Source organism: Phyllobates terribilis, unplaced genomic scaffold (assembly GCF_046119375.1).
Source record: "Phyllobates terribilis strain yellow unplaced genomic scaffold, ASM4611937v1 Scaffold_5__5_contigs__length_657084704, whole genome shotgun sequence".
NCBI lineage: Eukaryota > Metazoa > Chordata > Amphibia > Anura > Dendrobatidae > Phyllobates > Phyllobates terribilis.
Genome location: NW_027362765.1, coordinates 299,761,743 through 299,833,831, shown reverse-complemented (window position 1 = coordinate 299,833,831; position 72,089 = coordinate 299,761,743). Strand labels below are relative to the sequence as shown.

Genomic DNA, 72,089 nt, shown 5'->3' with positions numbered 1-72,089 from the left:
AAAACCACAGTTATAGTTATGTGGCGTACACCAGACTCTTTTAAACAGATATATTGGTGTCTGACCAGTCAGGGAGACACTATGACAGTTTTTTTTACGGCAAAAAATGCCAAAAACAGGATAATACAGAGATTTGACCCGTGGAACTGCAAAACCACAGTTATAGTTATGTGGCGTACACCAGACTCTTTTAAACAGATATATTGGTGTCTGCCCAGTCAGGGAGACACTATTACAGTTTTTTTTACGACAAAAAATGCCAAAAGCAGGATAATACAGAGATTTGACCCCTTAAACTGTAAAACCACAGTTCTATTTTTCTGGCCGACACCAGACTCTTTTAAACAGATATATTGGTGTCTGACCAGTCAGGGAGACACTATTACTGTTGTTTTTTTACGGCAAAAAATGCCAAAAACAGGATAATACAGAGATTTGACCAGTGGAACTGCAAAACCACAGTTATAGTTATGTGGCGTACACCAGACTCTTTTAAACAGATATATTGGTGTCTGACCAGTCAGGGAGACACTATTACAGTTTTTTTACGGCAAAAAATGCCAAAAACAGGAAAATACAGAGATTTGACCCGTTGAACTGCAAAACCACAGTTCTATTTTTCTGGCCTACACCAGACTCTTTTAAACAGATATATTGGTGTCTGAACAGTCAGGGAGACACTATTACTGCTTTTTTTTGCGGCAAAAAATGCAAAAAGCAGGATAATACACAGATTTGACCCGTGGAACTGCAAAACCACAGTTATAGTTATGTGGCATACACCAGACTCTTTTAAACAGATATAATGGTGTCTGACCAGTCAGGGAGACACTATTACAGGTTTTTTTTACGGCAAAAAATGCCAAAAGCAGGATAATACAGAGATTTGACCCGTGGAACTGCAAAACCACAGTTATAGCTATGTGGCATATACAAGAATCTTTTAAACAGATATATTGGTGTCTGACCAGTCAGGGAGACACTATTACAGTTTTTTTTTTTACGGAAAAAAATGCCAAAAACAGGATAATACAGAGATTTGACCCGTGGAACTGCAAAACCACAGTTCTATTTTTCTGGCCTACACCAGACTCTTTCAAACAGATATATTGGTGTCTGAACCGTCAGGGAGACACTATTACTGTTTTTTTTTATGGCAAAAAATGCCAAAAGCAGGAAAATACAGAGATTTGACCCGTGGAACTGCAAAACCACAGTTATAGTTATGTGGCATATACAAGAATCTTTTAAACAGATATATTGGTGTCTGACCAGTCAGGGAGACACTATTACAGTTTTTTTTACGGCAAAAAATGCCAAAAACAGAATAATACAGAGATTTGACCCGTGGAACTGCAAAACCACAGTTCTATTTTTCTGGCCTACACCAGACTCTTTTAAACAGATATATTGGTGTCTGAACAGTCACAGACACACTCAATTTATTTGGGGTGGGGAAAAAATACCAAAAGGCTAATAAGATGCGTATTTGGACAGTCTGACTGAGGAAAAAAAAATACAGGATTTAGATGAAAAAAGAATAATTTTTCCTGGCCCCTGAGACCAGGGGATAAGTCTAGCAATTTGACCAACAGGAGCACACAGGACTGTAATGCGGCGTTTGCTGGTATAACCACTGCGTCTCCTATACAGCCAGCCTGCCTGCCTGATATCTGGGATAGATATTAGGCCTGAGAAGGACTGTTTGTTTGATTTGGCAGGCTTTAGAGACCCTACACTACCTATTTCGCACAATATATCTCTCCCTAACTCAGCAGCACAGACCCTACACTGGCTGATCCGGAGCGACTGTGTCCAAGATGGCGGCGCCCGGTTTTAAATACTCGAGGTGACGCTGTGAGGCCAGCCAATCACTGTAATGTCCACAAACAACATGGTTGAGGCATTACAGTGACTGGCTTGGAATCCCTTCATGTTCATTGGCTCTGTAAAGAGCGCCAAACGTGCAGGGCGGAGACCCGAGCTCCCGCCTGAGTAACCCGGAAATGCTCGGTGCTCGCCAAACATCCCGAGTAGCGTGATGCTCGGGCGAGTAACGAGCAGTGTCGAGCATGTTTGCTCAACACTACTGGGTATGCATAAAGGTAGCACAAGCGCTGCTGTATTTATGGCCCCATCTATACCAGGATGGGATGATTTAATGGGGCCGCTGTGCTGGGTTCCTGATGGCGCTCACTGTGTATGCGCTGCCTCGATCGCTGCGAGACTGTGCTCCTTAGTTGTTGGTGTCGACGTGGTTACGGCGGACGTCAGCTGACCTGCGCACGTGACTAGATGACGTGGACACGGAGCGCCGGCCCCGCTGTGACGAGGCAACATGGCGGGCGCGTGCCAAGATTCAGGAGCAGATATAACATCTGTTTTGGGCGGGCATGATGATCGATAAGCAGCTGATGGGTACTGGGGACATATATAAACGGCGGTAGTAATATCGATACTTACCTCCTGATGAAACCGCAGGTCGCGGTGAAACGCGTTGGGGTGTACTGGGACACTTTTTAGTTAGTGGACACACTTTACCATATCATGGCACATCAATAATATCTACCCAATACTGGTGAAATTGTCTATGTCATATACCATTTCTGGGTGATTGATAGATGTTAACTTGTCATGAGTATAATATTATATATAAGTAAGCACTCCCAGAGATTGTTGCACTATTTGAAGTATTATGTGATATTGGTATTCTCTATTGAATTTTTCTCACACTCCTTATGTTATGCATGGCATGGAGGTGTTGGATTTGCACTAGTTTTATATATACGGAGTGCCTTAAGGGATGACTGTTATGGTCCCATCGTGCTATTTATAAGGGCGGTAAATTTGTGGTGACAATATTGATTAGTATGTATGTGGCATGTACGGGGCTGAGTTTCCATGATTTGTCTTTTTTGTCTGTACTCTGTCTAGTTATATATTTGCATATATCTGTCTATTTTAACTTTTTGTGTAATAAAGTTTTATATATTTATAGAATCTATGGGTCATATACTCCTTCCTAGCTCTCTATAGGTTGCATGTTCTACTTTTGAAAGAATCCGTTGAATATATTGTGAGGACTATTATGATGATCTTATAGAGTCCCTGTAGTCTTCATATTTTTCTGCATGGGCCCTGGCAACTTGGAAGCAGGATTTTTTGTGCCTCAGCTTTAGGAGTGGCTTCCTTTGTGGATGACACCCATGCATGCCATATCTCTGCAGTGTACGCTGTATTGTGTCATGGGAAACACTCACCCTGGTTTGGCTTTCTTCTTTTTTATCTAACTGCATTGACCTCTGTATCATTCATTCTCTATGGGACTGTGATGTACTCATATTGTGCATTTATGCATTTAGTAGGGCTTAAGGGAATTATTGTGCTTGTTACCCTTCAAATCTATAGATGTGCTCACTAATTAGACTTTGATTAGGAAAACTTTAAAATGTAATATGATTATTTTACAGGCTTCCAGAGCAAGGCACAATGCCAGTAATTCAAGGGTTAATTCTTTGGAACACTGAGAGGGACTTTCTAGCCAATGAAGCAACAGTTATAAACACCTGTTGTAACTACGGCAACTGTGCTGATGTCATAAACACATACATCTATGATACAGAAGATTCCGGAACCACAGGTCATTCAGCCGTATGAGGCGCCGTACTTGATGTGTCTGGAGACCTGGAGCTTCATCACTCCACAATCTGTAAGGGAGGAAGGGGATAACACCAAGAAAGACAGATCAGCCATCCCGCCTAGCCAGCCAGATCAGCCATCCCGCCTAGCCAGCCAGATCAGCCATCCCGCCTAGCCAGCCAGATCAAACTAACCCTAGTGATCAATGGGGTGACAGATGTTGCAGTCAGATCTCCCTCACGTCCCGCACTAGCCGCCTTCACCTTTATGTGTACGGCCTGGAGAGGTCGCATTAGGCTTCTCCATACAGAGCTTACACAGGGCACTTACTTTGATCTTCTCCATTACTATCTGTTTTCTGCTGATGTAATGTGTAACTTATGTGACTATGTGATGTCACTGCTATTATATCTATAGTGGATGTATATTATGTCTCACTGTAAATATGATACAATGTACAAATTCTGGTACAATATGCTGTTACGTATTGGCATTAACCTTCTAAGCCCAAGGGAAGGGCAGTCCTCCAGCCATGGTTCCTTAGAGGTTTCCTCCACAGGGGGTTTTCCTCTCCTGAGTGCTGAAGAATGATTCTTCGTGAGTCGGAGGTTTGCCATTTTCAGTGTCTTTTTCATAGCAATTGGCTGTTTCTAAATTTCAGACACTGAATGAAATAATAACAATGTGATTTGCAATAAAATTCGGTCAATTTAACATTCAATAAAAGTGTTTTGTGCATTTCTTTCACAATCTTGGGTTGGTGGGATTTTCTTGGGGATCAAGATCCAGCATATGTGATCAAGCCATGAAGCCAGATATGGAGTCGGTGCATTTTTAACCCTATGCTGGAAGAGAGGACGGAACAGAGATGACAAAGTGTGACTGCACAATTAGCACAAGTTCACAGTCTTCCTTGCTTTCAGATAATGGGGGTGATTAAGGGCTGGACTGGGACTATAAAGCAACCCTGACACGCAAAATTCACCAACCCACATACAATAAGTGTCCTCAAGCCAAATTGTAGAACACTGACAGGTCGTGTCAAATTTTGCATTACCTGTTAGACCACTTGCTTAAACGTGTTGGATAACTGCTTTAAAGGGGTTGTCCACTACTCGGACAACCTCTTCTCAATCTGAATGTTTTCCCCTTTCAAAATAATAAAATTTATACTCTCCTCTGGTTCCAGAGCAGTTCCAGCGGTGTCGACACTCAGATCACGTGCGTGCCAGTGTTACGTCACGCCATCCCTGTAGCCAATCAGCACTGGCTTTACCTGCCTTTGGACATATCACATACATCCGGAGGAAGATTGAGCAGCAGCACCTCTATGTGTACAGATAGTTATTCACCAACTGGCGGAAGGTCTACTGACCAGAACTTTACAGTCTCATACAGTATATGCTTATGAAGTTGTCAATCTTAGGTCAAAAGAATGATGGTCGTGAATGATGGTCTGTAATCGGACTGCGACACATAGATGTGTGAATGCGGCCTTATTCTAATAAATTATCACTATTCTTCTATCAATAGTCTGGTAGTGTACCATTATCCCTCCCAATATCAGACTATATAAAAAAAACATCCCCTTGAGAAGGGGAATAGCGATGCCCAGCTGTCAGTTAGGTCTAGGCTACACTCTTTAAAGTGCTACATGCTGATTTTAATTATTGAGCGGCAGTTAAAGTTTTTCACACTATTAACCTGCAGATATGGGGTTAATCTGCAGGTTAATAGCGTTCTAAAGCTGCGCAGCTGACAGTCCGGCTACCAGGTGGAAATTAACTTTATTCCTTCTGGCAGCCTCAGGCTTTCAACCATAGAAGAGCGGCTCCAGTCACCGCTCAGTACATAGTGAGCGGCTGCTGTAACCATGCCCCGGCACTGACGGACAGCCGGCTCAGCAGTGCATCAGTACAGAGCCAGCTGTCAGCGCCGGAGCATGGATACAGAATCAAATATATTAACAAAATTAGGTAAAAAGTAGAGTAATGCTTCCCAGTGCTTGCAATATACAGGTGCTTCTCACAAAATTACATCCTGATGATGACTCGTTTGAGTATCCCAGTATGCAATGAGGATTCTCAATCAGAACATCATCAACAAGGAAATAGGTAAAAATAAAAACTAAAGCAGTTAGATTAGAGAGGGAATGATAAGAACTTTTTAATTAATGCGGATTAGAAAACCTATTAGATTATTACAATAAATAGTCATTTAGGATGAAAATTATTATTAGCTTTGGACCACCCCTTTAAGGTGCTTTGACTGCACATAAATGTACCATTAAAGGGGGCCTGTCAGCTGGCCTAACTCCCTAATCTGTCACCATGACTGAATTGCACCCTTTTTCTACATTTTCATTAGCTCCTTTTTGTTGCTTAGTATTGACGATAAATGTAAAATTAAAGGGGTTGTCCACTACTTGGACAACCCCTTCTCAATTGTAAGAGTGGTGGACTGTTCTGCTACGCTTCTGCCCCTGAAGACAAAAATCGCATCATGTGTGCAGTGCCATGCGGTTTTACATGTAATGTGAATAGTGATGTATGTCTCTTATATTCTGTTATGGTAATGTGCAGCATATAAGTAATGGAAACAACTCGATCTATAAAACTGTCAGATTAACTCCTTCTGTGCACACCGTAATAAAAATAAATAAAAAACGGAGCAAAAAACTATGCTTTTTCATCATATCGCCAAACAAAAAGTGGAAAAAATGCGATCAAAAAGCAAAATGGAAATAAAAATGGTACCGCTGAAAACGTCATCTTGTTCCGCAAAAAAAAAGCCGCCATACAGCTCCATCAGCCGAAAAATAAAAAAGTTATTGCTCTCAGAATAAAGCAATGCAAAAAAAATATTTTTTCTATAAAATAGTTTTATTGTGTAAAAACGCCAAAACATAAAAAAATATACAGTAAGTGTAGTATCGCTGTAAACGTACTGACCCGAAGAATAATGCTGCCTTATCACTTTTACTACACGCAGAACGGCATAAAAAAAAACCTAAAAAAAACAATTCCTGAATTGTTGATTTTGGTTAATTTTATCTCCCAAAAAACGGAATAGAAAGCGATCAAAAAATGTCACGTAGCCAAAAATGGTACCAATAAAAATGTCAACTCGTCCCGCAAAAAACAAGCCGTCACATGACTCTGTCAGCCGAAATATGGAAAAATTATAGCTCTCAAAATATGGCGATGCAAAAACTAGATTTTGCAAAAAAGCGTCTTTTACTGTGTGACAGCTGTCAGTCATAAAAACCCAATATAAATCTGTTATCTCTGTAATCGCACCAACTCGAGGAATAAAGTAATCTCATCACTTATACCACATGAGGAATGGCGTAAAAAATAAATAAAACCAATTCTTCACCTGCTACTGATTTGTTTATTATGTCCCCCCAAAGATCGCAGTAAGGCTCTGCTCACATTTATCCTTCGCTCTGCGCTGAGCACTTACACCAGAGTTTCCATGTAAATCTGTGAAATACGTGATTCAGACGGAACCCATGACGAAAGATTCACTGTAATGAGGCAGATATAGGCCACTGTGGATGCCGTCTGGCCTGTGATCCCACGGTGTCAGTTTTTTAGGCGTGCATAAAAGTGCGGTTGGCCACAGTTTTGTGCACTTCTGAAAAAAAGGACACGGCTAAACAGAGGCCAGACGGAGTCCAGAGTAACTCTGCTGCCTCATTACAGTGAATGGATCCCGCACGTAAGTGCTCAGCCTAGAGCGCCGGATAAATGTTACGTAAAATGTTCCCAATAAAAGCTTCAACTCAGTCCTCAAAAAAAGCTAGTCCCCACTCAGGTCCGTCATCTGTTAAAAGTATAAGGGACTTCAAAGTTACTGGTAGCAGAAAGGCTCTGGAAAAGCGAAATGGCCCTTGCCCCCCAAAAGAAATTCAGAAAATGTTGTGCTCCCAAATCCAAATGCCTATTCTACAATAATTTGTTCTCCAATTGTCAAATAGCGCTCCGTCCATCCCAGATCTCGCCGTATGGCTAAGTGGTACGATACAGCCACATATGGGGTATTGGCACTTTTAGAAGAAATTGTGTGACACATTTCGGCACGAGGAGGTGTGATGGTGTGGGGGTGCTTAGCTGGTGACACTGTTGGGGATTTATTCAAAATTGAAGGCATACTGAACCAGCATGGCTACCACAGCATCTTGCAGCGGCATGCTATTCCATCCGGTTTGCGTTTAGTTGGACCATCATTTATTTTTCAACAGGACAATGACCCCAAGCACACCTCCAGGCTGTGTAAGGGCTATTTGACCAAGAAGGAGAGTGATGGGGTGCTACGCCAGATGACCTGGCCTCCACAGTCACCAGACCTGAACCCAATTGAGATGGTTTGGGGTGAGCTGGACCGCAGACTGTAATTTAGTCATGTCACAGGTCACGCGACCGCCGACGTCAGCGGTCGCGTGACCTGTTACATGACTAAATTACGTCATAGAAGGTCCTTTTACACCACCACGAGCCAGGACGCATCATACAGGAGACCGGGGGACATCGGAAGGTGAGTATAATGTTTATTTTTAATTTTACATTCTTTTTTTTTACAGGTACTATGGTACCTGGGTCTGGATGAGAGTCTCCTCTTCTCCAGACCCGGGTACCATCCGCACATTGAATCGCTTAATATTCGCATGTGCACATGTAGTCATGCGGATATAAAACGTTTCAATGCAAGTCAATAGCAGCATTTACGCTGAATGTCCACAAAATTAATGGACATGCTGCGGATTTTTCCGCAATAATAATCCGCAGCAGAAATTTCATTGGGGACCATGGGGCACGTATTACCAAGCGTTTTCGCTGCGGAAATTCTGCGGCAAAAATGCTTGAAAAACGCATAGTGGGCACGCAGCCTTATACTCACCTCCGGTGCCAGCGCTGTTCCAGGCGATCCCTGTGGCAAGTCAGCAGCTGCTTCTCTCTCCCCTCCTTTGAACATAACTGACATTCAAAGGAGGTGAGAAAGCAGCTGCAACTCTCACCTCCTCTGGATGTCTTGATTTGTCCAAAAGTGAAGAGAATGAAGCCAGCAATGAATGACCACAGGGATCATGAGACACAAGAATGTTAGAAATCCCCGGAAGAGCCAATGCTGACACCGCTGGAATTTCCCCCTGCCCCGGAGGTGAGTTATTATTTTACAAGGGGGAACAATTGGGATTGAGAAAAGGGTTAAACCTGCTCTCGAACTATGTAAATCGGTGGGTGAATAACCAATCAGGGGGCACTGTTTTCCCTGGGCTAATCCTCCGCCTCGTTGTGTAAGCACAACCCTGTGGGCGTGGGGGACATGATTTTCAAAAGCGACGTTACCTCCAGCTCTTTGCGAACTTTGCAGATGGCCTAGTCCGGTGTCACTGCAGTCTCCCTGACAGTGCGCTAACGAAGTCAGGGTACGTACATTCGACTTCATTGCACATTGCCAAGGAAGTAGAAAAATGTCCGCATGTGCACAATTTGCAAGCAGTCAGCGGTGATGCTGGTTTAGGGGGCTAGAGTAACAGTCAGGTTCCCTTTAATGTGTGTGGGGGGCTTTTGTGAGCAGGACTCTGACACAGCTTCACAGACTGTCAGAAAGAACAGCACTGACCTCTTCACAACTTATCAGGATCTTCAAAAAAAACTATGGTTTTTCACCATACCGTCGAAAAACAAAACAGTGAAATAAAATGCGATCATAAAGACAAAGGTAAATAAAAATGGTATTGCCAAAACGGCCATCTTGTCCAGCAAAAAACAAGCCCTCACTCAGCTGCGTCAGTGGAAAAAATAAAAAGGCTACAGCACTCAGAATAAAGCGATGCAAAAACAATTATTTTTTCTATAAAACAGTTTTTAATTGTGTAAAATCGGCAAAACATAAAAACATGATATAAATGTAGTACCGCTGTAATCATACTGACCCGAAGAATAAAGCTGCCTTATCAATTTTACCAAAAGGTGAGCGGCATAAAAAAAATAAATTCCTGAATTGTTGGTTTTTGTTTATTCTGCCTCGGAAAATTGGATTAGAAAGCGATCAAAAAATGTCACGTGCCCGAAAAAAGTAAGATTAAAAATTTCAACTTGTCCCACAAAAAAAACAAGCCCTCACATGACTGTAGATATATAGAAAAATTATAGCTCTCAAAATATGGCGATGCAAAAACTTTTCTTAGTAAAAAAAAAAGCGTCTTTTAGGCTGTGTGCCCACGATGCATTTTTTAAGTGTTTCCGCAGCGGCAATTCCGCTGCAGAAACGCTTAAAAAACGCTTGGTAGAAGGTCTGCCATGTTCCCCAATGATAATCAACATGTCCTGTGCACATGCTGCGGAAATTTCCGCTGCGGATTATCATTGCGGAAAAATCCGCAGCACTACCAATTATTTTGCGGAATTGCGGCGTTTTTGCCAATATTGATTTGCATTGAATCGCTTAATATCCGTATGACTACATGTGCACATGCGGATATTAAGCGTTTCAATGTGTGGATGGTACCCAGGTCTAGAGAAGAGGAGACTCTCCTCCAGACCCGGGTACCATAGTACCTGTAAAAAAAAAATAAAAAAAATTTAAAATAAAAAAAATACATTATACTCACCTTCTGATGGCCCCCGGTCTCCATAGCGATCCGTCCTGGCTTCCCGGCAGCTCGCGATGGTCTAAAAGGACCAGCCATGACGTCATTTAGTAGTGACGGGTCACGCGACCGCTGACGTCAGCGGTCGCGTGACCCGTTATATGACTAAATGACGTCATGGCAGGTCCTTTTACACTACCGCGAGACACAGGGAAGACCAGACGCACCGGATAAGGAGACCGGGGGCCATCAGAAGGTTGCATGGATTTATATAGTGTGTCAAGCACTTTCCAAGTGATGCTAAAATCGCTTGACAACCCGAATGCGAAATGGCATGATCAAAACACTTCAATTACGCTTGCCCCTGGCAGAAAAAACGCATGTACAATCCGCATGCGTTTTTTCTGCCAGGGAGATGCAGAAACGCTCAGGAAAAATCCGGAGCATTTCTGCATCGTGGGCACTTAGCCTCAATGTGCGGATGGTACCCGAGTCCGGAGAAGAGGAGACTCTCCTCCAGACTAGGGTACCATAGTACCTGTAAAAAATAAAGAATTTAAAATAAAAAAAATACATTATACTCACCTTCTGATGGCCCCCGGTCTCTTTAGTGATGCATCCTGGCTTCCCAGCGGCTCGCGATGGTCTAAAAGGACCTTCCATGACGTTATTCAGTCATGTGACGGGTCACGCGACCACTGATGTCGGCGGTCGCATGGCCTGTCACATGACTAAATGACGTCATGGAAGGTCCTTTTAGACCACCGCGAGATACCAGGGAGACCGGACGCATCGCTAAGGAGACCAGGGGCCATTAGAAGGTAGATATAATGGTTTTTTTAATTTTTTACCATTTTTATTTTTTTTTTTAACTAACTTGGTCACACTATATAAAATCCATGCCGGTTGCATGGATTTATATAGTGTGACCAAGTTGTCAAGCACTTTTCCAAGTGATGCTAAAATCGCATGCGAAATCGTATGTGCAAAACGCGTGATAAACGCTTGTCCCTGGCTGAAAATGAGCATGTAAAATCCGCATGCGTTTTTTCTGCCAGGGAGATGCAGAAATGCTCAGGAAAAGTCCGGAGCATTTCTGCATCGTGTGCACATAGCCTTAATGTGTTACAGCTGCCAAACAAGAAAAAAAACGATATACATCTGGTTATCACTAATCGCACCGACCCGAAGAATAAAGTCGTCTAATCACTTAAACCACATGAGGAACGGCATAAAACATAGATAAATTCTTCACCTGCTGCTGATTTATTCATTCTGCCTTCCAAAGATCGCCGCAAGGTTTGGCGCACATTTATCCTGCGCTCTACACTGAGCGCTTATACCGGGGTTTCCGTGTAAATCTCTGAAATACGTGATTCAGGCAGGACCCCCAGCGGAAGATTCCCTGTAATGAGTCAGATGGAGGTACCGTGGACGCTGTCTGACCTGTGATCCGGCAACGTCCATCTTTTTAGGTGCGCAGAAAAGCACAGTCGGCCACAGTTTTGTGCACCTCTAAAAAAAAAGGACACCACTGAATAGAGGCCAGAAGGAGTCCAGAGCAACTCTACTGCCTCATTATAGTGAATGGATTCCACGGGGGTTTCATCAGAATCACGTCACTTGGAGATTTATATGGAAACCCCGATACCAGTGCTCAGCGCAGAGCGCAGGATAAATGTGATCCAAAATGTTATCTAAAATGTTTCCAATAAAAGCTTCAACTCAATCTACAAAAAAAGCAAGCCTCCACTCGGGTCCATCATCCGTTAACTGAAATATGGAGGGCTTCCACGTCACTGGTAGCAAAAAGGCTCTGAAAAAGCAAAATGGGTCCTCAGCTCCCAAACGAAATCCCGGGAGTTCTGCACTCCCAAATTCAAATGTCCCCTCCCTTCTGAGGTCCAGTGTGCCTAAACCACATTTAGCATCCACATGTTTGTCAGTACTGTAGTGATGATAGGCCATTTAGTTTACAGGTGTGTGTATCCAGAAGAACGAGCTGGGTATAATGCACTAGTCACTACAACGTACTGGTCACTACAATGGCAGATTTGCAGTTTTCAGTCAACAACATCCATTGCTGCTTGTTTCTAGAAAACACCCAACGTAGTCAAAATCGTCACTACACCTGAAGATTAATTCCCAGAAGGGTGTAATTTCCAAAACCAGGTCACTTGAGGTGAGACTCCACTCTTCTAGCACTTGGGGTCTCTGTAAATGGAGTCTACAAACTATTCTAGGAAAATCCGTGCTTCAAGAGTTAAATAGCGCTTCATCCCTCCCGAGTCTCGCCGTGTGGCTAAGCAGTACTGTACAGCCACATATGGGGTATTTCCATGTTAAGTAGAAATTGTGGAACAAATTTTGGTGCCATTTTTACCCATTTCCCAGTGTGAAAATGTAAAATCTGGGGCTAAAACAAAATTTTTGTTGTAAAAATGGAATTGTCTTTTCATTACCACCCAATGAGCCTCTCTCCACACGTGGCAGATACCAGACTATATTTAATAGCCAATATATGTATCTAACAGCCGTGGCTATTAACCGTTTAAACACCACTGTCACACTATGACAGGGGCATTTAAATGAAAGGATATCGCAGTTTCTGTTTGTCTCAGTAGAGGTCTAGAGCCAGTGAGTCGACTCAGATCTGGAATCCGGTGGTAAGGGGTTAGCGCTGATGATCCTTAAAATAAGTTATCAATATCTGGTATATATCATCAATATTATATATCTGAATAATGCTTCAAGTTACAGCTAACACCCGCTGGTCATAGTTTCGGAGCCATGACTGCCCCGTACATTTACATAAAGGGGTCACCGTGCCGTGGCAGTGATCAAATGCTGAACAACAAACCTTTATTATAAAAGCTATGCAGAACAGAGATCACATGCCAGACCTGAAGAATTAAAGGGGCATTCTCCAGTTTGGAAATGATCCCTTGTCCACAAGATAGAAGATAACTTCCCGATCGCTGGGACCCTAGAGATACCGAAAACCGGGGTGTGTGAATGGAGCGAAGGTTACTCGTGCTCTCTGCGGCTCCATTCATTCTCTATGGGACCGCCTGGGAAAGCTGAGTGCTGCATTAGGCAGTCTCCAGTGGTCACATGGAGTATGAGGAGCAGCAGAGTGTATGAGAGACCACCACTCCATGCACACACCCATTATTGATACCATTGGGGCTCCCAGCAATCGGGAAGTTAGCCCCTATCATTTCCAAACGTGAGACTACCCCTAATACACCAGGGACGCTGTTATTAACCCCTTCCCCTCTCCAGACCACTAGAAATCTCACCAGGAATAATCACAAACCCCTAAAACCGTCTCACGTTAAAACAGCGTATATGAAACAATGATCAGGCCTAGCAGATACAAGGGCGCCTGAACACCATCCCTCTCTGTGAAGTATATGACCATGACGCATTTATTTAGGTAGGGACACACATTCGGCCTTTATGCCTTTCACATAGTAAGGAGCAGAGGCCCTCAGTGCCGGTCCGTCCGCCGTCTCTATTGTCTCCTGTCATAGCTAGTCCACCAGAAGATGGCGGCTGCGCAGACTGACAGCGGCTGCTCTGACGACACTGCTGCCTGAACGTGCTTCCTCTTGTGGTTGTGACTGCTGCTTTGTGATTGGCTCGTCATGGTCACATGATCAGGAAGACGTTCAGGGCTGTGTGGGCGTGGTGTTTCGCCATTACTTCCGCTTATCCCATAACTATGAATGCCGTGTGTTGCTAAGGGAGCAATCACTTCTGGTTACCTCTTGGCACTGTGGTTAGAGGGACATTATGACTGCCCAAAGTGAACTGAGCGGTTTCCTCAGAGCTGTCCGGCCCTGAGGTGACTCACGTGATCAGGTTAGTCATGTGACCTAGTTGTAACTGGGATGGCAGTGCCCCTTCCTCTCTACCCTAATTAATGCCCCTTCCTCTATAACCTATCCTCTTCTACTGTACTAATACCCTTTCCTCTATAACCCAACCCCTTCTACTGTACTAATGCCCCTTCCTCTATAACCTATCCTCTTCTACTGTACTAATGCCCCTTCCTCTATAACCTTTCCTCTTCTACTGTAATAATGCACCTTCCTCTATAACCCAACTTTTTGTACTGTAATAATGCCCCTTCCTCTATAACCCAACCCCTTCTACTGTGCTAATGCCCCTTCCTCTATAACCCAATCTCTTCTACTGTAATAATGCCCCTTCCTCTATAACCCAATCTCTTCTACTGTAATAATGCCCCTTCCTCTATAACCTATCCTCTTCTACTGTACTAATGCCCCTTCCTCTATAACCCAACCTCTTCTACTGTAATAATACCCTGTCCTCTATAACCCAACCTCTTATATTGTACTAATGCCCCTTCCTCTATAACCTATCCTCTTCTACTGTACTAATGCCCCTTCCTCTATAACCTTTCCTCTTCTACTGTAATAATGCCCCTTCCTCTATAACCCAACTTTTTCTACTGTAATAATGCCCCTTCCTCTATAACCCAACCCCTTCTACTGTACTAATGCCCCTTCCTCTATAACCCAACCCCTTCTACTGTAATAATGCCCCTTCCTCTATAACCCAACCTCTTCTACTGTAATAATGCCCCTTCCTCTATAACCCAACCTCTTCTACTGTAATAATGCCCCTTCCTCTATAACCCAACCTCTTCTACTGTAATAATGCCCCTTCCTCTATAACCTATCCTCTTCTACTGCACTAATGCCCTTCCTCTATAACCTATCCTCTTCTACTGTAATAATGCCCCTTCCTCTATAACCCAACCTCTTCTTCTGTAATAATGCCCCTTCCTCTATAACCTATCCTCTTCTACTGTACTAATGCCCTTTCTCTATAACCCAAGCTCTTCTACTGTAATGATGTCCCTGTATAACCTAAACCCTTCTACTGTAATAATGCCCCTTCCTTTACAACTTAACCCCTCCTACTGTAATAATGCCCCTTCCTCTATAACTGAAGCTAATGCCCCTTCCTCTATAACCCAACCTCTTCTACTGTAATAATGCCCCTTCCTCTATAACCTATCCTCTTCTACTGTACTAATTTTTATTATTATTATTATTTTATATAGCGCCATTGATTCCATGGTGCTGTACATAAGAAGGGGTTACATACCAAATACAGATATCACTTACAGTAAACAAACTAACAATGATAGAACGGTACGGAGGGAAGAGGACCCTGCCCTTGCGGGCTTACATTCTACAGGAATGGGGCGGAGACAGTAGGTTGAGGGGTTGGGGGTGGCAGCAAGCAAGGTCATGGCAGGCTGTAGGCTTGTTTTGAAGAGATGGGTTTTCAGGTTCCGTCTGAAGGATCCAGGTGTGGTGGATAATCGGACGTGTTGAGGCACAGAGTTCCATAGGACGGGGGATATTCGGGAGAAATCTTGGAGGCGATTGCGTGAGGAACGAATAAGTGTAGAGGAGAGAAGAAGGTCTTGGGAGGACCGGAGGTTACGTGAGGGAATATATCTGGAGATTAGTTCAGAGATGTACGGAGGAGAGAGGTTATGGATGGCTTTGTAGGTCAGTGCTAGTAGTTTCAACTGGATACGCTGGGGAAATGGGAGCCAGTGAAGGGATTTGCAAAGGGGGGTGGCAGAGGAGTAGCGAAGCGAGAGATGAACAAGTCGTGCAGCAGAGTTGAGGATGGACTGGAGGGGTGCGAGAGTGTTAGCAGGTAGGCCACAGAGGAGGATGCTGCAATAGTCGAGGCGGGAGATGATGAGGGCATGCACAAGCAGTTTAGTAGATTGAGGGTTGAGGAAAGGACGGATTCTGGAAATATTTTTGAGCTGGAGGCGAGAGGAGGTGGTGAGAGCTTGGATGTGGGGTTTGAAGGACAGGGCTGAGTCAAGGGTTACTCCGAGGCAGCGGATTGTCGGTACAGGGAAAAGAGTAATGTAATTTATTGTGATACAAAGATCAGGTGGGAAAGATATGCGAGATGGGGGAAAGATAATGAGTTCAGTTTTGTCCACATTGAGCTTGAGGTAGCGGGAGAAGAAGAAGGAGGATATGGCTGCTAGACATGCTGGGATTCCGGACAGCAGAGAGGTGACATCTAGGCCAGAGAGGTAGATCTGGGTGTCAGTGTACAGATGGTACTGGAAGCCATGAGATTTTTTGAGCTGTCCCAGGCCAAGGGTATAGATTGAGAAGAGTAGGGATCCTAAGACAGAGCCTTGAGGGACTCCAACAGAGAGGGGGCGGGGTGAGGGAGTGGGAGATGCTAAATGTGCTGTTAGAAAGGTATGAGGAGATTCAGGATAGGGCAAGGTCTTTGACGCCAAAGGAAGAGAGGATCTGTAGTAGGAGGCAGTGGTCAACTGTATCGAAAGCAGAGGACAGGTCAAGAAGAAGGAGTACAGAGAATTGTCTGTTAGCTTTGGCTGTAAGTAAGTCATTGGTGATTTTGGTAAGGGCAGTTTCGGTGGAATGGTGGGGGCGGAAGCCGGATTGTCGGTTGTGGAAGAGAGAGTTAGATGAAAAGTGGGAGGAAAGTTCAGTGTGAACGTGTTGCTCAAGAAGTTTGGAGGCAAATGGGAGCAGCGATATGGGGCGATAGCTGGACAAGGCGGTTGGGTCGAGGGATGGCTTTTTGAGGATGGGCGTGATTGTGGCATGTTTGAAGGCAGCGGGGAAAGTACCAGAAGATAGTAATAGGTTGAAGAGATGGGTTAGGGATGGGATGAGTGTGGGGGTGAGGTTGGGGAGGAGGTGGGATGGGGGTCAAGTGCACATGTGGTGAGGTGTGATTTGGAGAGGAGATGAGTAAGGTCTCTTTCTGTGATGTTGGGAAGGGAGGTTATGGGGGTAGGGAAATGGTGTGGAAAACAAAGGGGTTGTGATGGTCGGACAGTAAAGATTTGCCGTGTTTGGTCAATCTTGTTTTTGAAGTGTGTGGCAAACTCCTCAGCAGAGATGACGGAGGTCGGAGGGGGCAGTGGAGTGCGGAGGAGAGAGTTAAAAGTGTTGAATAGCTGTTTGGGGTTGTAGGATAGGGAGGATATGAGGGTTGTGAAGTAGGCCTGTTTAGCAGAGGTGAGTGCTGATTTGAATGCGAGTGTTGCTTGTTTGAATGCAGTGAAGTCATCTTGAGTATGTGTTTTCTTCCAACGCCGCTCCGCAACCCTGGACGCTTGTCGAAGCTGTTTAGTGAGCTTGTTGTGCCAGGGTTACCTGTTGACTCGTCACCCTCTGCCATGTACAAGAGGGGCGACCGAGTCAGTAGCTGATACGAGAGTGGTATTGTAGAAAGCAGTGGCGCTGTCTGTGTCATGGAGTGAGGATATGGATGTCAGTGGTAGAACAGAGTCAGAGAGTGTGCGAGTGTCTAGATGTGCAAGGTTTCTGCGGTGGTGTGCTAGTTGCCGGACATGGGTGACAGGTGAGTAGGACAGGGATGAGAATGTGAGTAGATGGTGGTCAGATAGGGGTAGGGGGGAAGTTGTGAGGTTAGATAGGGAGCAGAGTCGGGTGAAGATAAGGTCTAGTGTGTGTCAGTCTGTGTGGCTGGCTGAGGAGGACCACTGAGTAAGTCCAAAAGATGAAGTAAGCGACAAGAGTTTGGATGCTGCTGACTGGCGAGTGTCAGTGGGGATGTTGAAATCGCCCATGATGATTGTGGGAATTAAAGGTAGTGATCGGGCCCGGGGGTCAGTATATGACAGCCACTTGGAGGTTGGAGGGAGAGTAAATGCGGACAGAGAGGACTTCAAAAGAATGGAGAATAAGGGAGGGAAGAGGAGGAGTAGGGCTAAAGGTGCAGTTGTTAGAGAGGAGAAGACCCACTCCTCCACCATGTCTGTTTCCAGGGCGAGGAGTGTGGGTGAAGTGGAGGCCGCCGTAACACAGCGCAGCAGGGGAGGCAGTGTCAGAGGGTGTTGGCCATGTCTCTGTGATGTGATGCCCAGGAAGGAGAGATGACGAGAGGTAAAGAGGTCGTGGACTAAATGGAGCTTGTTGCCAACAGAGCGTGCATTCCACAGTGCTCCAGAGAGAGGGAGCAGCGGGGTGGGCGTCAGGGGGACCGGTTTTGCCTAAGAGAGGTTGTGGTAGTTTGCAGTTGGTTTGATGTGATAGGTGGGGGAATTGGTGGAAGGTGCAAGCTGTGGGGGTCCAGGATTGGGAGATATGTCGCCAGCAGTGAGGAGAAGCAGAGAGAGGGAGAGCAGGTGGGAGAAGGAGCGTGTCCGGCTTGTGTTATGTTTTAGTAGGATCGATCTGAGGTTGAGGAGCAGGTCTGTAGATGAGGTTAGGTGGGGAGGTAGGAGGGAAGGAGAGAAGATGATTTGGTTAGAGGGTGCTGGGGTTTGGGGATAGCGAAGGAGAGTGAGGATGTACTAATACCCCTTCCTCTATAACCTAACCCCTTATACTGTAATAATGCCCCTTCCTCTATAACCTAACCTTTTCTACTGTTCTGCAGTATTATGCCCATCATACAGTAGCCATGGCCAAAGGCAATGTCACAGACGCCATCCTCAGCCTCACCTTGGAGATCATCTACCTGCTGACCGGAGAGGTGAGGGCTTCAGGGCAATACTTCACTTATCTATAAGGGGTCACAGGGCGAACATTTATGGTCTATCCCCAGGTCCCACCTCTACAGAATGGGGTCCCGTGTTTTTTTTGTGGCAGTGACAGGGGAGATGGACGCTCTTGTTCAGCCCTGTAATAGTGCAGGGACAAAGCCAGACAAGTGGAAATAGGTCACATGACCTCACTTTCATCTAGTTATATTAACCCATTTCCACCCAATATATTTTTTGTACCAGTCTAAGAAGAAAGGTTCGAAGTGACTGCAATCATACTGCACTGATCCCAGGTGACAGTGGGTAGTCATGTGACCTCACGTATTTTTTCAATTCTGACCACTGTCACTTTATGAAGTAATTACTCTGGAACGCTTCAACGGATTCCCCTGATTCTGAGATTGTTTTTTTCGTGACATATTGTACTTCATGATAGTGGTAAAATTTCTTCGATATCACTTGAGTTTATTTGTGAAAAAATCGGAAATTTTGCAATTTTCAAATTTTGAATTTTCATGCCCTTAAATCAGAGCGATATATCACACAAAATAGTTACTAAATAACATTTCCCACATGTCTACTTTACATCAGCACAATTTTGGAACCAACATTTTTTTTTTGTTAGGAAGCTATAAGGGTTAAAAGTTGACCAGCAATTTCTAATTTTTCCAACAAAATTTACAAAAACATTTTTTTTAAGGACCACATCTTATTTGAAGTGACTTTGAGGGGCCTTTATGACAGAAAATAGCCAAAAGTGACACCATTCTAAAAACTGCTCCCCCCAATGTGCTCAAAACCACATTCAAGAAGTTTATTAACCCATCAGGTGCTTCACAGGAATTTTTGGAATGTGGAAGAAAAAAATGAACATTTAACTTTTTTTCACAAAAATGTTACTTTAGACTCAATTTTTTTATTTTCACAGGGGTAACAAGAAAAAATGGAATACACAATTTGTAGTGCAATTTCTCATTAGCGCGCTGATACCCCATATGTGAGGGAAAACCACTGTTTGGGCGCACGGCAGGGCTTGGAAGGGAAGGAGCGCCATTAGACTTTTTGAATGTAAAATTTGTTTGAATAATTAGCAGACGCCATGTTGCGTTTGGAGAGCTCCTGATGTGCCTAAACAGTGGAACCCCCCACAAGTGACACCATTTTGGAAACTAGACCCCTTAGGGAACTTATCTAGATGTGTGGTGAGCACCTTGCACCCCCAGGTGCTTCACAGAAGTTTAGAATATTAAGCCATAAAAATAAAATTTTCACATTTTTCCCACAAAAAATGTTTTTCATCCCCTAATTTTGCATTATCATAAGGGTAACAGGAGAAATTGCACCATGAAATTTGTTGTGCAATTTCTCCTGAATACACCGATACCCCATATGTGGGGGAAAACCACTGCTTTGGTGTACGGCAGGGTTCGGAAGAGAAAGGAGCGGGGATAGATTGCAGACACCATGTCACATTTGAAGAGTCGCTGACATGCCGAAACAGCAGAAACCCCTACAAGTGACCCCATTTTGTAAACTACACCTTTCAAGGAATTCATCTAGGGAAGTAGTGAGTATTTTTTAATTTTTAAATTTATACCATTGGGCAGTGAAGAAAACATAATTATATTTTTACCACAAAAAAAATGTTTTACCCTCAGATTTTACATTTTCACACAGGACTATGGGTAAAAATGATGCCGAAATGTCACACAATTTCTTCTAAAAGTGGCAATACCCCATATGTGGCTGTATCGTACCGCTCAGCCATACGGCGAGATCTGGGGGGGACGGAGCGCTATTTGACAATTGGAGAACAAATTATTATAGAATAGGCATTTGGATTTGGGAGCACAAAATTTTCTGAATTTCTTTTGGGGGACAAGGGCCATTTCGCTTTTCCAGAGCCTTTCTGCTACCAGTAACTTGGAAGTCCCTTATATTTTTAACAGATGATGGACCTGAGTGGGGACTAGCTTTTTTTGAGGACTGAGTTGAAGCTTTTATTGGGAACATTTTACGTAACATTTATCCAGCGCTCTAGGCTGAGCACTTACATCGGGGTTTCCATCTAAATTTCTAAGTGATGTAATTCAGATGAAACCCCTGCGGGATCCATTCACTGTAATGAGGCAGCAGAGTTACTCTGGACTCCGTCTGGCCTCTGTTTAGCGGTGTCCTTTTATTCAGAAGTGCACAAAACTGTGGCCAACCGCACTTTTATGCACGCCTAAAAAAACTGACACCGTGGGATCACAGGCCAGATGGCGTCCACAGTGGCCTATATCTGCCTCATTACAGGGAATCTTCCGTCATGGGTTCCGTCTGAATCACGTATTTCAGAGATTTACACGGAAAATCTGGTGCAAGTGTTCAGCGCAGAGCGCAGGATAAATGTGAGCAGAGCCTTACTGCGATCTTTAGGAGACATAATAAACAAATCAGTAGCAGGTGAAGAATTGGTTTTATTTATTTTTTACGCCGTTCCTCGTGCGGTATAAGTGATGAGATTACTTTATTCTTCGGGTCGGTGCGATTACAGAGATACCAGATTTATATCGGGTTTTTATGACTGACAGCTGTCACACACTAAGAGACTCTTTTTTTTTTTTTTTGCAAAATCTAGTTTTTGCATCGCCATATTTTGAGAGCTATAATTTTTCCATATTTCTGCCGACAGAGTCATGTGATGGCTTGTTTTTTGCGGGATGAGTTGACATTTTTATTGGTACCATTTTTGGGTACGTGACATTTTTTGATCACTTTCTATTCCGTTTTTTGGGAGGTAAAATTAACAAAAACCAACAATTCAGGAATTGTTTTTTTTATTTTTTTTATGCCGTTCTGCGTGTGGTAAAAGTGATAAGGCAGCGTTATTCTTCGGGTCAGTACGTTTACAGCGATACTACACTTACTGTATATTTTTTTTTATGTTTTGGCGCTTTTACACAATAAAACAATTTTATAGAAAAAAATTTTTTTTTGCATCGCTTTATTCTGAGAGCTATAACTTTTTTATTTTTCGGCTGATGGAGCTGTATGGCAGCTTTTTTTTTGCGGAACAAGATGACGTTTTCAGCTGTACCATTTTTATTTCCATTTTGCTTTTTGATCGCATTTTTTTCCACTTTTTGTTTGGCGATATGAAAAAGCATAGTTTTTTTGCTCCTTTTTTTATTTATTTTTATTACAGTGTGCACAAAAGGAGTTAATTAGTGTGACAGTTTTATAGATCGGGTTGTTTCGGACGCGGCGATACCAAATATGTGTACTTTTTTTGTTTTTGCATAAATATACGGATTTATTGGTTTAATATTTTATTTATTTTTATTTATTTTGTGATTTATTTTTTTTTAACAGTTTGAAAACATTTTTTAGACTTTTTTTTTACATTTTTACTTAGTCCTGTATGGGACATTAATTTTTATTTTTCTAATCACTGTTCTCATGCAGTGCAATAGACATGTATTGCATTGCATGAGAACTTTGCTGACAGTTTCACACTGTCTGTCTCCTGCTGGACTCAGCTGCAGGCTGAGCCTAGCAGGACACCATATATGGCAGATCCGGAGGCAGTCATGTGACCTCTGGCTGGAAGACATCAGGGGGCCGTCGGAGAGGTAAGTGGACGACCCCCTCTCCTTTCACTATCTTCTAAATGCCGCGATCACTATAGATCGCGGCATATACAAGATAGCAAAGGGTTAACATCATTGGGACTTGATCCAATCAGGTCCCGATGATGTCCCCTGTCAGAGCTGTCGCTCTGAACCGCAACCGGAGCACTTGCAGGACCCTGGGGGTCCTGAGGGCTGCGGGACCACCGACCGTTCATAAACGTCGGCGCTGCACAGAGCCCAAGCAGCGCAGACGTTTATGTACAGTGGGCGGTCGGGAAGCTGTTAAGGCATGACACACTTTACATAATAGGTGCAGGAATCTACAACATGAAGAGCTCACCAAATACTCCTCGTGGGAACGTAGCCTTCTAGTCACTATGGTTCTTCTACTTCCATTTGCTTTTGTTATATATCAGATCTGTATTCTATGAATTCTGTTTTTCTGTAAATCCTCTCTCTCTGAGGAGGTTATTTGAGTATTGAAAGGAACTGAAAAATGGAACTCAGAAGACCTTTTACCGTATCTACTAAATAGCCCCTAAATCGGATAAATGTATATAAATAATAAGGTATTTATTTATTTTTTTATTTCCTGTAGAGTCCCTTTAACAGTTACAATGACTCTTATTAAAGGAGTTATCCAGAACTTTTATTATTCTTGCTAAGAACTAGCAGGCAGGTAGCTGCTAAACGTCCTGCTAGCGACGATTTCTGCTGGCTCAATAAGTCACAAACTCTCCTGCTGGTGATTTCCCTGCTCCGTTGACATCACATTGACAGAGCAGTGTCTTCTCTTCCGCTCTGCTCTGTTGATGAGACACCACTCCCAATGTCTTTCTGATAGGCATCGGGGATCCGACTGTCAAACTTTGGGGAGCCTGCTGTCAATCAGCAGGACATCTGCAGTGATGCCCTGTCGACAGAACAGATTGGAAGAGAAAGAGATGCTTTGTTGACAAGAGGTGAAATGAAACTGGGGGATCCACTTGCAGAACAGGCAGCAACTACTTGCCTGTTAGTTCTTAGCCCCATACACACAAATATTAAAAGTTTTAGCTAACCCCTTTAAAGTAACTTTTTACTGAGCAAGAAGCATGTATAAAACTCTTCTACTTAACGGAGCCTTTGAAAAGCATGTGCCTTATAGTACTAGCCTTATTGGCTTTTGAATGGCTCTCTGGAGCATGGCTATTACTTCTACATTTGCTCCTGCACAGCCCCACTCCCATCTAAGTGGACTGCAACCACTGAGCAGCAGATTTAACTAAATGGGTAGCGATGTTGTTTCCTGCAGAGCAAACCAATGTGCAAGCGGAAATGATCCAGGCTGCTTCATTTTCATAATTCGCTGAACCCTCTTCAATCATGAAGGTGGCATCCTACAGCTATACCCTCATATGCCATTCCTGTTTATCACTTTTGGAACAGGACCAGAGAAGTGAGGGATTCTGTCATTAATGACACATGACCTCACCAGAGAGGTGAGAGATTTCTTAGCCTTTTGTGCTATATTTCTAATACTATGGAAAGTCCTGGTCCTTAAGTAATAAAAAAAAAACAACCACAATATAGTCAGTAATGAAACTGGTTGAAATATATCAAAGTTTTTGACCACTTAGTGAGTCTACAACAGACAGCGTTCTACAAATCTGTTATTATTTTGAATTCCTAGGATTATGTTCCTGAGAAGAAGACAACAGTCGAGTGTAGAAAATGGAGTCGGACCCAGAGCCCCATGAGAAGGTCATCTCGGTCACTGGTACAGGGGATAAAAAATGATCAGCAGATGTTAGACCTCACCAACAAGATCATTGAGCTGCTGACCAGAGAGGTGAGCGCTGCTGGGAATATTGGGACATTGTACTATAATACTAGGGAATAATGAGTCTGGAAAATGACAGCATTATTATGTGTCAGGTTCCTATAAGGTGTCAGGATGTCACAGTCTATTTCTCCATGGAGGAGTGGGAGTACATTGAGGAACACAAGGACCTGTACAAGGATGTCCTCATGAAGGACCACCAGCCCCTCATATCATCAGGTCAGTTATGATCTTCGTTGTCACTAGATTTCTTAACATCACAGTATAAATATTTAAGATGTAGGGGACAGATTAATGAGAGTATGACTACGAATAAGATTTCACAGGTTTTGTTTTTTTTTTTTCTACTCCGTCACTTTGAGACCTAGACGACTGAACTGAAGTTGTAAACACAAAACGGGAGAAAGTTTTTATTCAAGCATGTCTGCAACGTTGTGTAAGGCAGCGCTAGTCATCATTCTGGAGGACACTTGATTCACTGGGTCAATTAAAGCACACATGCAGCGTTTTCCAGTAACATGAAATCCAGCAGTTTATTACACTTCATAACTGCTTATAACATAGTCCGTCTCAGTGGCTCACCGGCATGTTTACACACATAACATCCAAGAGCCTTTCAAGTGGCAGACAGGTCCACTTGGCTCCAGTTACAGCCTTCAGCAAAGTCACTTATATCAACGTCCATATAATGCAGTGCTTTACCTTTGCCGGGTCTAGCGGTTTCCATCAGATTTGTTCTGCCACAGCTGTGGCTTTACTTCTTCCCAGATGGGGGTCTCCAGCCCTCGTACCTTGCAAGGCTACTGGGATCTCTTACACACACAGGAATCCAGCCTCTGCCTTTCAGGACTCTCCAGGCTTCACCAGGCCTCTCTAGGCCTCCCTAAGCCTCTCCAGGCTAATGGTGTCCCACACAGAGGGAACAGGCCTCACGCCTTTCACACTGTTTCAAAAGCACCAGGATTTATGTATTCTTCAGTGCACCCAGGACCTGTAATGATGTCACAGTCATGTGATCAGTCCTTCAGTGCACACAGGACCTGTAATGATGTCACAGTCATGTGATCAGTCCTTCTGAGGGAGAGGTACATGGTCTGCCAGAACACACCCTGGACCATTACAGTAATGCCGCAAGCCGCTGCATTACAGTTGCTAAATTGTAGATACATTGAGGCAATAAAAATTGGTTGAATTATTGTCTTGAAAGGGGTTTCCCACCACTATTTGACCCCCTTTCATATGGCCTAATTTTTCATGATAACCACTTTTCTAATATACTGTCAATACCTGCACTTCTATGAGCACATCTCTGTGTGTGTTACGTAATCAGTTTTTGACATGCAGGCACTGCTTCCTGACTTACTTCCGATTCACCCCTCTTTTGAGCACAGGATTTGGACTAAATGTGAAGAGCATGTTACTATGGTCCTCATGGGGGCACAGCTGCCTTTTAATTGATTGATAGCATATGTGAGAACAAGCTGTGATCAGTCTTCACAGATCCTGCCATTGCATTGAAGCGCTGACCTCCTCAAATGACAAGCTCTGTGATGTTCTTGTCACTAGAAAGCTCATCACAGCACATGTCAATTGATGGGGTCAGTCACCTAGAAAGCATTGGCAAGCTCAGATGATGGACTTCATTGTCCTGTCAATGCTTTGGAACATAAGTGCCAGCTTCTTCGATTGACAAGTGCTGCTATATACTTTCTAATGACAAGCACATTGCTACACTTGTCAATTGAATGGACCAGCATTCCAAAGCATTGGCAGGTTCAGTGCAGAGGGCAATGAGCTTGCCTGTTCAGACACACTGTCACGCATTTAAAGGCAGCTCTGCCCCCCTCAGGGCCGAATTGACTGCTCTCCTCATTCTGTTCGAATCCTGTGCCCAGATGAGGGTTGGATCGGACGTAACATACAGGAGGTAGTGCCTGCACGTCAAAGGATTACGTGACCCACATCGAGATGCACTTCTAGAAGAAGCTCAGGGATGAAAGAGGAGCAGTATGAAATTTTTTATTTCAAATTTCTGTGTATAATCACGAGGAAAAACAAAGTCCACCCTCTTTAAATCTTAAGGTTTTATATATTATGACATAATAAAAAAATTAATCTGGTCCTCAGAAGGTCTTAAAATTAGGTAAATACAACTTCAGATTCACAATACATGGCAAATTACAATGTGTCACTATTTACCGAAAAATTAAGTGTACCCTTACTACCTCCACAGGAGTTAAAAGGGTAAATAGCAACAATAGGCTGTTTAATCAAATACCTTTGATTTATTGTTCATCAGTAATTGTGACCACCTACAGTACAGACCAAAAGTTTGGACACACCTCATTTAAAGATTTTTCTGTATTTTCATGACTATGAAAATTGTACATTCACACTGAAGGCATCAAAACTATGAATTAACACATGTGGAATTATATACTTAGCAAAAAAGTGGGAAACAACTGAAAATATGTCTTATATTCTAGGTTCTTCAAAGTAGCCACCTTTTGCTTTGATGACTGCTTTGCACACTCTTGGCATTCTCTTGATGAGCTTCAAGAGGTAGTCACCGGAAGTGGTTTTCACTTCACAGGTGTGCCCTGTCAGGTTTAATAAGAGGGATTTCTTGCCTTATAAATGGGGTTGGGACCATCAGTTATGTTGTGCAGAAGTCTGGTGGATACACAGCTGATAGTCCTACTGAATAGACTGTTGGCTGCTTTTTTCTTGCCATAATACAAATTCTAAGTAAAGAAAAACGAGTGCCCATCATTACTTTAAGAAATGAAGGTCAGTCAGTGTGAAAAATTGAGAAAACTTTGAAAGTGTCCCCAAGTGCAGTTGCAAAAACCATCAAACGCTACGAAGAAACTGGCTCACATGAGGGCCACCCCAGGAAAGGAAGACCAAGAGTCATCTCTGCTTCTGAGGATAAGTTTATCCGAGTCACCAGCCTCAGAAATCGCAGGTTAACAGCAGCTCAGATTAGAGACCAGTTCAATGCCACACAGAGTTCTAGCAGCAGACACATCTCTTCAACAACTGTTAAGAGGAGACTTTGTGCAGCAGGCCTTCATGGTAAAATAGCTGCTAGGAAACCACTGCTAAGGACAGGCAACAAGCAGAAGAGACTTGTTTGGGCTAAAGAACACAAGGAATGGACATTAGACCAGTGGAAATCTGTGCTTTGGTCTGATGAGTCCAAATTTGAGATCTTTGGTTCCAACCACCGTGTCTTTGTGCGACGCAGAAAAGGTGAACGGATGGACTCTACATGCCTGGTTCCCACCGTGAAGCATGGAGGAGGAGGTGTGATGGTGTGGGGGTGCTTTGCTGGTGACACTGTTGGGAATTTATTCAAAATTGAAGGCATACTGAACCAGCATGGCTACCACAGCATCTTTCAGCGGCATGCTATTCCATCCGGTTTGCGTTTAGTTGGACTATCATTTATTTTTCAACAGGACAATGACCCCAAACACACCTCCAGGCTGTGTAAGGGCTATTTGACCAAGGAGGAGAGTGATGGGGTGCTACGCCAGATGTCCTGGCCTCCACAGTCACCAGACCTGAACCCAATCGAGATGGTTTGTGGTGAGCTGGACCGCAGAGTGAAGGCAAAAGGGCCAACAAGTGCTAAGCATCTCTGGGAACTCCTTCAAGATTGTTGGAAGACCATTTCCGGTGACTACCTCTTGAAGCTCATCAAGAGAATGCTAAGAGTGTGCAAAGCAGTCATCAAAGCAAAAGGTGGCTACTTTGAAGAACCTAGAATATAAGACATAATTTCAGTTGTTTCACACTTTTTTGTTAAGTACCGTATATTCCGGCGTATAAGACGACCTGGTGTATAAGACGACCCCCCTACTTTCCTGTTAAAATATAGAGTTTAGGATATATTCACCGTATAAGACTACCCCTTTTCCAACGCATACCAAACACCGGTAAAAATTAAAAAAAAACAGATTTGAATTTAACATGGTCCTTTTTTAATTTAAATTCTTATGACATGCAGGTATATAGCAGGAAAACTGTCACTCATAAACATATTAAAATAGGGGGGACCCCACGTCATTTTTTGGGGGGGTCCCCCATTCTAATAGCTAGTAAAGGCTAGGTATTCAGCTGGGGGCTGATATTAGTAGCCTGGGAAGCTCCGTGGGTATTACCCCCTTCCCAGACTTCAAAGATCTGCCCCAGCCGTCTGCTTAACCTCCGCTAGAGACTATAATGATGGGGGATCCCACGCCAATTTTCTTTTTAAAAAATCCTTTATTTTAACACTAAATGACAATTGAGGGGTTAATAAAGATGCAGTCCCTAAATTATTATTAATTTTGTAATTAATTTTTCCCAAAAATGTTGACGTGGGCTTCGCCATATTTTTGTGTCCAGCCAGGTACAGCAGGCAGGAACGGGCTGCCCCCAACCACCAGCTGCCTATTTGTACCTGGCCGGACACAACAATATAGGGAAGCCCTTTTTTTTTTAATTATTTCATGAAATAATTAAAAAAAAAAGACGTGGGGCTTCGCCCTATTTTTGTGTCCAGCCAGGTACAACTAGGCAGCTGGGGGCTGGAATCTGCAGCGCAGGGAGGCCCAAGCTTTCTGGGTCCCCCCCCCCCCCCCCGCTACAAATTGCAGTCCGCAGCCACCCCAGAAAATGGCGCGTTCATAGAAGCGCCATCTTCTGGCGCTGTACCCAACTCATCCAGGGCCCTGGTGCGGTGGCTCACTGGGTAATAAAGGGGTTAGGGCCAGCTTGGCATTATCAGCTGGCCCTAAGCCTGAAATTCATGGGGTCACGCCAATATTAGACATGACCGCCATGAATTTCTAGTAAAGTAATTAAAAAAAACACAACACCCAGAAAAAAGTCCTTTAATTGAAATAAACACACAATTTTTTAATGTTCTAAATTAAACCATACTTACCATCACGCCCATTCCAGCTGAAGCCAACGATCTCCTGCAATAAAAGAAAAATAATAAACCAACCTCATCCTTACCTCTCCATGGTTCCCAGGACCGGTCCAGCTCTGCTACATCGAGATGACAGGCTGCACCGCAGCAGAACGCTGCCATCCAGCCTGTCATCCCGCAGACACTGAGAAGCGCAGGCATGCTTGTGCTCCTCAGTGTCTGACTGTGACAGCATCCAGATGAGCCGAGATCATGTCCAATGAACTCGGCTCACCTCATGCACGTCACTGACAGCGTGGGAAAATTCTCCTGCTCACCGCATGCGCAGTAGAAGTTTCCCACGCTGTCAGTGACGGACGTCCAGGAGGTGAGCTGAGTTCATTGTCGGCTCATCTGGATGCCGTCACAGCGAGACACTGAGGAGCGCAAGCATGCCTGCGCTTCTCAGTGTCTGCGGGATGACAGGCTGGATGGCAGCGTTCTGCTGCGGTCCCGCTTGTCATCTTGATGTAGCAGAGCTGGACCCGTCCTGGGAACCATGGAGAGGTAAGGATGAGGTTGCTTTATTATTTTTCTTTTATTGCAGGAGATCGTTGGCTTCAGCTGGAATGGGCGTGATGGTAAGTATGGTTTAATTTAGAACAATAAAGAATTGTGTGTTTATTTCAATTAAAGGACTTTATTCTGGGTGTTTGTGTTTTCTTTTAACTTTGACTATGGGGTTAGTAATGGGGGCGTCTTATAGACGCCTCTCCATTACTAACCTGGGCTTGATGTCAGCTGGCATTATAAGCTGACATCAACCCCAGCCCTATTACCCCTCTGCCACCGCTACAGGGCAGTGGGAAGAGCGAGGCTAAGTGCCAGAATTGGCGCATCCTATGGATGCGCCATTTCTGGGGCGGCTGACGGCTGGTGTTTCTAGCCTGGGAGGGGGCCAATATTCATGGCTCCCTTCCTGGGCTATTAATATCAGCCTCCAGCTGTCTGCCTAGCCTTTGCTAGCTATTAAAATAGGGGGGACCCCACGTCATTTTTTTGGGATCCCCCATTTTAATAGCTAGTAAAGGCTAGGTATTCAGCTGGGGGCTGATATTAGTAGCCTGGGGAGCTCTGTGGGTATTACCCCCTTCCCAGGCTTCAAACATCTGCCCCAGCCGTCTGCTTAACCTCCGCTAGAGACTAAAATTAAGGAGAACCCCACGCCAATTTTTTTTTAAATAAATCCGTTATTTTAACACTAGATGACAAGTACAGTAATCAACACTGTCACTGTACTTCTTATATATGTGACTGACATGTTTCTATCTATCTAATCTATGTGTGAAGCTCTATTCTGTCTGTTATAAATTGTCGGGTACAGATGCTGAATTGCCGGCCGGCTTTTTTAAAGAGACGGTGCATGAAAACACTAATATTTGTTTTAATAAATCCTTTACACTAAATGACAAGTACAGTAAGCAATACTGTCACTGTACTTCATATATATGTGACTGACATGTTTCTATCTAATCTATGTGTGATTCTCTATTCTTTCTATTCTAAATTGTCGGGTGCCGGCTTATGCCGCTGCTGAATTGCCGGCTTTTCATATATTGTCACAGAAGCGATGCGAACTTCCCTGCTCCGGACACAGCGCAGCGCTTCTGTGACAAGTGAAAGCTGTCGGCACAGAAGCCCTGCGCTGTGTCCGGAGCTGGGAATACGCAGCGATGTGTCAGTTTCAGCACAGAAGCGCTGACTGTCTGGACCTACCGCCGCCGTATTTTAACTCCCTCCACCTTATATTAACTCCCACATGGCAGGGATACGGCCAGGGCAGCTTATTAACACCCCCAGAGTATCCCCGCATGTCAATTTCTGAAAGTTCAAAAGCATTACCGGCGTATAAGACGACCCCAGACTAGACAGAAGATTTTTCAGTCTTCAAAAGTCGTCTTATACGCCGGAATATACGGTATATAATTCCACATGTGGTAATTCATAGTTTTGATGCCTTCAGTGTGAATGTACAATTTTCATAGTCATGAAAATACAGAAATTTCTTTAAATGAGAAGGTGTGTCCAAACTTTTGGTCTGTACTGTATATAAATGCAGAAGTTTGGGCAGCTTTCTGGTCAGCAGCATCAAGGCAATTGTTGCAGTCCATCAATCTGGCAAGTCTTATAAGTAGGGATGAGTGGATGCATGGGAGTTCGGGTTCGACCGAACATTAGTCCAAAGTTTGGTTCGGGTACCAGAATTTTACCCGAACTTGAATCTGAACCCCATAGAAATCAGTTGGGACCCAAATACCTCATACAAACTATCTAGGATCTGGGCACCTTGCAGTCATTGAGTTGACCATAAACATCTCTGTAAACCAAAGATTTCTGGAGTCAAATTTTTAGCTATTTTATCAAAAACATAAAGCCTGGCTGAAACTCGATTACACAACAGGACAATGATCTAAAGCACTGCAGCAAATCTACATCAGAATGGCTGAAAAGGAATCAAGGTTTTGCAATAGTCCAGACCTCAACGCGATTGAAATGCTGTAACGTGACTTTAAGAGATCTGTGCATAAACAAATGTCCATGAACTTGAAGGAAATCTGTCATTAGGATCAACCCTCTTAAGTCATCTTCATAGGCATATAGGTCACAGGAAACTGAATAAAATTACACTTTAATATCTGCGATCCGATGTCTTATTCCAGAGAAATCCATGTTTTTCTTATATGTAAATGAGCTGTTAAGATCTATGGGTCTTCCTGAGAATCTACCTCCACAGCTTATTTTACATGAAAGGGGACATTACCAGTGTGGGACATGTAGATCAGACTGTCAGTCATTACATGTCTCACACTGTTAAAGGGAACCTGTCACCAGGTGTGTCCCATATGAGATAAGACCACCATCTTTCAGCCCTCCTATACAGTAAATTACTGCAGTGCACATGCGCCAGGGCTCTTTTGACCTTTCCCGGCGCACTGCAGTATTTTGCTCTGCCCTAGTCAGAGCAGAGAAGTACGCAGGAGCACAATGCCGGGGAGCACTGTGTGGATGACGTAGGACGCGTCATCCACACGAAGCACAGAAGGAGGACGGCATCGCAAGAAGGCAGGTGCCAGACCAAGACATCGACGCCCATCGGACCCAACCACCCCACAGGTCACTATAATAAAAGGTTAGAGGAAAGGAAAATATGCGGCACATCCGTCCAACGATGAACAAAAATTATCTCATGCTTTATTGAAGATTCATTAAAAACATGAAGTCCAAAGAGTATATAAAAAACCTTAGGTTTTTATATATACTCTTTTGATTCCATGTTTTTAATGAATTTTCAATAAAGCATGAGATAATTTTTATTCATCGGATGTGCCGCTTATTTTCTTTTCCTCTAACCTTTGGCTGAACTTCACCAGCAGGACCGGCACCCGACAAGCAGTCTTCATCCTCAGTATTAGAAGGCATAGCGTGGTGAGCTCATAATCCCCCCCCCTCTCTCTTATAATAAAAGATGTTATTCTTTTGGTTGCAGGCCAGTTGGGGAGTGTATTTACAGCATATTAGAATGCCGTATATGAGGCCCAAAGGGTGGTGATCTTATCTCATATGGGACAAACCTGGTGACAGGTTCCCTTTAACTCTCCCTTTCATCTAAAATAAGCTTTAGAGACAGATTCTCAGGGAAATCAGTGTCCGGCCCATAGATCTTAACCACTCATTTACATATTAAGAAAAATGTGGATTTCTCTGGAGTAAGATATCGGATTGCAGATATCAAGGTATCATTTTAATCCGCTTCCTATGCTCTGCATGCCCATATAGATGGTTTAGGAAGGGTTATCCTACTGAGAGATTTCATTTAAGCAAAATTGTAAAGAAGAATGTGAAAGAAAATATCTACTAAGTTAATGCAAGATGGTTATACAGCTTATTGGTTCATGGGGTGTACTTAATTTTTCACACAGCTTCTGCGGGTTGGCTTAGTTTTTAATACATGACACAGTATAATTTTGTTATTGGTTGTTGTTAATCGGAAATATTATTTAACATAATTTTAATCCCTCCAAGGACCTGATCTTTTTGTTTTATTATGCAATGAGATGTATGAAAACCTAAAAAAGATGAACTGGCCACCAGACAGACAAAACCTAAGATAAAAACAAAATAAGCTAATACCCTGCAGTAAATAACAATAGTGTGTGCAAATAATATAGGGTGCTTAGTTAATATAAAACAAAACTTAAAAGCCATTACTATACTAGAAGTTAGGACCATTCCAAGTAAGGTCACCTTGATGTAGTGAAATGGCTTTTACGTTTTTTGGTCAAAATTCTGTTAACTAAGCACCCTATATTATATTCATGCACTATTGGTATTTATTTACAGCAGGGTATTTGCTTATTTTGTTTTTATTTAAGGTTTTTTAATGAAATGTATGAGCATAGAATTTAGAGCGGATATACTTGTTTTTTTTTCTCTGGACGGTATATGTAGGGTAAAGATATCCCAGTCTGTACTGCCATCTTCCCCTGTACAGCCGGCAGTCAACCCAGTGTGTAATACAGCAGAGGAAATGCTGACTGGCAACTGGATCACAACCATTTTTTGGTCTCTTCAGTTTTTATGATTTTGTGAAGATAATTGCGTGTTTACAGATACGCAAGTGACATCTGAGGATTGGATCAGACTTTTGGCCACAAAGATGAATTTTTAGTCATTTCTTAAAATGTTACACTTTTTAAAGGGATTATCCACTACTCGGGCAACCTCTTCTGAATCCCTACGTTTTCCCCCAGTAAAATATTAACACTTATACTCGTCCCCGGTGACTTTTCAGTGGTGTCAGCACTGACTCTTGCAGGGGCTCACGTAACACCTGAAGAAGGCTCATAAGAGCTGAAACGCATTGTATGCTATGTTAATAAAATTTGGCTATTTAATATATCACCGCATCCCACCTACTGTGTTCCGGAAGCACATACCACCTGGAGAAGAATTACATAAGGAGGGGTCACGTGACATTATGAAACGTGATCCCTGCAACCAATCTGCGCTGGCTTTACTCTTCCCTTCGTCGTACAAATCTCTGGAGGAAGTGAGAGAGCAGCTGCAGCTTTCACTTTCTCCGGATGTCAATTACTTCTATAGGAGAGGAGAATGAAGCCAGCGCTGATTGGCTGCTGGGATCATGTGATATAATAATGTCAAGCAATCCCCTGGAGAGCCAGTGCCGACACTGCTGGAGGTTTGCCAACACCAGAGGTGAGTTTAGCTGTTATTATTTTACTGGGGGAAAATGTATGACATGTATAGTCTCCCCAGCAAGCAGGATGTTCCCATTGTGCTGTCACTGTCTTCAGACAGCCACACTTCTCCTCTCTTCTAGAATGGCTGCTCTGTGCAGTTCAGACTTTCCACAACAGCAATTTTGAATGAGAGGAGAATAAATCACTGATAGTATAATGGCAGCAGAACAGGGGACACCAGGTATGGTGACTTTGCCTGTATGGTCACATTTCGGCTCAGATGTTGAGATTGCTTTAAAGCAATCTATTTACCGGAGCCACATCCTACACTGTTGTAAGTGTAAGAGGTGGGCAGAGTTCTAGTACAAATAAAGGAAATTATTCAGGTGTATGAGGCTATAAAATATGCTGAAAAATCATGCAATCTGTAGGGTGTAGTGTAGATTTCAATATTCATATTATGTCCATAAATCCAGACTGATTTATTTTTCTTAATTTAATTCACACACGGCAGAAAAAAAAATGTTAAAGCAACACGCTGATGTGCCCTTTTTTTTTTTTTTTTTTTTTTTATTTCTCTGCCAGAGTGGTATCACAAATGCTTGTTCACTGCAACTAGTAATCTATTTAATAGCTGCAGTCTTCAGTTCTTTCCGGCGCCACTCTTGTGATCTCAATTTCTGACTGACCAGAAGTCAGAGCTAATGGTCACAAGTAGTGTTGAGCGATACCTTCCGATATCGGGAAATATCGGATCGGATTGGATCGGACCGATACCCAAAAAGTATCGGATATCGCCGATTCCGATACCGGAAACCAATGCAAGTCAATGGGACAGAAATATCGGAATGAAAATAAACCCGTTCTTTCCTTGTAGGTTAATTCTACATAAAGGAAAACAACTAAGAATAATGTAGAATGTATTGGGGGAGGTGGAGGAGACATTAAAGGCATAGAGGTTTAGCCCAATCAAATGGAATAGCAGGAATTAATATTTTTTTTAAGACGTTCTGAGTTACGGAAATATTGACTATGTTAAGTATTTTTATATTTTGTCAGATATTTATGTTTCACTACTTCCATGCTCTTCACCTTCTTTTTTACTTCTCCCACACTTTCTCCTTCATCATCCTCAGCATCTTTTTCATCCTCTTCTTCTTCACCTTCTTCATCTTCTTCTTCTTCACCTTCTTCGTATTATTCTTTTTTTTTACATTCTTCATATTCTACTTCTTCATCTTCTTCATATTCTTCTTCTTCATCATATTCTTATTTGTGACAGGCATTCCTGTAGTTGTTATCTATAAAAGGTTGGACATTACACCTTTCGTTCTGCCCGTCACAAAAGATTTACAACAGGATTTGTCCGCGTTCAGTTTGGCCTGCAGCAGCAGGTCTTTTCCAGGGGCACCACGAGGAGGAACGGACTCACCCCCATACACTGCTTAGTCATCTTCTGCTTATAATTTAGATATTATCTTTTGCTCTGATTTTTAGTCTTATGCTTAATGTTCTTCCGCTTTTTGTTCTGCAGCTTCTTGTATTTCTGCTTCTTGGTTTTCTGTCTCTTGTTCTTCTGTATCTTGGTGCTTGTCTTCTCTTCTTTGTCCTCTTGGTCAACTTCTTCAGGGTCATCTTCTTGGTCTTCTTCGGGGTGGTCTTCAGGGTCGTCGTCTTCGGGGTCCTCGTCTTCTTCGGGTTGGTCTTCTGGGTCCTCGTCTTCGGGGTCCTCGTCTTCTTCAGGGTCCTAGTCTTCAGGGTCGTTGTCTTCGGGGTCCTCGTCTTCTTAGGGTTGGTCTTCAGGGTCCTCGTCAGGGAGATCCAGAGTGATTACCAAGAACCATTTCAAAAAGCTTGAACTTGGAAATGTAGCAGAAGGTACAAGAAAGCTGAGGAACTACCGAGAACCAGCTGACGGTACTGGAACCCGGATGGGTAGCAGAAGGTACAAGAGCCAATGGAACTGCCGAAGATCAGCTGACAGTACTGGAACTCGGTTACTAGGCAGGAGGTACCTGTGCCAGAAAGCACTACCAAGGACCAGCAGACGTTGGTGGAACTTGGATACCGAGAAGGAGGCACCTAATCCAAAGGCACTGCCGAGAACCAGCTGACGGTACTGGAACCCGGATGGGTAGCAGAAGGTACCCATGTAAAAAAAAGTTCAAGGCCGCGAGCCGGCCGCAGTTACCAAAACCAACAGTCCTACAGGGGGTGCTTGTCCTATTGGCACTATGGAACCAGCCTTCATTGCCAGATCCCGCAGCCCACATAGGAGTCACCTAAACTGCAGGCACCATAGAGTCGGCTAACCCGACCGCAACACGACAGGACAACGCATTGGAGGCAAAGTGACGTTGACACTACCCGGAAACAGCTGGCGTGCTGGAACCAGGCTGGGCAGGAGGGAGTACCCGTGCCAAAGTCACTACCGAGGACCAGCTGACGGTACTGGAACCCGGATGGGTAGCAGAAGGTACAAGAGCCAATGGAACTGCCGAAGACCAGCTGACGGTACTGGAACTCGGTTACTAAGCAGGAGGTACCTGTGCCAGAAAGCACTACCAAGAACCAGCAGACGTTGGTGGAACTTGGATACCGAGTGTAACGGGTCTGGGAGGCGGAACCTCTGAGCTACTATACAAGGGGGCGGTCCTTGTAAGGGAGCGGGTGGCGACCAGGGAAGACGGGCAGGAAGTCACAGCAGGTGACCGGGACAGTCTCTGAGTGAACGGGCTGGAGGTCACGGCAAGTGACCGGGGCAGTCTCTGGATGAACGGGCTGATGGTCACGGCAAGTGACCAGGGCAGTCTCTGAATGAACGGGCAGATGATCACGGCAAGTGACCGGGGCAGTCTCTGGATGAACGGGCAAGTGGTCACGGCAAGTGACCGGGGCAGTCTCTAGGTAAAGGGTTGGTACGACCTGTGGCGGCTGATGATAGACGTGAGCTCCCAGGTGAGCAGGCGAGAGTCTCTGGATGAACGGGTGGTCACAGCATGTGACGGCGGAGCCTCCAGGAAGACCAACAGACAGGCGGCAGATGGGCGCTCCCAGGTGAGCGGGCAGAAGTCTCTGGACAGGCGGGTGGTCACAGCACGTGACGGCAGAGCCTCCAGGTAGGCTAGCAGACAGGCAGCAGAAGAGCGCTCCCAGGTGAGCGAGCAGGAGTCACTGGACAGGCAGGTGGTCACAGCACGTGACGGCGGAGCCTCCAGGTAGGCTAGCAAGCAGGTAGCAGATGTGTGCTCCCAGGTGAGCGGGCAAGCTGGTCCATAGACAGACTGACAAGAGTTGGAAGGCAGACCGTCGGACCTCAGGCAAGCAGGCAGGTGGCTGATGTGCGCTCCCAGGTGAGCGGGCAGGCTGGTCCTTAGACAGACTGACAGGAGTAGTAAGGCAGACCGTCGGACCTCAGACTAGCAGGCAGGTAGCAGATAATCAGGCAGGATTCTGGCAGGTAACTGGCAGGTAACTGGCAACGGGACCTGAGGGCTGAAGCAGAGTAGTGAACAGTGCAACAACATTGCTCGGGCACCTCCATTTTGGAGGAGGTGCCTTATATATGGTGAAGTCCTCCGGCCATTGGCCGGGGACTCCTTAGGACGGCGCGCGCGGCCCCTTTAAGAGGGAGGGAGAGCGCGCGCGCGCGCCCTAAGCACATTGGCCGGGAAGGAGCGCGCGCTGCCAGCAGAGCGGGAGGAGGACGCCGGGCACGGAGCAGAGAGGTGAGGGGAACAGCGTCCCTGCCTAGCAGAGGGCAGGGACGCCGGCGCTACAGTACCCCCCCCTTTAGGCCCCCCCTTTTTTAGGCCAGACAGAAATTTAGCTAGGATGAGAGGGGCATGGATGTTCTCCCGGGGCTCCCACGTTCTCTCCTCAGGACCAAACCCCTTCCAATCTACTAAAAAAAAGGTCTTTCCTCTTACCCTTTTGGTGGCAAGAATGTTCTCTACCTCAAACTCGTCCACAGCAGAAACCGGAGCAGGAGGCGTACCTGTAGACTTGGAAAAAGAGTTAAGTACCACAGGTTTGAGGAGAGATACATGGAAGGAGTTAGGGATCCGTAAGTTGGCCGGGAGTTTCAATTTATAGGCCACCGGGTTGATCTGACTGATGACCTCCAGAGGACCGATGAACCGAGGCCCTAACTTGTAAGAAGGTATCTTGAGTCGGACATATTTAGATGAGAGCCAGACTTTATCTCCAGGACGAAATTGTGGAGGATCCAGGCGTTTTTTGTCAGCGTGTCTTTTCATCCGTTCGGACGACTGAAGGAGTGTGGATCGGGTACTCTCCCAAATGGAGGAAAATTTGCTAACGAAAGATTCCGCAGCCGGGTTGTCCACAGAGGTGGAGACAGGAAATGGAATCCGAGGATGCTGACCGAAGACTACAAAAAACGGGGATTTGGAGGAGGATTCGCTCTCGTGATTGTTATAAGAGAACTCGGCCCATGGTAGGAGATCCACCAGTCTGAATGATGGGCATTAACGAAGTGCCGGAGGTAACTGGTCAGGTTCTGATTGATCCGCTCCACTTGACCATTGGACTGTGGGTGGTAAGCGGAAGAGAAGTCCAGGGTGACGTCTAGCAGTTTACAAGTGGCTCTCCAGAAACGTGAGGTGAACTGTACCCCACGATCCGACACGATGTGGAGGGGCAGGCCATGAAGACGGAAGATGTGGCGGATAAAGTCTTTAGCCAGCTCGGGTGCAGACGGGAGGCCTGGCAGGGGAATAAAGTGAGCCATCTTGGAGAAGCGGTCAGCGACCACCCAAATGACCGTACAACCGGCAGAGACGGGGAGATCAGTTATGAAGTCCATAGCAATATGCTGCCAGGGGGCAGCGGCACAGGAAGCGGAAGAAGGCGACCGACTGGCAGGTGTCTCGGGACTTTGTTGCGGGCGCAGGACACACAGGCAGAAACAAAGTCTATTACGTCCTTGTGCAGGGTAGGCCACCAGTAGTGCCGGGCAATAAGCTGGAGGGTCTTTTTCTGACCGGCGTGGCCAGCTAGTTTAGACGAGTGACCCCAGTGTAGGATCCTCTCCCGATCAGATACTGATACGAACGTCTTACCGGGAGGGAGACGATTTAGACTCACGGGAGCCACCTGCATTACTCTGGCGGGATCGATGATATGTTTAGGTTCCTCCTCGAGATCGGACACCAGAAAGGATCGGGATAAGGCATCTGCTTTGACGTTTTTGTCAGCCGGGCGAAAATGAAGAACAAAATCAAAGCGAGCAAAAAACAAGGACCACCGGGCTTGGCGCGGGTTAAGTCTCTGGGCATGCTGGAGGTAAGCCAAGTTCTTGTGGTCAGTGTAAATTATTACCGGGTGAAGAGCCCCCTCGAGTAGGTAACGCCACTCCTCCAATGCCAGCTTGATGGCCAATAACTCTCGGTCTCCTATGGAATAATTGCGCTCAGAGGAGGAGAAGAGTTTAGAGAAGAAGCCGCAAGTTACCATCCTCCCGGAAGATGATTTTTGAGTAAGTACCGCTCCGGCTCCAGAGGAGGAGGCGTCAACTTCCAGGAAGAACTGCTTGTTGCCGTCCGGGCGATGCAGCACTGGGGCGGAAGAGAAGGCCTGTTTTAGGGAAAGAAAGGCCTCCTCTGCTTCGGGCGGCCACTCTTTGGGATTAGTACCCTTACGGGTGAGCGCGGAAATTGGGGCAGTCCGGGAAGAGAAGTGTGGTATGAAGAGGCGGTAGTAGTTGGCGAAGCCCAGGAATCGCTGAATGGCCTTCAACCCCTCCGGTCGAGGCCATTTCTCGATGGCAGACAGTTTCTCTGGATCCATTCGTAGGCCGGTCTGAGAAATAATGTAGCCCAAAAACGGAAGCGAGGTCTGCTCAAAAAGGCACTTCTCATATTTAGCGAAGAGGTGATTCTGCCTGAGCCTGAGCAGGACCTGACGAACGTCCCTCCGGTGAGTCTGGAGATCCGGAGAGAAGACCAAGATGTCGTCCAGGTACACCACTACGCAGGAGTAGAGAAGGTCCCGGAAGATGTCATTGACCAACTCTTGAAAGTCGGCAGGAGCGTTACAGAGACCAAAGGGCATTACCAGATATTCATAGTGGCCGTCCCGGGTGTTGAATGCCGTCTTCCATTCATCCCCCTGACGGATACGAACCAGGTTGTACGCCCCATGGAGGTCCAGTTTGGTGAAGATCCTAGCCCCCCTCAGACGATCAAATAACTCCGGAATGAGCGGAAGGGGGTACTTATTCTTCACCGTGATCTGGTTAATGCCTCTATAGTCTATACAGGGACGGAGAGAGCCGTCCTTCTTTTTGACGAAAAAGAAGCCTGTTCCCGCCGGGGAGGTAGATTTCCGGATGAATCCCCTGGCCAGATTCTCCTCAATATATTCGGACATCGACCGGGTCTCAGCAGCGGATAATGGATAAATACGCCCACGGGGAGGAGTAGTACCAGGTAACAGGTCGATAGGGCAGTCGTATGGTCTATGAGGGGGTAGTGTCTCTGCTTCCTTTTTATTAAAGACATCAGCATAAGACCAATAAGGAATCGGAAGTCCAGGTAGATTAACTGGGGTAGGAGAAGGACGGACGGGATGGACGGGAACCAGACAGGTTTTATGGCAGTCCTGTCCCCAGCGAAGGACTTCTCCGGTCTGCCAGTCAAGTACGGGTGCATGTCTCTGCAGCCAAGGTAGGCCTAGCAAGAGGGCGTGAGAGAGTCCAGGCAGAACATGAAGGGAGATACTCTCAGAATGCAGCATTCCCACCTGCAGAGTAATGGATTCGGTGATGAGTTGGATGGGGCGTGGTAAGAGGCCCCCATCCATGGCAGCAACAGACAAGGGTACAGCCAGAGGTTTGGTGGGGATGCGGTATTTCTCTACCAGGGACTGTGAAATTAGATTCCCGGCTGCTCCAGAGTCAAGTTGGGCTAGTTCGAAAAAACGGTTCTCCCCGCAGACGATTGAGACTGACAACAGCAGAGATGGAGAGGATTTATTCTTGTCTAGGTCGACCTCTCTGAGCGAACCTAGGCACAGGCGTTTCCCGACCTCTCCGGGCAGGCACGGATCCGGTGCTCCTTACTGCCACAGTAGAAGCAGCTCCCCTCGGCACGGCGTAAGTCCTGACGGGTTTTGACCATCTTGGTCTGGTCGACCTGCATAGGCTCAGAAGAGTGTACCTGGGTAGAGACGGAGGGAGTGACGGGTTTCTGAAAAGTAGGAGCTAGACGTGGTAACCTCCTCTCACGGTTGACCTCTTTGGCGCGCTCCTGGAACCGTAGGTCAATCCGGGTGGCAAGAGTTATTAGGTCATCTTTAATACGGCCGGACAGACCCTCCCAGAAGACGGATACCAGAGCGTCGTTATCCCAGGCCAGCTCCGAGGCAAGGGTACGGAACCGTATGGCATATTGGCCCACGGTGAGACTTCCCTGACGGAGGCGTAGCAGTGATGATGCGGATGAGGTCTTCCGTCCGGGTTCGTCGAAGACTTTCCGGAAAGCCGTGAGAAAAGCAGGCAAATTGGACACCAGGGGGTCTCCTCTCTCCCATAGAGGATTTAGCCAGGCCAGGGCCTCCCCGGTGAGATGGGACATGATGAATGCAATTTTGGCCCGGTCGGAGTTAAACTGGTGGGACAATAGTTCAAAGTGCAGGGTGCACTGATTTATGAAGCCCCGAGCCTGGGCGGAGTCGCCTCCGAAGCGAGGAGGTGCAGAAAGCCGGGGTCCAGGATAGGATACCATGGTATTAGTGGGCAGCGGAGCTGCCTGATTGCGAGACATGGCACTGGCGGAGGTTGCTGGTGGAGCAGTCAGAGTGTCCAGGCGAGTATTGACATTCCGCAGGTGACCCAGGATGGACTCCTGTTGGGACCTTTGACGGGGGGCGGTCCTTGTAAGGGAGCGGGTGGCGACCAGGGAAGACGGGCAGGAAGTCACAGCAGGTGACCGGGACAGTCTCTGAGTGAACGGGCTGGAGGTCACGGCAAGTGACCGGGGCAGTCTCTGGATGAACGGGCTGATGGTCACGGCAAGTGACCGGGGCAGTCTCTGAATGAACGGGCAGATGATCACGGCAAGTGACTGGAGCAGTCTCTGGATGAACGGGCAGGTGGTCACGGCAAGTGACCGGGGCAGTCTCTAGGTAAAGGGTTGGTACGACCTGTGGCGGCTGATGATAGACGTGAGCTCCCAGGTGAGCAGGCGAGAGTCTCTGGATGAACGGGTGGTCACAGCATGTGACGGCGGAGCCTCCAGGAAGACCAACAGACAGGCGGCAGACGGGCGCTCCCAGGTGAGCGGGCAGAAGTCTCTGGACAGGCGGGTGGTCACAGCACGTGATGGCAGAGCCTCCAGGTAGGCTAGCAGACAGGCAGCAGAAGAGCGCTCCCAGGTGAGCGAGCAGGAGTCACTGGACAGGCAGGTGGTCACAGCACGTGACGGCGGAGCCTCCAGGTAGGCTAGCAAGCAGGTAGCAGATGTGTGCTCCCAGGTGAGCGGGCAGGCTGGTCCTTAGACAGACTGACAGGAGTAGTAAGGCAGACCGTCGGACCTCAGACTAGCAGGCAGGTAGCAGATAATCAGGCAGGATTCTGGCAGGTAACTGGCAACGGGACCTGAGGGCTGAAGCAGAGTAGTGAACAGTGCAACAACATTGCTCGGGCACCTCCATTTTGGAGGAGGTGCCTTATATATGGTGAAGTCCTCCGGCCATTGGCCGGGGACTCCTTAGGACGGCGCGCGCGGCCCCTTTAAGAGGGAGGGAGAGCGCGCGCGCGCCCTAAGCACAGTGGCCGGGAAGGAGCGCGCGCTGCCAGCAGAGCGGGAGGAGGACGCCGGGCACGGAGCAGAGAGGTGAGGGGAACAGCGTCCCTGCCTAGCAGAGGGCAGGGACGCCGGCGCTACACCGAGAAGGAGGCACCTATTCCAAAGGCACTGCCGAGAACCAGCTGACGGTACTGGAACCCGGATGGGTAGTAGAAGGTACAAGAGCAAATGGAACTACCGAGAACCAGCTGGCGGTGCTGGAACCCAGGGTAAATACTAAAAACAGAGTGGAGCCAGAGGTGTAATTGGAGCAAGTTTTAAATCAGTAGTACAGTGGATGTGGACAAAGCAGGAGAATTTGCCGGACACACAGCAGGGGAACAGCTGACGTTACCGAACCCCAATAACACGGCAGCAAGTGTTGACTGTGCAGACGGCACTTCTGAGCAGCAACTAGCGGTATTGGAGCCCAGGGTAAATACTAAAAACAGAGGAGCCAGAGGTGTAATTGGAGCAACTTTAAAATCTGTAGTAGTGAGAATGTGGACAGAGCAGGAGAAATTGCCGTCCGCACAGCAGGGGAACAGCTGACGTTACCGAACCCCAATAACATGGCAGCAAGTGTTGACTGTGCAGACGGCACTTCCGAGTGCCAACTGGCGGTGTTGGAGCTCAGGGATAATACTGAAAACAGAGGAGCCAGAAGTGTATTTGGAGGAGGTTTTAAATCAGTAGTACAGTGGATGTGGACAGAGCAGGAGAAATTGCCGTCCGCACAGCAGGGGAACAGCTGACGTTACTGAACCCCAATAACACGGCAGCAAGTGTTGACTGTGCAGACGGCACTTCCAAGCGCCAACTGGCGGTGTTGGAGCTCAGGGATAATACTGAAAACAGAGGAGCCAGAGGTGTAATTGGAGCAACTTTAAAATCTGTAGTAGTGAGAATGTGGACAGAGCAGGAGAAATTGCCGTCCGCACAGCAGGGGAACAGCTGACGTTACTGAACCCCAATAACATGGCAGCAAGTGTTGACTGTGCAGACGGCACTTCCGAGCGCCAACTGGCGGTGTTGGAGCTCAGGGATTACAGTTCAGGTGGTAGAAGCATGAACAGAACAGGAGACCTGGATACTTTTGCCAACAATTATTTATTCTGGAAGAGGACTGGCAAATTCATGAGAGATCCAGGCCTTGTTCATTTTGAGAAAAGTAAGCCGGTCAACGTTATCGGAGGATAGTGGCATGCGACGGTCTGTTAGTACACCACCTGCGGCACTAAAGACGCGTTCCGATAATACACTAGCAGCAGGGCAAGCTAGCACCTTCAATGCATACTGACTTAGCTCTGGCCATGTATCTAGCTTACAGACCCAAATCTTGAAGGGAGAAGAGCTGTCTGGGAGTACACTAAGAGGGCAAGACATGTAGTCTGTCACCATCTGACGGAAACGTTGCCTCCTGCTGACTGGAGCCGTCTGTGATGGTGTAGACATTTGTGGCGGCGGGGACACAAAACTTTGCCACATTTCGGCCATACTGGTCTTGCCTTGTGCTGAGGTTCTGCTTCTGCTCCCTCTTTGTGCAGAGCTTCCTCCACTGCCTCGATGCACTGAGCTGCTTTGTAAAGCACTAGCAGCACTGCTCTCGGTTGGAATGGAGAACATGATGGAATGCACCAGTGCGTCTTGGTACTCCCGCATTTTATGCTCCCGGTTCAACGGTGTTATGAGGCTTTGTAAGTTGTCCCGGTAGCGAGGATCTAGGAGGGTGGACACCCAATAATCAGCCGTGTTGAGAATGTGGGCGATGCGGCGGTCGTTTCTCAGGCACTGCAGCATGAAATCAACCATGTGCTGCAGACTGCCAACTGGCCAAGAAACGCTGTCCCCTGCTTGAGGCGTGATCTCTGCCTGCTCTGCATCACCCCACCCTCGCTCTAGATACTGACTACTAGAGCATTGTGTACCTCCCTCCTCTGGACAGATGTCTTCCTCATCCATTGACTCCTCCTCATCCTCCTCACAAAGTGTCCCCTGCCTAGGCCTTTGTGAGGAACCACGTTGCGCAGACTGTAGAGATGCGGATGGCATTTGTGACTCCTCATCCTCCACCTCGTCCCTTAGTGCTTGCAGTGTTTTTTCAAGCAGGCAGATAAGGGGGATAGTCATGCTGACTAGTGCATCATCTGCACTCGCCATCCGCGTGGAATAATCGAAGGCACGCAAAACGTGGCAAATGTCCTTCATAGAGGCCCACTCTGGTGGTGAAGTGTGAACGGCGCGCACTGCGACTTGTTTGCGCCTGCTGCAGCTGGTACTCCATTACTGCTGCCTGCTGCTCACACAACCTCTCCAACATATGTAACGTTGAATTCCACCTGGTGGGTAGGTCACATATGATGCGATGTTCCGGCAGACGTAATCGGCGCTGCAGAGCTGCAATGCGTGATCTTGCATTGCTGGAACGCCGCAAGTGAGCGCACTCTATGCGGACCTTGTGAAGCAGTGCATCAAGATCCGGATAGTCCCTCAAAAAACTCTGCACGACCAAGTTGAGCACATGTGCCAGACATGGGATGTGAGTGAGGTTGCCTAGGCCCAGAGCTGCCACCAGATTTCGGCCATTGTCACACACTACCATGCCTGGCTGGAGATTCGCTGGCACAAACCACACGTCGCTCTGCTGCTTGATGGCATTCCAGAGCTCCTGCGCTGTGTGGCTTCGATTCCCCAAAGAAATTAATTTTAATACGGCCTGTTGACGTTTGGCCACGGCTGTGCTCATATTGGTCACCATAACAGGTAACCGTTCACAGGTCGATGTGGAGGTAGACCGTGACGGCTCCTGCAGCGCTGATTCAGAGGAACTGGAGTATGAGGAGGAGTCAATGTGTACAGACTGGATTCCTGCAATCCTTGGAGTTGGCAGAACACGTACAGCGCCACTCTCAAGATCTGTACCCGGCTCCACAACATTTACCCAATGGGCAGTGACGGAAAGGTATCGTCCCTGTCCATGCTTACTGGTCCACGCATCGGTGGTCAGGTGGACCTTGCTAATGACAGCGTTTTGTAGCGCATGTTTAATTTTTCCCTCCACATGATGTTGCAGGGCAGGGACGGCTTGCCTGCTGAAATAAAATCGGCTGGGCACGTTGTATTGTGGGACTGCCAATGCCATAAAGTTACGGAATGTGTCAGTCTCCACCAGCCTGAATGATAGCATTTCAAGGGCCAGTAGTTTAGCAATGCCAGCATTCAGAGCCTGTGCTCGGGGGTGGTTTGCCGAGTATGGGCGCCTTTTCTCCCATGCCTGTGCTAACGATGGCTGTAGACTGGCCTGGGAGTGTGAGGATGACTGGGAAAGTGGTGCTGTGGGTAGAATTACACTGTGTCTCTGTACAACAGTGCCAGAGATTCTTCCATGGCGATCCTGTGAGGAAGCCGAACCAGCTGTGTGTGAGCTGGAGGAAGAGGCTACAACACGAGCTGAAGAGGTGGTAGGTGGCGCTGTAGGTTGGCCTAGGTCTTCAGTGTGTTTTTGTAACTCCACCACGTGCTTGGTCCGCACATGTTTCCACATATTTGTGGTATTGAGGTTGCTGACACTTTTCCCTCTTTTCACCTTCTGATTACACAGCTTGCATTTGACAAAGCAAATGTCATCTGCAACTGTGTCAAAAAAAGACCAGGCACTGCAAGTCTTGGGAGCGCCCGCTTTGGATTTTGGAAGAGCCATGCTCCTAATGGGTGCCGAAGTGGAGGCTACAGGCAACCAAGTCTGCCCCCTCCCTCTCCCTCCTTTATGGGCTGTTCGGGGAATCTCTTCCTCAGAGCTGCTCCCACCACCTTCCTGTCCCTCACGCCATGATGGGTCAAGGACCTCATCATCTACACCACCCTCTTCAAACAACTGCTTCTCCTGGGTAGTCTCGACAGCACAGTACGCACCAGAAAGTGGCACCTGAGTCTCATCATCAGATTCGTACTGAGGTGTGCTGCTGACCATAGGCACTGGCCCACCCGCCTCTTCAGATTCAGAGAGACAAAACGGTTGCGCATCACTGCATACTACCTCTTCTTCAAATTCTCGAATTCTGCTTGGCTGGCCCCCTCTTTCCAAGCCAAGAGATTCAGAGAACAGAAGTAGAGATGGCTCCTGTCCAGGGCTCTCTGACTGCCTGGGCAATTTGGCAGGTGGTGAAGAGACAGATGGGTGCTCTTCAGTGCTCAGGACCTGAGAGGATCTGGAACTAATTGAAGTCGATGCGTTAGCTGCCATCCATCCGACAACGGCTTCAATTTGGTCCTCCCGCAGCAGTGGGGTACGGCTAGCTCCTACAAAGCTGCGCATAAAGGACTGTTCCCTGGTAAAACTGGGGGATGCTGAGTCACTGGTGCCCGCAGCAGGCACAGAATCCCCACGTCCTCTCCCTGCAGGCACAGAATCCTCACGTCCTCTCCCTGCAGAAACTCCACGCCCACGACCACATGCCTTACTCCCTGCCTTCTTCATCTTGGTAGACTGATAAAGATAGGCAGAAAAGTACTAAGGGCTTAGTGTGCTTATTCCTGAACAGCTGCTAACAGGTATAAGAAACACTAATTTTATAAAGTGTGGACTAGACTTTAATATGAGCTAATGTGGCCTACACAACTGTAAAGTGGAGTGTTTGGTGAACTTTATTTAGGTTTTTTTTGTCACAAAAAGACACTGGATGTGCCTAAAGATGTAATAACGATAGTATCACAAACTTTTTGTAGCTATTACAATGTAGGAAGGTAACCTACAATGCAATAGATGAGGCTACAAAAAATAGGCTAATACTAATCTGGCTGGGGCTGCAGGGCCCAATGCTGCAGAAAGGCTCCTCTAACTACTCCTATATAGTGTGTTTGGAACCAATTTAGCTGAATACGGATGGAACCACCACACTAATAGGAGAAATCAGGAAAAATTATGAATTGGCAAAAAAGGACAATGTATGAGGCAGTGACACACACTGAGTGCACTACAACCAGACGTGGTTGAAGCACACACTACAGGGTGAGCTGCACTCACACACCATACCTTGCAGACAGTGGTGAACAGTACAGATGCAGAGAGCACTGTGCACTAGCGCTGCAAGACCAAAAAAATTTCTCTATCTACTCCTATATAGTGTGTTTGGAACAAATGTAGCTGAATACGGATGGAACCACCACACTAATAGGAGATATCAGGAAAAATTATGAATTGGCAAAAAAGGACAATGTATGAGGCAGTGACACACACTGAGTGCACTACAACCAGACTTGGCTGAAGCACACACTACAGGGTGAGCTGCACTCACACACAGAGACCTTGCAGAAAGCGGTGAACAGCACAGAGAACTGTGCACTAGCACTGCAAGGCACAGCGATTTATAAAGTAGCTTGGGTAAAGCAGAATAGACCAAATAGGTAGCTAAAACTGTCCCTCAGAACAACAGCATCCTATCCCTAACTGAATTCACAGCAGAGTGAGCTCAAAATGGCGGCGGCGGCTTTTATAGTGCATCATGACATCATTTCAGCAGCCAATCACAGCCATGCCATTAGTTAAGATGCCTACATGCCTAACAGGATGTGCCCACACTTCTTAGGATCCTCATTGGCTGAATAAAATGAAAATGGCTCATTGCATTATGGGAACTTCCGATTCCGGTATACGATATTGCAAAAGTATCGGAATTAAGTATCGGAATTCCGATACCGCGAATATCGGCCGATACCCGATATTTTAGTATCGGAATGCTCAACACTAGTCACAAGTTATCAATGCAAGTTTATAAGAGTCTCTCGTTGTGGCTCTCATAGACTTGCATAGAGAAATGATTCGGCTCTCCCAGCAAACACTGGAGCAATCCGGCAGGTGACAACTAGACAACCAGAGCGGCCAATAGAACAACAGAAGACGGCAGCTGGTAGATTTATTACTAGGGCAGGGAACATGCATTAGTGATACCTTCAACTACTTCTTGCCTACACACTGCCACTATTGGACAAACCATTACCAGATTTGATTTCCAGTATCATCTCTATGCTGATGACACCCAATTTTACACATAGTCTCCTGACATTACCCCTACCTTAATACACAATACCAGTGATTGCCTGTCCGCTGTCTCTAACATCTTGTCCTCACTCTTCCCGAAATTGAATGTCTCCAAAATTGAACTTCTCGTGTTTCCTCCCTCTAATAACCGACTTATACTCGATATTGCCATTGCCTTGGGTGGTTCAACCCTAACTCCCCAGCAGCACGTTCGCATTCTTGGGGTTATATTTGACACAGAACTTTCCTTTATCATCTATATCCGATCACTCACTCGCTCTTGTCACCTGCATCCTAAAAAACATCTCCAGATTCCGACCTTCTCTCACCTTTGTAACTGCAAAACTTACTGTCGCTCCTATTCACTCTCTTCTGGACTACTGCAACTCTCTATTGATCAGTCTCCCTCTAACCAAACTTTCTCCTTTCCAGTCCATCCTGAATGCGGCAGCCAGGGTCGTATTTCTGTCCAGGTGCTTCGCCGATGCCCCCCATCTTGTGCCAGTCATTGCCTATTCGCTACAGAATACAATGCAAACTTTCTCTCTCACCCACAAAGCTTTCCACACTTCTGCACCACCCTGTATCTCCTCCCTTATCTCTGTCTATCGCCCTACCCATGCTGTCCACTCCACAACTGACCTAAGACCAAAATCCTCCATAATCCGAACTTCGCAATAGTGTCTCCAAGATTTCTCTCTGGTTTTCTGGATGCTCTACCCCGGACTATCTGACTAATACCTTGCCCCCATGTTTTTAAGCGTGCTTTAAAAACACATCTCTTTAGACAGGCCTATCACCTCAATTCACTAACGTAATTCTCTCCTGTTCCCTCTTTCTAAATTTTACTCAGAATCTGCCCCCCCCCCTCCCCCATTCATCTGTTTCCACATCCTCCATGCACCCAATAGCAGTTGGCCACTGTACCAGATCATGCAGCTTATTTGGAATTCCCTATTTATTATAATAATTGCTGGACCGTACATGACAAGTAGGTTCTACCTATTGTCGTCCCCCCCCTATTTCTTTACAGATTGTAGGCTTGCAAGCAGGACCATAACTACTCCTGTAACTGTTGAACTACAGTTATATGAAAAAGTTTGAGCACCCCCTATTAATCTTAAGCTTAATGTTTTATAAAAATTGGTGTTTTTGCAACAGCTATTTCAGTTTGATATATGTAATAATTGTTGGACACAGTAATGTTTCTGCCTTGAAATGAGGTTTATTGTACTAACAGAAAATGTGCAATCTGCATTCAAACAAAATTTGACAGGTGCATAAGTATGGGCACCCTTATCATTTTCTTGTTTTAAATACTCCTACCTACTTTTTACTGACTTACTAAAGCACTTTTTTTGGTTTTGTAACCTCATTGAGCTTTGAACTTCATAGCCAGGTGTATGCAATCATGAGAAAAGCTACTTAAAGTGGCCACTTGCAAGTTGTTCTCCTGTTTGAATCTCCTCTGAAGAGTGGCATCATGGGCTCTTCAAAACAACTGTCAAATGATCTGAAAACAAAGATTATTCAACATAGTTGTTCAGGGGAAGGATACAAAAAGCTGTCTCAGAGATTTAACCTGTCAGTTTCCACTGTGAGGAACATAGTAAGGAAATGGAAGAACACAGGGACAGTTCTTGTTAAGGCCAGAAGTGGCAGGCCAAGAAAAACATCAGAAAGGCAGAGAAGAAGAATGGTGAGATCAGTCAAGGACAATCCTCAGACCACCTCCAGAGAGCTGCAGCATCAACTTGCTGCAGATGGTGTCACTGTGCATCGGTCAACTATACAACGCACTTTGCACAAGGAGAAGCTGTATGGGAGAGTGATGCGAAAGAAGCCGTTTCTGCAAGCACGCCACAAACAGAGTCGGCTGAGGTATGCAAAAGCACATTTGGAGAAGCCAATTTCTTTTTGGAAGAAGGTCCTGTGGACTGATGAAACCAAGATTGAGTTGTTTGGTCATACAAAAAGGCATTATGCATGGTGGCAAAAAAACACAGCATTCCAAGAAAAACACTTGCTACCCACAGTAAAATTTGGTCGAGGTTCCATCATGCTTTGGGGCTGTGTGGCCGATCCCGGCATCGGGAATCTTGTTAAAGTTGAGGAACACATGGATTCCACTCAGTATCAGCAGATTCTTGACAATAATGTTCAAGAATCAGTGACAAAGTTGAAGTTACGCAGGGGATGGATCTTTCAGCAAGACAATGATCCAAAACACCGCTCCAAATCTACTCAGGCATTCATGCAGAGGAACAATTACAATGTTCTGGAATGGCCATCCCAGTCCCCAGACCTGAATATCATTGAACATCTGTGGGATCATTTGAAGAGGGCTGTCCATGCTCGGCGACCATCAAACTTAACTGAACTGGAATTGTTTTGTAAAGAGGAATGGTCAAAAATAACTTCATCCAGGATCCAGGAAATCATTAAAAGCTACAGGAAGCGACTAGAGGCTGTTATTTTTGCAAAAGGAGGATCTACTAAATATTAATGTCACTTTTCTGGTGAGGTGCCAATACTTATGCACCTGTCAAATTTTGTTTGAATGCAGATTGCACTTTTTCTGTAAGTACAATAAACCTCATTTCAAGGCAGAAACATTACTGTGTCCAACAGTTATTACATATATCAAACTGAAATAGCTGTTGCAAAAACACCAATTTTTATAAAACAATAAGATTAATAGGGGTGCCCAAACTTTTTCATATAACTGTATGTGTTACTTTATGATGTCTTTATTATCTGTACATGTCCCCGCTTAATTGTAAAGTGCTGCGGAATATGTTGGCGCAATATAATTAAAATTTTTATTATTGCCTCTCCAGCACAGGTGTGGTGCTTTAAACCTGCATGCCCTAGCAGCGTACTGTACTTTGTATCAGACTTATTTGGTACAGTATATGAAAATCTGCAGTATATACTCCATATGTGAATTAAAACTGAAAGAAGCCAAGACTAGCTTACACCTAAGGTCTTGACTATTAAGGGAAAAATAAATCCAAACCTACAGGGCCCTGTGTGACAGTGATTGCTTCCCCCCCCCCCCTCCCTTAAAACATAAATTAACTGTGACTTATCACATCTTTGGGAAGCTGAGTTAAGTTTCCCTAGCCATACACAGGCCTGATTACTGCCCAACGTGTTCTCAATCAAGAAATCACTTAAATAAGACCTTCCTCAGAAAGTGAAGTAGACCAAAAGATTCTCAAAAGCTAGACATCATGCCGTGAAAGTAATTGAGATCTAACTGTCTGGAAAAGGTTATAAAGCCATTTTTAAAGATTTAGGATTCCAGCGAACCACAGTGAGAGCCATTATCCACAAATGGTGAAACATGGAACAGTGGTGAACCTTCCCAGGAGTGGCTGGCCGAGCAAAAGTACCCCAAGAGCGCAGCGATGACTCATCCAAGAGATCACAAAAGACCCCACAACAACATCCAAAGAACTGTAGGCCTCGGTTAAGGTATGGTGGTTGTGTGATGGTCTGGGGCTGTTTTGCTGCTTCAGGACCTGGAAGACTTTCTGTGGTAAATGGAACCATGAATTCTGCGGTCTACCAAAAAATCCTGAAGGAAAATGTCCAGCCGTCTGTTCGTGACCTCAAGCTGAAGCACACTTGGGATATGCAGCAGGAGAATGATCCAAAACACACCAGCAAGTCCACCTGTGAATGGCTTAAGAAAAACAAAATTAAGATTTTGGACTGGCCTAGTCAAAGTCCTGACCTTAATCCGATTGAGATGCTGTGGCATGACCTTTAAAAGACGGTTCATGCTCGGAAACCCTCCAATATGGCTGAATTACAACAATTTTGCAAAGATGAGTGGGCCAAAATTCCTCCAGAGCGTTGTAAAAGACTCATTGCCAGTTATCACAAACGCTTGACTGCATTTGTTGCTGCTAAGGGTGGCCCAACCAGTTATTAGGTTTAGGGGGTCATCACTTTTTCTCACAGGGCCCTGTAGGTTTGGATTTCTTTTCCCTTTAATAATAAAGACCTTTATTTAAAAACTGCATTCTGTATTTACTTGTGTTATCTTTGTCTAATATTTAAATTTGTTTTGTGATCTGAAACATTTAAGTGTGACAAACATGCAAAAGAATTAGAAATCAGGAAGGGGGCAAACACTTTTTCACACCACTGTAAATAAAATGCAATTAGAAAATAAAAACCATGTGTGAAAATTCAGTGCTTGAATATATGTATTAAACAAGTAAGTAAGATGAGGTGATATATGCTTTTGAGTTACCTTTTTTGTAAATGGATAAGATTACAGATCCAATGGACTTTTGCTCTCATAGGTCAACAGAAGTGTAATTGTTGTTTCTTTTATATTATACAGGTATACCTATAAATGACAAAAGTTCATCTGACATCCCTAACCTAAGCTCTATATACAGTAATGGCAGTGATCAAAAAAGTTCTATTTTGTCCCATCAAACAAAATCCCTTCCGAAATATGAATTAACTGAAACAGAGAAGACCCCGGAAATAGCTGCCCTTTCACAGTCAGGCCCATCTAGAGAAAAGAACTTTAACGATCATAATTGTTGCACAACTACAGATCATACACAGAATTGTCAATCTTCTCCCATTAAGGACAAATCAATGACATGGGATGCTGGAAAACTTCCTTCAACTACCCATCAACCATCTATTTGTATTAAAGAAGAACCCGTCTCATGTGAAGATGGAAATTCAACCAGGACAGGTGCTTTAAACCCTTGCTGTCATATACCACACTCAAATACTCCCATTAAAGAGGAATTGATGTCTTGGGATGGTGGAAACTTTCCAGAGTGTGACTTATATGCACAGGCGGACATTTATCAGGAAGGTAACCTCAACATGTATACACCAGTAGATCAGCTATATACAGACATGGGGATTCTGGAATATGATAACTGGGATTTTGGCTCAGAGAACGTCCAGCACTCGTCACTGATAAACTTTACTGAACATGGGGAGATCTTTACCAATAGATCAGCTTTTCCTATGAATCCAAGACCTTCTGTGGGAGATAAGGCGGCAACTTGTTCCGACTGGTGGAAATCAGTGGCTAGTAACTCTAGTATGGTAGTCCAGCAGAAGGAGCAACCTATAGCGAGGCCAGTTGTCAGTTATGAACGAGAAAAAAGGTTTTCAAAAACATCCGACACTTCCCGGCAAACCAGATTTAATCCCAGAGAGAACCAGTTTTTCTGTTTCATGTGTGGAAAATATTTCTCAACTAAACCCCATCTCATCCGACATCAAAGGATCCACACCGGCGAAAAACCCTTCTCTTGTTCGGAATGTGGCAAGAGCTTCAACCAGAAATCAATCCTTGTGACGCACCAGCGGACCCACACAGGAGAAAAACCTTTTGTATGTTCCATTTGCGGGAAAAGGTTCATAAAGAGTTCCAACCTTGTTTCACATCAGAGGATACATGGAGGGGATAAGCCATTCTACTGTGCAGAATGTGGGAAATCATTTATGAAAAGCTCCAGCCTGTTTGCTCACCAAAGGACTCACAGGACAAGAAAATTCTCCTTTTTCTAAGGATCTTGCCTGCTTCTCTTCCATCCAAAATGATTGATTTTAACAAAATATTTTGTATTTAATATAAAATGTACTTTATAAAAAGTATTGCGATGGATAATACAATATGCCTACATTAAAGGGTACCTGTCATGTCAAAAAATATTATCCTGCATATATGTGGTTAATTTGCAGCTAATGGCATTCTAAAGTCATGGGGGAGGGAGGAAATGTACTTTATTCCTCCTGGCAGGCAGCCTCCAGCTTTCAGTTATAGAGGTGCGGCTTCAGTCACCACTCCGTACATAGTGAGCGGCCGATGTAACCACGCCCCGCACTGACTGACAGCCGGCTCTGTACTAATGCACTGCTGAGCCAGCTGTCAGTCAGTGCCTGGGTATGGTTACAGCTGCTGCTCACTATGTACTGATTAGTGACTGAAGCTGCGGTGGCCGCACCTCTATGACTAGAAGTCGGAGGAAACTGGGATGAATAAAGTTCTTTTTCTCCTGCCAGCCGGTCTTTTAGTGCTGCAACCGTGCGCATCTTTAGAACACTATTAACTTGCAGATTAACCCCATATCTGCAGGCTAATAGTGTTTCGGGATATGACAGGTTTCCTGTAAGTGGGGTGCAGCTTGACTTGTGGGTAAAAGCATTTTGATGAACGTTCACAATGATATACAATACAGACCAAAAGTTTGGACACACCTTCTCATTTTAAAGATTTTTCTGTATTTTCATGACTATGAAAATTGTACATTCACACTGAAGGAATCAAAACTATGAATTAACACATGTGGAATTATATACTTAACAAAAAAGTGTGAAACAACTGAAAATATGTCTTATATTCTAGGTTCTTCAAAGTAGCCACCTTTTGCTTTGATGACTGCTTTGCACACTCTTGGCTTTCTCTTGATGAGCTTCAAGAGGTAGTCACCGGAAATGGTTTTCACTTCAAAGGTGTGCCTTGTCAGGTTTATTAAGTGGGATTTCTTGCCTTATAAATGGGGTTGGGACCATCAGTTGTGTTGTGCAGAAGTCTGGTGGATACACAGCTGATAGTCCTACTGAATAGACTGTTAGAATTTGTATTATGGCAAGAAAAAAGCAGCTAAGTAAAGAAAAACGAGTGCCCATCATTACTTTAAGAAATGAAGGTCAGTCAGTCCGAAAAATTGGGTAAACTTTGAAAGTGTCCCCAAGTGTAGTTGCAAAAACCATCAAGTGCTACAAAGAAACTGGCTTACATGAGGACCGCCCGAGGAAAGGAAGACCAAGAGACACCTCTGCTTCTGAGGATAAGTTTATCTGAGTCACCAGCCTCAGAAATCGCAGGTTAACAGCAGCTCAGATTAGAGACCAGGTCAATGCCACACAGAGTTCTAGTAGCAGATACATCTCTACAACAACTGTTTAGAGGAGACTTTGTGAAGCAGGCCTTCATGGTAAAATAGCTGCTAGGAAACCACTGCTAAGGACAGGCAACAAGCAGAAGAGACTTGTTTGGGCTAAAGAACACAAGGAATGGACATTAGACCAGTGGAAATCTGTGCTTTGGTCTGATGAGTCCAAATTTGAGATCTTTGGTTCCAACCACCGTGTCTTTGTGCGACGCAGAATAGGTGAACGGATGGACTCTACATGCCTGGTTCCCACCGTGAAGCATGGAGGAGGAGGTGTGATGGTGTGGGGGTGCTTTGCTGGTTACACTGTTGGGCATTTATTCAAAATTAAGGCATACTGAACCAGCATGGCTACCACAGCATCTTGCAGCGGCATGCTATTCCATCCGGTTTGCGTTTTAGTTGGACCATCATTTATTTTTCAACAGGACAATGACCCCAAACACACCTCCAGGCTGTGTAAGGGCTATTTGACCAAGAAGGAGAGTGATGGGGTGCTACGCCAGATGTCCTGGCCTCCACAGTCACCAGACCTGAACCCAATTGAGATGGTTTGGGGTGAGCTGGACCGCAGAGTGAAGGCAAAAGGGCCAACAAGTGCTAAGCATCTCTGGGAACTCCTTCAAGATTGATGGAAGACCATTTCCGGTGACTACCTCTTGAAGCTCATCAAGAGCATGCCAAGAGTGTGCAAAGCAGTCATCAAAGCTAAAGGTGGCTACTTTAAAGAACCTAGAATATAAGACATATTTTCAGTTGTTTCACACTTTTTTGTTAAGTATATAATTCCACATGTGTTAATTCATAGTTTTGATGCCTTCAGTGTGAATGTACAATTTTCTTAGTCATGAAAATACAGAAAAATCTTTAAATGAGGTGTGTCCAAACTTTTGGTCTGTACTGTACCTAGTCCTTGGAGTATACATAGCCTTAGGATGATGCTAATATAAAGGAAATCACCTTATGTAGGACACAACCAGGGTCATAGAATGCACAGATGTAAAGAACTGGTTGGCCGATCTGTTTGTTTGTCTCCACCACAGCAATGTTCTATATCTCTTGAGGAATAGATGGATGTGCTTTTGTGTAAAGTATTCTTATCTTTTCCTCATGAGCACACCGCTCCTCAGCCTCCCAGTTTTCTGGTCTCCTAGGGCTGTGCACTGATTTCTGGTCTTCAGGGGCTGTGCAATTCTGAAAATTGTAAGTTTGGACCAAAAGCATGGTCACACTGCTGGTTCAAAGTGAACAACTTTTCCTCTGCAACTTGGGAGAAGCACAGCAACACAGACTGGTCGCATCCAGCCAGCTTCAGACAGGTGCTTGGAGGCCTTAAAGCATACAGCCTTGCAAGTGGCACATGCTCATTGCCTAAGTAACCGGCCAAGCTGAGGACTGCAGAGTGGATTTTACCTCTGGCACGGGGTAATATTTTCCATAAATGAAAGGGCTAGAAAACTTTCACTGTTATCACATGTATGTATGCTACAGTGCATCTCATTATTGGCACCCCTTCATTTTTTTTAATAGATTGGTACATTTCCATTTATACCTGAATATATTGTACAAAGTTATATCCTCAGGATTTTTTAGTAAGTGGTTCAAAGTAATACAACAATAAAACATTATATTTCAATGTCCATGTTGCAATTCCAAAGAAACAAAATAAACAGCATGTGCAGCAATAAAGGCACCCCTAATTACCGTATTTTTCGGACTATAGGACGCACAGTGCAGGCTGCAGCGCGGCTCTTGGTTTGTGTGCCCCCCCCCCCCTCATCCCTCTTCCTGGTATGTACGGCACCCTTCATCCCTGTATGTATGCCCCCCCTCATCCTGGTATGCTTGGTACCCCCTGATTCCCGTCGCGCTGCACAGAAAAAAATGAACAATTATACTCCCCTCCTCTTTCCTCCAGCGCTGTGTCCCTCTCTGTGCCGGAATAGTCACTGCTCCCCACGCCGGGACTGTGTGCGTGGGGAGCAGTGACCATTCATTCTCCCTAATAGCGCGCACACTGTTTCCGCAGCGCGGCGTGGGAAACAGTGACTATTCCGGCACAGAGTGGGACACAGCGCTGGAGGAGAGAGGAAGTGAGTATAATTGTTGTTTTTCTTTCTGTGCAGCGCGACAGGGATCAGGGGGTGCCAAGCATACCAGGATGAGAGTGGCCATACATACAGGCATGAGTGGGGCCATACATACAGGGATGAAGGGTGCCCTACATACCAGGAAGAGGAATGAAGGTGCCATACATACCAGGATGGGAGTGGGGGGCATATATACCAGGAAGAGGGATGAGGGGGGCCATACATACCAGGATTGGGGTGCCATGCATACCAGGATGGTGGATTGGGGTGCCATGCATATCAGGATGGGGATGAGGGCCACGTATAACAGGAAGGAGGGGGCCTTATATACCAGGATGGGGGATATTAACAGAATTGGGGGACATTACCCCTATAACAGTGTCAGCAGCAGACCCCATCCCCCCTAACAGGGCATCATGACCATATTTTTTTGCTTACATTTTTTTTCTATTTTCCTCCTCTAAAACCTAGGTGCGTCTTATGGTCCTGTGCGTCTTATAGTCCGAAAAACATGGTAATACTTGGTTGCACACCCTTTGGCATTGCTGACACCCTACAAACGTTTCTTGTAGCCATCTATAAGCTTGTTGCTCTTCTCAGCTGGAATTTTCTCCCACTCTTCCTTTGCAGTTTGTTCAAGCTCTTGAATGTTTGCAGGGTTATTTTTCCCAATGACAGATTTCAGGTCACCCCCAAAGATTTTCAATGGGATTGAGATCAGGACTCATTGCTGGCTATTTTAAAACAGACCATTTTTTTCTTTTCAAACATTCCTGTGTACTTTTGGATGTTTGCTTTGGGTCATTGTCTTGCTGGAGGATCCATGATCTTTGACTCAAACCAAATTTTCTTACACTGGGTAGGACATTTTTCTCTAAAATCTCTTGATAACTCTCTGATTTCATGATTCTTGTGATACGGTCAAGGCCTCCAGTACCAGAGGCAGCAAAGCAACCCCACAGTATTATGGATCCTCCATAATGCTTAACTGTTGGTAAGGTGTTTTTTTTTTTCCTTCTAAGCTTCATTGTGCCGTCTATAAGCAAACTGTTTCTTTGCATTGCCAAAAAGCTCTATATTTGTTTCCTCTGTCCACAAAACATTTTCAAAGAAGGATTGTGGTTTGTCAAGGTACTCTTTGGCAGAGATCAGTCTTTCCTTTTTATGTCTTCAGCAATGTTTTTTTCCTTGTCCTTCGCCCATAAAGCTCTGCTTGCTTTAGTGTGCGCCTTGTGGTACTTGCTGAAAACATGACCCCAGACTCTTTCAGGTTGACCTTATGGTCTTTGGATGTTTGACGTGGTGTTTTGTCCACCATTCGCACCAGCCTTCGAAGACCTCTCTTGTCAATTTTCCTTTTTCCCTCATGTCCAGGGAGGTTATTGATGGTTCCATGCTTGGCAAACTTCTTAATAAAATTGTGCACTGTTGAAACTGGGATACCAAGGTCTTTGGAGATGGCCTTATACCCTTTGGCAGTCTTGTGTTTGCTAATATCAGTTCTGAGGTCCTCAGACAGCTCCTTTTTGTTTTCACCATTGTGACAAAGGAACAGGGCCTACCAAGTAGCTATTTAAAACACTGAAATCATTATTCATTGGCTAATTCATGACACATGGGCACCGACAATCACAGGAGAATCTCTTGTGATTCAACACAGGCGAGTCAAAATGTGTTTCCATACTTATTTAATGTAAAGGGTGCCAATACCAGTGACACAGCAAGCTTTAGGTTTTTCTATTTTTTTCCCTCCCATTGTTTTTTGTTTTAAATTATTGTTTATCAATAATTACCTATTCTGTACTTAGACTTCATGGGTGCCAATAACGATGAGCAGGACTGTATATCCTCTCGCTGGCAACATTGATGAAAGCTACTTATAACCAAGTGATGGAGGCTGAGGCTAACTTCAGATGTCCGTGAAACTTCCGACCTGAGCTTACATGTATATGTCTTATGAGGCGGTTGAGCTCGGTGATGAGACCCAAGGCCAGTCCATACATCACTGACCTCTGATTTCAGGCTACAATTAGGGTGTCTGCAGGTGAAACCATGTGGATTAAAATGTTTATAATATCTGAATAGGGAGCCTCTAGAACACTGATGGCGAACCTTTTAGAAACCGAGTGCCCAAACTGAAATCCAAAACCCACTTGTTTATCGCAAAGTGCCAACCCGGTAATTTAACCTGAATACTGAGGTTTTAGTTTGGAAAAACAACTCCTACATTAGCGCGCTATAGAGTCTATAGCAAACAGCTTGTAAGCACTGCACTCCCAGCCTTTGATACTAGACACCGATTGCAGTGGAGGTCTGTTCTTGAGAATGGAGAGTATTTTTAAGTAAAATTGCAAAGTTGTTTGTTTTTACAACCTCTTTTGCAATTGTAATCATGAAGAGAATAAACCTTTAAGCCACGGATGTTAAACTCCAATACACAGAGGGCCAAAGTTAAAAGTCGGGGGCCAACCTTGATATTTGATAAGGGAAAAACTTCCACAATTGTAGAATTTTTTTTTTATCAAAACAATTAACTTTTAGAATTATTGTGGACTAATATAATATGTTATGTAAGAGCAGTAAAAAGCATATGGCCCAATGGCTTAATTTAAATATGTAAATAACAAAGGATAAAAAACCTTGACTAAAACAGATAAAGTATGATGCAAACAAAAGTGCCCCGAAACACAGTATGATACCCCCCCACAGTGAATTCCTGCACACGTACAGCATGATGACCCTACTGTACCCCCTCACAGTATGATTCTCCAACTGTAATCCCCACACAGCCCTCCATACAGTATAATGGTCCCACGTAGTGCTCCACACAGTGTGATGGGCCCCTCGTGGTGCTCCATACAGTATAATGGCCCCACATAAAAGAAAATAACTACTTACCTCTGCCCTTTCCAACGCTGATCTGGTCTCTTCATATATCACAGTCTTACCTGTGGGCTCGCATGCCATCTCTTCAGCACTAGCTCCGCCACCCTCACCCACCTCAGCACACGCGCTGCTTGATGGGAGGGTGTGCTTTCAGAGGAGAGTGGCCTATGTGCCAGTGATGAGGGGGGTGGCTTGCGTGTCCACCGGGAGGACTCTGCGTGCCCCCTTTTGGCACGCGTGCCATAGGTTCACCACCACTGTTCTAGAACATACAAGTTAAACTCTGGCCCGTGGGGCAAATCAGGCCCACAGGGTGGTTTTATTAGGCCTGCGACACCAGAACCACCACCCCAATGTGGTGCTAATTATACTGTGTACTGGTTGGCCCGTGACTTTGTCCAAGTTTTTAATTTTGTCCCTCTGTGTGTTTAAGTTTGAGATCACTGCACTAGAAGTTCACACCAGCATGAGCCGGTATATGAGCAGAGTATGAAGAAGGAGCCCCAGTTTATTTCCTCCTCTTCAGTTCTTCCAGATTCCCACAAGGTGAAGGACCATAGGTCACATGAGCTTGATGTAACCATTGGTCCTTCTAACTTCAGCAATTGCCCAGTTGTTCCCCCAACGCTTGTCTCGCTTTGACTATGGCACAAGTTCATCATGTTACGTCTGACACCTTGTATTGGTGAAGTTGCAGCTCCAGAGGCCATCCCATCACTGCTTTGCACATTTTTGGCAATGCGCAGGAACCACTACCTGTTATAAATGTATAACATAATGCAGAAATAGGTTAATATAAACTGGCTGTATGTCCTCCTTTTAAAGGGGCAGGCGAAGGAGTGTAAGCCAGACTAGAAAGCCACTGTCAGAGTGACTGCCATGCAATCTTATTTCCTCTGCAACAGCCACAGTGGAAATTCATAGCGAGCTCCATCTTCCCTTGGCAAAGCTAACAGGTTTTCCTTGGTTTATGAGGACTTTCTGAAAAAGACCCTATGCATTTAACCCCTTCGCAACCTTGGGATCTTCCGTTTTTGCATTTTCGTTTTTTGCTGGCCCTTGTTCCCAGAGCCATAGTGTTTTTATTTTTTGGTCAATATGGCCGTGTGAGGGCTTATTGTTTGCGGGATGAGTTGTACTTTTGAACGACATTACTGGTTTTACCATATCGTGTACGGGAAAACGGGAAAATAATTCCAAGTGCAGTGAAATTGCAAAAAAAGTGCAATACCACAGATTTTTTTTTTTTTTTACCACGTTCACTGAATGCTAACACTGACCTGCCATAATTATTCTCCAGGTCATTACGAGTTCATAGACACCAAACATGTATAGGTTCTTTTTTATTTAAGTGGTGAAAAAAAATTCCAAAGTTTGCTTAAAAAAAAAAAAAGCGTCATTTTCCAAGACCCGTAGCGTCTCCATTTTTCGGAATCTGAGGCTGGGTGAGGGCTTATTTGCGCGCCGAGCTGAAGTTTTTATTGATACTATTTTGGAGTAGATCCGATGTTTTGATCGCCCGTTATTGCAATGTTGCGGCGACCAAAAAAACGTAATTCTGGCGTTTAGAATTTTTTTTTTTTCTCGTTACGCCTTTTACCGATCGGATTAATTCTTTTTTTATATTGATAGATCGGGCGATTCTGAACTCGGCGATACCAAATATGTGTATGTGGGTTTTTGTTTTTCTTTTGAATGGGGATAAAGGGGGGTGATTTAAACTTTTATATTTTTTTAATATTTTTAAAAACTTTTTTCACTTTTTGCATGCTTCTATAGTCTCCATAGGAGACTAAAAGCAGCACTTGTCTGATCGCCTCTGCTACATAGAGGTGATGAGCAGATCACCTCTATGTAGCAGAAATGCTCCTGTGCTATGAGCTCCGACCACTAGGTGGCGCTCATAGCGATCAACACATGACAACCACTGGGGTCTGCTGCAGACTCAGGGTTTTCATGTGACGGGTTCACCCATGGGCGGGGCTAAGTGACGCGCTTCCGGCGCGGCGATGTTAAATGCCGCTGTCATAGATTAACAGCGGCATTTAACATGTTAGCAGCCGCGGGTGGATCGCGATTCCACCCACGGCTGTTGCGGGCACATGTCAGCTGTAAGAATCAGCTGACATGTGCTTCGTTCAGTGCGGGCTCATTTTACAAACTACAACCCCCAAACACACCTCCAGGCTGTGTAAGGGCTATTTGACCAAGAAGGAGAGTGATGGGGTGCTACGCCAGATGACCTGGCCTCCACAGTCACCAGACCTGAACCCAATCGAGATGGTTTGGGGAGAGCTGGACCGCAGAGTGAAGGCAAAAGGGCCAACAAGTGCTAAGCATCTCTGGGAACTCCTTCAAGATTGTTGGAAGACCATTTCCGGTGACTACCTCTTGAAGCTCATCAAGAGAATGCCAAGAGTGTGCAAAGCAGTCATCAAAGCAAAAGGTGGCTACTTTGAAGAACCTAGAATATAAGACATATTTTCAGTTGTTTCACACTTTTTTGTTAAGTATATAATTCCACATGTGTTAATTCATAGTTTTGATGCCTTCAGTGTGAATGTACAATTTTCATAGTCATGAAAATACAGAAAAATCTTTAAATGAGAAGGTGTCCAAACTTTTGGTCTGTACTGTGTGTGTGTGTGTGTGTGTGTGTATATATGTGTATATATATATATAATATATATATATATGTACAGTACAGACCAAAAGTTTGGACACATCTTCTCATTTAAAGATTTTTCTGTATTTTCATGACTATGAAAATTGTACATTCACACTGAAGGCATCAAAACTATGAATTACCACATGAGGAATTATATACTTAACAAAAAAGTGTGAAACAACTGAAAATATGTCTTATATTCTAGGTTCTTCAAAGTAGCCACCTTTTACTTTGATGACTGCTTTGCACACTCTTGGCATTCTCTTGATGAGCTTCAAGAGGTAGTCACCAGAAATGGTCTTCCAACAATCTTGAAGGAGTTCACAGAGATGCTTAGCGCTTGTTGGCCCTTTTGCCTTCACTCTGCGGTCCAGCTCACCCCAAACCATCTCGATTGGGTTCAGGTCTGGTGACTGTAGAGGCCAGGTCATCTGGCGTAGCACCCCATCACTCTCCTTCTTGGTCAAATAGCCCTTACACAGCCTGGAGGTGTGTTTGGGGTCATTGTCCTGTTGAAAAATAAATGATGGTCCAACTAAACGCAAACCGGATGGAATAGCATGCCGCTGCAAGATGCTGTGGTAGCCATGCTGGTTCAGTATGCCTTCAATTTTGAATAAATCCCCAACAGTGTCACCAGCAAAGCCCCCCCACACCATCACACCTCCTCCTCCATGCTTCACGGTGGGAACCAGGCATGTAGAGTCCATCTGTTCACCTTTTCTGCGTCGCACAAAGACACGGTGGTTGGAACCTAAGATCTCAAATTTGGACTCATCAGACCAAAGCACAGATTTCCACTGGTCTAATGTCCATTCCTTGTGTTCTTTAGCCCAAACAAGTCTCTTCTGCTTGTTGCCTGTCCTTAGCAGTGGTTTCCTAGCAGCTATTTTACCATGAAGGCCTGCTGCACAAAGTCTCCTCTTAACAGTTGTTGTAGAGATGTGTCTGCCGCTAGAACTCTGTGTGGCATTGACCTGGTCTCTAATCTGAGCTGCTGTTAACCTGCGATTTCTGAGGCTGGTGACTCAGATAAACTTATCCTCAGAAGCAGAGGTGACTCTTGGTCTTCCTTTCCTGGGGCGGTCCTCATGTGAGCCAGTTTCTTTGTAGCGCTTGATGGTTTTTGCAACTGCACTTGGGGACACTTTCAAAGTTTTCCCAATTTTTCGCACTGACTGACCTTCATTTCTTAAAGTAATGATGGCCAGTCGTTTTTCTTTACTTAGCTGCTTTTTTTGTGGCCATAATACAAATTCTAACAGTCTATTCAGTAGGACTATCAGCTGTGTATCCACCAGACTTCTGCACAACACAACTGATGGTCCCAACCTCATTTATAAGGCAAGAAATCCCATTTATTAAACCTGACAGGGCACACCTGTGAAGTGAAAACCATTTTCGGTGACTACCTCTTGAAGCTCATCAAGAGAATGCCAAGAGTGTGCAAAGCAGTCATCAAAGCAAAAGCTGGCTACTTTGAAGAACCTAGAATATAAGACATATTTTCAGTTGTTTCACACTTTTTTGTTAAGCATATAATTCCACATGTGTTAATTCATAGTTTTGATGCCTTCAGTGTGAATTTACAATTTTCAAAGTCATGAAAATACAGAAAAATCTTTAAATGAGAAGGTGTGTCCAAACTTTTGGTCTGTACTGTATATGTATGTTTGTTTGTTTTTTTTATTATTATTTTGTGATTTATTTATTTTTTTCAAAAAATATTTTTTCAATTTTTTTTTTTTTTTTTACTTAGTCCCTTTATAGGACTTTCACCTTCATGTGCCTGATCTGTGCATGGTCTAAGGGGCTTGCCGTAACCCGGTGACCCCGATGTCATGACGACGTTGGGTCACCATGGCAACAATCGGGCCCCCACGATAATGCCAATTGGCGGGGAAAGGGAGCTCCCTCCCTGTCCCAGCCTTCTAAATGCTGCGATCTAGATCGATCGCAGCATTTAGGGGGTTAAACTGCAGGGAGCGGTGCATGTACTGCTCCTGACAGTGAGAGCCGGGTTTCAGCTATGATGTTATGATGCTGCTGTGCGCACAAAATCGTCATGACTTACCCAGTACGTTCAAGGTCGGGAAGTCATTCCTGTCCATGAAGTACTGGGTACATCCAAGGTTGGGAAGGGGTTAATATTTTTTTTCAATTTTTTTTTTTGTTGTTTATTTTATGGTTTTTTTGAAAAAATCTTTTTCCTTTTTTTTTTTTGTTAAACTTTTGTACTTAGTCCCTCTATGGGACTTTAACTTTTATAAGTCTGATCGCTGGTATAATGCACTGCAATGTCAGTCTGTAATATTGACTGCTTCAAGAAGCAGTGTAGTATTGATGGGGTTGTCAATGTAGATATTTTGTAACAGATTGGAATTTTAAAGGGAAAAATCAAGTCAAATTTTAGTCTGATATGTAATAGATATGCATGAGAAGATCATGGTGGATTCTTATCTCGACCTGAGCCAATAATGTAGCCATCTATGGAGACTTGTATACTGCAGAACTATTATGTTACTCTTCTGTTTATCACATCCAGAAAGAAAATGGAATAAAAATTATTAAAGTGGTATATGTAACCAAATATGACAGTAAGAAATACCATAGCTTTGCCAGCACAATGATCAAATCTTTACATAGATAGAAAAAGAAAACAAATATACTTTTTAAAAAAATATTTTCCTTGTGCAAACAAAACATAGGACTATAAAAATTGGGTATTGTTATAATTACATCAACCTGCAAAATAAAGTACATAATTTATTCTACTGGACTCGAGGTGTACATGTTTGTTAATACACCATTCACTTCATAAAATGTAATTCAAACCTAGTTTGTCCCAAAAAAAGCAGAACCTCATATGGCTGGGTCGATGGAAATAAAAAGGTTATGGCTCTTGCATGAGGGGAAGGAACCATTAGAGCTTTATGGTTGCTGCTCTGGTTGTACAAAGTTAAAAGGGGACAGTATGTACACACGTGGTCAAAATTGTTGGTACCCCTCCTTTAATGAAAGAAAAACCCACAATGGTCGCAGAAATACCTTGAATGTGACAAAAGTAATAAATTAAAAATCTTTGAAAATGAACAAATGAAAGTCAGACATTGCTTTTCAACCCTGCTTCCACAGAATTTTTTTAAAAAATAATCTCATGAAATAGGCCTGGACAGAAATGATGGTACTCTTAACTTAATATTTTGTTGAACAACCTTTTGAGGCAATCACTGCAATCAAACGATTCCTGTAACTGTCAATGAGACTTCTGCACCTCTCGACAGGTATTTTGGCCCACTCCTCATGAGCAAACTGCTCCAGTTGTCTCGTGTCTGAAGGTTGCCTTTTCCAGATGGCATGTTTCAGCTCTTTCCAAAGATGCTCAATAGGATTTAGGTCAGGGCTCATAAAAGGCCACTTCAGAATAGTCCAATGTTTTCCTCTTAGCCATTCTTGGGTGTTTTTAGCTGTGTGTTTTGGGCCATTATCCTGTTGCAAGACCCATGACCTGCGACTGAGACCAAGCTTTCTGACACTGGGTAGCACATTTCTCTCTAGAATCCCTTGATAGTCTTGAGATTTCATTGTACCCTGCATAGATTCAAGACACCCTGTGCCAGATGCAGCAATGCAGCCCTAGAACATAACAGAGCCTCCTCCATGTTTCACAGTAGGGATAGTGTTCTTTTTTTTTTGATATGCTTCATTTTTCCGTCAGTGAACATAGAGCTGTTGTGCCTTGCCAAAAACTTCCATTTTTGTCTCATGTGTCCATAGGACATTCTCCCAGAAGCTTTGTGGCTTGTCAACATGTAGTTTGGCAAATTCCAGTCTGGCTTTTTTATGATTTTTTTTCAACAATGGTGTTCTCCTTGGTCGACTCCCATGAAGTCCACTTTGGATCAAACAACGACGGATGGTGCGATCTAACACTGATGTTCCTTGAGCTTGAAGTTCACCTTTTAATCTCTTTAGAAGTTTTCCTGGGCTCTTTTGTTACCATTCGTATTATCCGGTTTTTTGATTTGTCATCAATTTTCCTCCCGCAGTCACGTCCAGGGAGGTTGGCTACAGTCCCATGGATCTTAAATTTCTGGATAATATGTGCAACTGTAGTCACAGGAACATCAAGCTGCTTGGAGATGGTCTTCTAACCTTTACCTTTAACATGCTTGTCTATAATTTTCTTTCTAATCTCCTGAGACAACTCTTTCCATTGCTTCCTCTGGTCCTGTAGTGCTATATATACTGGCCCACTGACAGGATTGTAGACACCTGTGATGCTAATTAGTGGACACAACTTGATTTAACATGTCCATTTTGTTACATTATTTTCAGGGGTACCATCATTTCTGTCCAGGCCTATTTCATAAGTTTAATTTTTTTTTTAAATTCTGTGGAAGCAGGGTTGAAAAGCAATGTCTGACTTTCATTTGTTAATTTTCATAGATTTTTAATTTATCACTTTTGTCAGATTCAAGTTATTTCTGTGACCCTAGTGGGTTTTCTGTGTACCAACAATTTTGACCACGTGTGTAGTACCATTCCCTCTATAAAGTGACAGACCTCCAACACAAATTCTAACCGAACCTTTATCAGCAGAACAAATCAAACCTAAGACGGTTGATGGTCTGCAAAGACTGCCACTTCGTCCATTTATCTTCCTACTGGTGAAGAACTCATGAAGTACAAAAAAAAATGGAAAACTTTAAGAATAAAAAAAAAAATACCGGTTGTATAAAAAGAAATTTACAATATAAAATATATGCAAAACTGGAAATGGGGTTAAGAGGAACCAGTGAATAATGTTATAGATGGGCATCCAGAGGTAGTGATGGTATGAATCACTGGTCAACAATTAAAAATGATACCTAAATCTTCTCGATTTGATGCTTCATCTTAAAAAAATATTTTTATCCATATATAAATTAGACTATAATACACAACTCCTTTTAAGTACTCCCCGCCCAGTGCCACTTGATTGGCAGTGGAGACGTAGGAAGGTTTTCTGAGATGTTATAGTTTTAAATTACTTAACACTGACCTACACAGTACTACCTCTATTTCCCCCTAATAACGATGCTGATCGTTCTCTTTAAAGGGGTGCTTTGGAAATTAAATAATTTTTACATCCGAACCACTTTTGTAATTAGCTATATTAGATAATACCCTACACTTCACCCCATCCTGCTAATCGCTGAATGTGTTTTGTTTTTTAACTTCACTTTCTGTGACATTTCGTTTGAAAAGAGTTTCATACAGGACGTAGCAGGAGGCTGGGGCTGCACTCACTTCTCTGAAGTCTCAATTGCCCCTCCTGGAACAGGACATCATCAGGGGCAGCACTGCAGCCACTTACAACAGTTTCTTGCATCACCACCCTCTGAAGATGTCCTGGATCCATGTTAGAATCTGTTGGAGAAGTGAGCGCAGCTCCAGCATTTTGCTTCTATCACCGCCACCATTGCTTCTGTGAAAGACGTCGTCAGGGAGTGGAGATAGAAGCAGTGAGGGACAACAGCGCTGCCCCACAGCTATAAGTAGCACCCTCAAATGAATCATCATCAGGGAGCGGTGCTGGTGTCACTGTTTCTGTCTTTGCCCCTGATGACTATTCGATAGAGGACGGTGCTAGAAGCTGTGGGGTGGCACTGATTCTATCTCCAAACCCTGATGACATCTTCTTCCAAAATTAAAAGCTGCAGGGGCAGAGAGTCGATGCTGCACTCATCTCTCCCATATCTTTTATCATTCACCATGGATCCACGACCTCTTCAGAGGGTTGGGATGCAAGAAGCTGTAATAAGAACTGGAGCACTGCCCCCTGATGATGTCCTGTTCCAGGAAGGGTGATAGATGCTGCAGGGAAGTGAGTGCAGGCTCAGCCTCCTGCGATATCCTTTGAGTGTCCTCTCAAATGAAATATCACAGGAAGTGAAGTTAAAAAAAAAACAATACATTTAAGGGGTAGCAAGACACCGAACCACCCCTTTTTATGTACAAGTGCTTCTCACTAAATTAGAATATCATCAAAAAGTTAGTTTATTTCAGTTCTTCAATACAAAAAGTGAAACTCATATATTATATAGAGTCATTACAAACAGAGTGATCTATTTCAAGTGTTTATTTCTGTTAATGTTGATGATAATGGCTTACAGCCAATGAAAACACAAAAGTCATTATCTCAGTAAATTAGAATAATTAACAAAAAACACCTGCAAAGGTTTCCAATGCGTTTAAAAAGGTCCCTTCGTCTGTTTCAGTAGTCTCCATAATCAAGGGGAAGACTGCTGACTTGACAGATGTCCAGAAGGCAGTCATTGACACACGCCACAAGGAGGGTAAGCCACAAAAGGTCATTGCTAAAGATGCTGGCTGTTCACAGAGTGCTGTATCCAAGAATATTAATGGAAAGTTGAGTGGAAGGAAAAAGTGTTGTAGAAAAAGGTGCACAAGCAACCGGGATAACTGCAGCCTTGAAAGGATTAAGAAAAGACCATTCAAACATTTGGGGGAGATTCACAAGGCGTGGACTGCTGCTGGAGTCATTGCTTCTAGAGCCACCACACACCTACGTATCCAGGACATCGGCTACAAGGGTCGCATTCCTTGTGTCAAGCCACTCATGACCAATAGACAATGCCAGAAGCATCTTACCTGGGCCAAGGAGAAAAAGACCTGGACTGTTGCTTAGTGGTCCAAGGTGTTGTTTTCAGATGAAAGTAAATTTTGCATTTCATTTGGAAATCAAGGTCCCAGATTCTGGAGGAAGAGTGGAGAGGCGCACAATCCAAGCTGCTTGAGGTCTAGTGTGAAGTTTCCACAATCGGTGATGATTTGGGGAGCCATGTCATCTGCTGGTGTAGGTCCACTGTGTTTTAGCAAGACCAAAGTCAGTGCCGCAGTCTACCAGGAAATTTTAGAGCACCTCATGCTTCCCTCTGCTGACAAGCTTTTTGGAGATGGAAATTTCATTCTCCAGCCGGACTTGGCACCTGTCCACACTGCCAAAAGTACCAATACCTGGTTTAGGCTATGTGCGCACGGTCCGTATTTTAAGCAGAAATTTCATGTGCGTGACCAAATCTCCTTGGCAGGAAAAACGCATGCGGATTTTCCACGCGTTTTTGACGTGTTTTTTGCTTTTGTACATCAATGAATTCTTTTTGGAGCGAAGTAAAGTTATTTAGTAGGACATTGCTTAAATCTTGGATTACCATCAGAACTGTGGTGAGTATATTGGTTAATTTGAATGATTAAAGAATGTGTCTGTTGGATTTCAAATAAAGTGTTTACTCTGTGTCTGTGTTTAACTCTTTACTTTAATTAGGTTTGGTCATGAAAAGGTCTGATTGACACCTTGACATCACCAAACAAATGAGCTTTGTGTCAGTTAGTCCCATTCACCCAATCTTGATTAGCATTTCTATTCATGTAATTTATGCTGCTGTTGTGAGCTGCTACTTTTAGCCTGGAAAGGTACCATTTGCAAACATGGTCCATGGCCATAATTAACAGCTCACGGCTGGTTTGTTAGGTGCTACGTCTCCCCGATTAGCACTCAGCAGCGGTTTGGATGCAGCATATTCTTGTTGCGACTAAAACACGGTGTTCTAATGCCGCACTTTTCTCGGTGCATGTGAATCCACCGCATATAATGACACTTCAATCGGTCAAAGTCTGCAGCTGAGACTAGCTTGTCCTGCTACAGAAATTGACATGCTGCAGGTGAGTTTGGGTACGCAGCCACGATCAGGAACCACTGCAGGTTTGATGCTGCGTGTTTATACAGCGTCAAACCCGCAGCGTCCAAATGTTATGGTATAGTGGATGGGATCTCTAGAAATCCTATGTCCACTATGCGTGCATCTGAGGTTGCGGATCACCCGTGGACACGGCCATGCCACACGTCTTTCAGGACAGCAGCATGTCAAATTCTCTTGCGGAGTCGCTAGTGTCCGCAACAGAAATTTGACCACTAGAAAATATTGAATGCGGTAAATCCGCATGGTTCAGTGAACACATGTGGATTTACCTGCGTTCAATAGAATGCATCGTTTTGGACGCAGCAAAACATATGTGTCCAAATCTCTGCTATGTCCAGATCGTAGGCACAGAGCCTAAAATTTTAAAAAAAAAATGGCGTGGGCTCCCTCGTCATTTTTATAACCAGTAGAGGGAAAGCCGACCGCTGGGGGCTGATATTAGTAGCCGCAGAAGGGGCCATTAGCCAACAATGTTC

General features: G+C 44.7%; 1 protein-coding gene across 1 annotated transcript; it reads left to right on the top strand.

Annotated features, from left to right (window-relative positions):
- Positions 1–13,884: 13,884 nt before the first annotated feature.
- Positions 13,885–54,957, top strand: LOC141273067 (oocyte zinc finger protein XlCOF7.1-like). The gene is made up of 5 exons (XM_073684417.1): positions 13,885–14,104; positions 18,698–18,793; positions 24,093–24,251; positions 24,338–24,461; positions 53,614–54,957. Exons 2-5 carry the CDS (start codon positions 18,722–18,724, stop codon positions 54,813–54,815), a joined length of 1,557 nt encoding a protein of 518 aa, XP_073540518.1. The 5' UTR covers positions 13,885–14,104; positions 18,698–18,721; the 3' UTR covers positions 54,816–54,957.
- The last annotated feature ends 17,132 nt before the right edge of the window (positions 54,958–72,089 follow it).

Coding starts and splice junctions, on each gene's coding strand:
- LOC141273067 (XM_073684417.1), top strand. CDS start 18,722: ATGGCCAAAGGCAATGTCACAGACGCCATCCTCAGCCTCACCTTGGAG. Junction 18,794..24,092: donor TCTACCTGCTGACCGGAGAG/GTGAGGGCTTCA, acceptor TTGAATTCCTAG/GATTATGTTCCTGAGAAGAA. Junction 24,462..53,613: donor CCAGCCCCTCATATCATCAG/GTCAGTTATGAT, acceptor TATATTATACAG/GTATACCTATAAATGACAAA.